The sequence below is a fragment of the Scyliorhinus torazame genome, chromosome 17 (assembly GCF_047496885.1).
Source record: "Scyliorhinus torazame isolate Kashiwa2021f chromosome 17, sScyTor2.1, whole genome shotgun sequence".
Lineage (NCBI taxonomy): Eukaryota > Metazoa > Chordata > Chondrichthyes > Carcharhiniformes > Scyliorhinidae > Scyliorhinus > Scyliorhinus torazame.
Window position 1 is genome coordinate 17,098,564 of NC_092723.1, and position 72,089 is coordinate 17,170,652.

At 49.8% G+C, this 72,089-nt stretch overlaps 1 protein-coding gene across 1 annotated transcript; it reads right to left on the reverse strand.

Annotated features, from left to right (window-relative positions):
* Positions 1-9,801: 9,801 nt before the first annotated feature.
* On the reverse strand, positions 9,802-49,097 carry nuak2 (NUAK family, SNF1-like kinase, 2). The gene is made up of 7 exons (XM_072480122.1): positions 48,495-49,097; positions 31,660-31,780; positions 25,778-25,929; positions 19,995-20,060; positions 16,389-16,508; positions 15,252-15,384; positions 9,802-13,872 (listed from the first exon to the last, which is right to left on the reverse strand). The coding sequence occupies exons 1-7, from the start codon at positions 48,720-48,722 to the stop codon at positions 12,767-12,769; spliced, it is 1,926 nt and encodes a 641-aa protein (XP_072336223.1). The 5' UTR covers positions 48,723-49,097; the 3' UTR covers positions 9,802-12,766.
* Between the last annotated feature and the right edge of the window lie 22,992 nt (positions 49,098-72,089).

Sequence of the window (72,089 nt, forward strand, 5' to 3'; positions counted from 1 at the left end):
CGAAGTATTGTAGCATCGAGGGCATTTTCTGGTGCGGGTGTTGAGCAGGAGAGGGTTCGGTTGCAGTTCGAGCATGAAAGGGAATTAAAAAGAATAGAAAGAGAAATGGAGATGAAGAAAAAGAAATGGAAGTAGAGCATGAAGAAAACTAAATTAGCAGGGAGCTGCCAGGAACTAGAGGGGTGCTTAATCTTAGAACAGAACCCAGTGGCGATATGTTTAAATTTATACAGGCTCTCCCAAAATTCGAAGAGGAGGACGTAGAAATGTTTTTTAGGGCTTCTGAAAATATAGCAACCCAAATGGAATGGCCAAGAGAAAGTGGGCATCACTTCCGGTTGCGGCTATGCATAGGTAGGTCGCACGTTCGGCAGTTCCCGCCGGGAACGGACTTTTGGGCTCTTCAGAGGGGCCCCAACCCCAATTGTTCGACGGCTCCCAGTGTGGGACGGTGACAGCAAGGTTCCCCCGACATTGTATGGATTGGACCAGGAGTGGAGCGGTTAAAAAAGCGATCCTGGTGCAGCGGAAAGTGCGAGGGAGGAAAAGCAAGATGGCGGCGGGTGGAGAGCAAACAGCATGGGCGCAGTGGTCGCAGGAGCGGCAGGAATTCCTTAAACGATGCTTTGCGGAGCTGAAGACAGAAATGCTGGCGCCAATGAAGGCGGCGATTGAGAAGCTTGTGGAGACCCAGAAGGCCCAAGGGGCGGCGATCCAGGAGGTGCGGCAAAAAGCCTCGGAGAACGAGGACGAGATCTTGGGCCTGGCGGTGAAGGTGGAGGCGCACGTGGCGCTGCACAAGAGGTGGCAGGAAAAATCTGAGGACCTGGAGAATAGGTCGAGGAGGAAGAATCTTCGGATTCTGGGTCTCCCTGAAGGAGTGGAGGGGCCCGATGCCGGGGCATATATGAGCACGATGCTCAATTCGCTGATGGGCGCAGGAGCTTTCCCGAGACTCCTGGAGCTGGATGGGGCTCATCGGGTCCTGGCAAGGAGACCCAAAGCCAATGAGCCGCCAAGGGCTGTAGTGGTGCGGTTCCACCGCTTTATGAACAGAGAGTGTGTCCTGAGATGGGCCAAAAAAGAGCGGAGCAGCAGGTGGGAGAACACGGAGATCCGTATTTACCAAGACTGGAGTGCGGAGGTGGCTAAGAAAAGGGCTGGTTTTAACCGGGCTAAGGTGGTTCTCCATCGGAAGGGGGTGAAGTTCGGGATGCTGCAGCCAACGCGATTGTGGGTCACGTTCCAAGATCGGCACCACTACTTTGAAACGCCTGATGAGGCATGGAACTTTATCCAGGCTGAAAAGTTGGACTCAAACTGAGGGTTTGTCGTGGGGGAATGTTTACTGTGTTTACTGCGTTTGGGGAATGTTCATTTTGTTTCGGTGCTGGGTGGGGATGGGTGAATGGATTTGATGTGGGGGTTGTGGGAGAGTGTGGGCGTCGGTGTTGGAGGGGCAGGGCCCCGCGGAGGAAGAGGGGGGGGGGGGTGGAGGCCCGGGGATGGGGAGTTGCGGTAAGGCCACAAAAAGGAGCTGCGCAAGAGGGGTCGGGGCCGGCTCAGACGGAAAGCGCGGGCTTTTTCCCGTGCTAGGGAAGGATGGGGGCGGGGCCGGGGGGAGGGCAGTGCTGGAGAGGCGTGCACACTGACTGCTAAGGGATGGGGGGATTCTCACACTGGGGGGGGGTCGATGGAATGGCGGGAGAGGCCGGGGTCAGCAGGGGTCAGCTGACTTACAGGAGTGTCATGGGGAGAGCAAAATGGCTAGATGAGGATCTAGCGAGAGCGGGGGGGGGGGGGGTGGGTAACTGGGTTGCTGCTGCATTGGCCAAAGGGAAGCTGGAAGTAGGTGAGGTGGTCGGGGCGGGGAACGGCCGCCTGGGGGACTGGAGGGTGTGGGAGGCGCGGGTACGTGGCTGGCCTAGAAAAGGAGATGGCTAGTCGGCGGGGGGGGCGAGTAGCCCCCTGATCCGGCTGATAACTTGGAATGTGAGGGGCCAGAACGGGCCGGTCAAGAGGGCCCGGGTGTTCGCGCACTTAAAGGGACTGAAGGCAGACGTGGTTATGCTCCTGGAGACACATCTGAAGGTGACAGATCAGGTTAGGCTGAGAAAGGGATGGGTAGGGCTGGATGTGAAGAACAGAGGGGTTGCAATACTGGTGGGGAAGCGGGTGTCGTTTGAGGCATTGAATATTGTAGCGGATAATTGAGGTCGATATGTGATGGTGAGTGGTAGGTTGCAGGGGGTGGTACTGGTGAACGTATATGCCCCGAATTGGGATGATGCCGGATTTATGAAACGCATGTTGGGTCGGATTCCGGATCTGGAGGTAGGAAGCTTGATAATGGAGGGGACTTTAACACGGTGCTGGACCCAGCACTGGACCGTTCTAGCTCCAGGACGGGTAAGAGGCCGGCTGTGGCCAAGGTGCTCAGGGGGTTTATGGACCAGATGGGAAAGTGGATCCATGGAGGTTTGCCAGGCCGCAGGCCAGGGAATTTTCCTTCTTTTCCCACGTCCATAGAGCCTACTCCCGGATAGATTTTTTCATTTTGAGTAGGGCGCTAATCCCGAAAGTGGAGGGAACGGAATATTCGGCCATAGCCATCTCGGACCACGCCCCGCATTGGGTGGAGCTGGAGTTGGGGGAGGAGAGGGACCAGCGCCCGCTGTGGCGCCTCGATGTGGGACTATTGGCGGGTGAGGGGGTGTGCGGGCGGGTGCGGGGGTGTATTGAAAGATACTTGGAGGCCAATGACAACGGAGAGGTGCAGGTGGGGGTCGTCAGGGAGGCGTTGAAGGCAGTGGTCAGGGGAGAGCTAATCTCCATTAGGCCCCACAGGGAGAAGAGAGAGAGGAGGGAGAGGGAGAGATTGGTGGGGGAGATTTTAAGGGTGGACAGGAGTTATGCAGAGGCCCCCGAGGAGGGGCTACTTAGGGAGCGATGGAACCTCCAGACGGAATTCGACCTGTTGACCACGGGGAAAGCAGAGGCACAGTGGAGGAAAGTGCAAGGGGCGGTTAATGAATATGGGGAGAAAGCGAGTTGGATGCTGGCACATCAGCTTCGTAAGAGGGAGGCAGCAAGGGAGATTGGTCGAGTTAGGGATAGAGGGGGGAATACGGTTCAGAGTGCGGTGAGAATAAATTAGGTATTTAGGGACTTCTATGGGTACAGGTACAGGTCTGAGCCCCCAGCGGGGGAGGAGGGGATGCGAGAGGAATCCTGAGGGTGGAGGAGGAGCAGGTGGCTGGTTTGGGGGTGCTGATTGGACTGGAGGAGCTAGTTAAACGATTGGGGAGCATGCAGGCGGGGAAGGTCCCAGGGCCGGATGGGTTCCCGGTTGAATTTTATAGGAAATACGTGGACCTGCTGGGCCCGTTGCTAGTGAGGACTTTTAATAAGGCGAGGGAGGGGGGGACCTTGCCCCCGACAATGTCTAGGGCGCTGATTTCTTTGATCTTGAAGCGGGACAAGGATCCATTGCAATGTGGGTCGTATTGACCGATCTCGCTCCTCAATGTTGACGCTAAGTTGCTGGCGAAGGTGCTGGCTACGAGAATTGAGGACTGTGTCCCGGGGGTGATTCATGAGGACCAGACGGGATTCGTGAAGGGTAGGCAGCTAAATACAAATGTGCGGAGGCTCCTCAATGTGATTATGATGCCCCCGGTGGAGGGGGAAGCGGAGGTAGTGGCAGCTATGGACGCGGAGAAGGCCTTTGATCGTGTGGAGTGGGAGTATCTTTGGGTAGTGTTGCGGAGGTTTGGGTTCAGGGAGAGGTTCATCAGCTGGGTCAGACTGCTATATAGAGCCCCGGTGGCGAGTGTGGCTACGAACCGGCGGAGGTCGGAGTACTTTCGGCTGTACCGGGGGAGAGACAGGGGTGCCCCTTATTGTTTGCACTGGCAATTGAGCCGCTGGCCATGGCACTGAGGGAGTCCAGGAAATGGAGGGAATTGGTTCGGGGGGGGGGGGGGGGGGGGAGAGGAACACCGGGTGTCGTTGTATGCCGATGACCTGTTGTTGTATGTTGCGGTTGTATGTTGCGGATCCAGTGGAGGGGATGGCAGAGGTCATGCGGATCCTTAGGGAGCTTGGGGACTTTTCGGGGTATAAACTCAATGTAGGGAAGAGTGAGCTCTTTGTGGTGCACTCAGGGAACCAGGGAAGGGGGATAGACGAGTTACCGCTGAAGAAGGCGGAAAGGAGCTTTCGGTACCTGGGGATCCAAGTAGCTAGGAGTTGGGGGGCCCTGCACAAGCTCAATTTGACGCGGTTGGTGGAGCAGATGGAGGAGGATTTTAAAAGATGGGATATGCTGCCACTCTCACTGGCGGGTAGGGTGCAGTCGGTAACAATGATGGTCCTTCTGAGGTTTCTCTTTGTGTTCCAGTGCCTTCCCATTTTGATCCCCAAGGCCTTTTTCAAACTGGTAAGCAGGAGCATCATGGGATTCGGTGGGCGAATAAGACCCCGAAGGTGAAGAGGGTGTTTCTGGAGCGTAGCAGGGATAGGGGGGGGCTGGTGCTGCCGAATCCGTGTGGCTATTATTGGGCAGCCAATGTGGTGATGATCCGCAAGTGGGTAATGGAGGGAGAGGGGGCGGCCTGGAAGATGTTAGAGATGGCGTCTTGTGTGGGCACGAGCCTGAGGGCGTGGTGACGGCACCGCTGCCGCTCTCGCCGACACGGTACACCACGAGTCCGGTGGTGGCGGCGACGCTGAAGATCTGGGGGCAGTGGAAGTGACACAGGGGCGAGGTGGGGGCCTCTGTTTGGTCCCCGATTTGGGAGAACCATTGGTTTATCCCGGGAAGGATTAATGGGGGGTTTCGGAGCTGGCATCGGGCAGGGATTAGAAGAATGGGGGACCTGTTTATCCATGGGACGTTTGCGAGCCTAGGGGCGCTGGAGGAGAAGTTTGGGCTACCCCAGGGAAATGCTTTCAGGTATATGCAAGTGAGGGCGTTTGTGAGGCGGCAGGTGAGGGAATTCCCGCTGCTTCCGGCACGTGGGATTCTGGACAGGGTGATTTCGGGTGTATGGGTTGGAGAAGGCAAGGTTTCGGCGATTTATCAGGAGCTGCAGGAAGAGGAGGAGGCCTCGGTAGAGGAGTTAAAGGGCAAGTGGGAGGAGGAGCTTGGGGAGGAGATAGATGCCGAGTAGAGTTAATTCTTCCTCCTCTTGCGCCAGGCTTAGCCTAATACAGTTCAAGGTTACTCACAGAGCACATATGACAGGGGCGAGGTTGAGTAGGTTCTTTGGAGTGGAGGACAGATGTGGGAAGTGCTCGGGGAGCCCGGCAGATCGTGTCCATATGTTCTGGTCGCGCCGGCACTAGATGGGTTTTGGAGGGGTTTTGCGAGGACTATGTCCAAGGTGGTGAATGCCCGGGCCAAGCCGAGCTGAGGATTAGCATTATTTGGGGTATCGGACGAGCCGGGAGTGCAGGAGGCGAAAGAGGCCGGTATCCTGGCCTTTGCGTCCCTGGTAGCCCGGCGGAGGATCTTGCTATTACGGAAGGACGCAAAGCCCCCCAGTGTGGAAGCTTGGATCAACGACATGGCAGGGTTCATCAAGCTGGAGAGGATAAAATTTGCCTTACGAGGGTCTGTGCAGGGGTTCTTCAGGCGGTGGCAACCGTTCCTAGACTATCTCGCGGAGCGTTAGGAGGAGGTCAGCAGCAACCCGGGGGGGGGGGGGGGGGGGGGGTTCTCTTGGGGTGGTGTTTGGGTTAAGGTGTTTTTTTTTTTTCCTATTTGTGCTTTTTACTGTTATATGGGGGAAATCCAATGTATAATTTCTACTTGTGTTCTTGTTGCTTTCTTTTTGTTGGGGGGGGGGGGGGGGGTTTGTTGAAAATTTGTTGAAAAACTTGAATAAATATTTTTTTTTAAAAAGAGAAAGTGGGCATTACCCATGTAAAGTCAATTGATGGGGCGGGCGCAGGAAGTTTATGCTTTCCTGTCAGAGGGAAGGTCTAAGAATTATGATGAGGTTTAAAAAAAAAGAAGAATATTCTGGACGCATATGAATTGGTTCCCGAAGCATATAGGCAAAAGTCTTGGAATTTAAGGAGACAGCTGGGACAGACATGGTAACTGTGGGTGAACATCTCGCTAGAAGTTTTAATCACAATCTCCAGCAGCTCTGCCCCCAAGTGCCAGCCATTGGTTGGCCGATATGTCCATCTTCACATCTCATCACTGCAACGCAACAAATGCGAAATGCAGAGATTCCTGGTTAACCGATTGGATGATTCCTGATTATCAGCCAAGCAGCACTGTTCCCCGTCCCCCATCTCTAGTAAATTAACATTTTTCTCCCAGTTCTCTGCCCAAGGGCAGGTCCAACCACGTCACCATGATCTCCACCATGATGAGGGAAAGGAGGCACGTCCTGTATCCATCCCAACCAGAATGGGGATCGAACCCTGTGCTGTTGGCACCGGCCATCCAGTCAACTGAGCGGCAGACATTACAAACTTAATCGCAAAAGCAGCTTTATGGATTATTTCTATTTGGGTAGGCAGGCAAGTATATGCCAGTTTATTTTAAGTATGATTGGGATTCGCACTCCAGCCAATGTATTTATATGGACTGTGGGGCACTCTTTAAGATTGAATCCAGACTTTGAGCATCGGCAGATCTTACCCCCACCACATGCCCGCGCAAAAGCACGATGCAGGTTGGTAAAGTCAAATGGACCATCACTGAGAGTGGGAACTATGGTTGCTTTTTCCCCTCCTATACCCAAGGCCGCCAAAACCAATTGTAGCAGCCCTCAACCGCTGCTCCAAGCACGAACAGTTTCGATTCTTTCTGAGACGCGGTGCCGGAGAACTCTTAGTAAGACTTGAACTTTGAGATTGTTGGCGACTATGAAAGTCTTGGTTTTCTCCCCAATCATTCGTCATTTGCAGCTGAGGATTGTGTTGGGGGGGGGGTTTGCCTTTTCGTAATCCACCATCAAAGCTGCTCCAAGTATCGAGAGAAAACTGGGAATGGATAGAACCACTTGTTTTTAATAAAGAGACATTGTAGGTAGTGCAAAGTAAGTGATGGAAAAAATACCAGTAAAAGCAGAACAAACTGTGCTCCTTTTCTCATTAGGAGGGCTAGTCTGATAGATTCTGAAGGATTTGATCGGATAGATATAGAGAATATGTTTCCACTTGTGAGGCAGTTTAAAACATATACAAGACGGTGATTAATAAATCCATTGGATTAGGAGAAACCTCTTTACCCAAAGGGTGGTTAGAATGTGGGACTAGCTACCACAGGGAATAGTTGAGGTGAGCATCATTTAGGGAAAGCTAGATAAGCCAATGATGGAGAAAGGAATAGAAGGATACACTTGTGATTGAATTTACTTGCGATTGAATTTACAATAATTTACAGGGCAGAAGGAGACAATTCAGCTCATCGAGTCTGCACTGGTTCTTGGAAAGAGCACCCTACCCAAGCCCACACCTCCACCATACCCCATAACCCAGTAATCCCACCCAACCTTTTTTGACACGAAGGGCAATTTATCATGGCCAATCCACCTAACCTGCACATCTTTGGACTGTGGGAGGAAACTGGAGTACCCGGAGGAAACCCACGCACACACGGGGAGAACATGCAGACTCTGCACAGACAGTGACCCAAGCCAGGTATCAAACCCAGGTCCCGGGCGCTGTGAAGCCACAGTGCTAACCACTCTGCTACCGTGCTGCCCAAAGTGAGATAAATGAATAGCTGGAGGAGGCATATGGGGCGCGATTCTCCCAAAGGGAGACAAAGTCCCTACACCGGAGTGTTTCACTCCCACGTCGGAGCCCGCTCCCAGCCCCCTATTCTCCCGCCCCCCCCCGGTGAAGGAACCCCATCCCCCCCCCCCACAGGCCGCCCTCCTCCAGCGTTCCCACACAGTTCCCGCCAGCAGTGACCAGGTGTGGACGGCGCCGGCGGGAACCTGTCGTATTGGGGCGGCCGCTCGGCCCATCCGGGCCGGAGAATAGCGGGGGTACCGGAGAATCGCCGTTGTGAGTGTCTCGGGCGATTCTCCGGCTGGCGCGGCGCAGAACTCGACGGGGCCATTCTCGCCGGTTGGGAGAATGGCGGGACGGCGTCGCGCGATTATAATGGTGCGGCCGGCGATTCTCCCAACCGGCGCGGCCCCGGAGAATCGCGCCCACGAACTTTGAGCTAATTTTCCAAAAGGTCCGTTTCTATGCTGCATGATCTGGAACTCCTTTTTTTTTTCTTTAAGAGCACCCAATTCTATTTTTCCAATTTAGGGGCAATTTAGCCTACCCTGCGCGTCTTTGGGTTGTGGGACGAGACCCACACAGACACAATGTGCAAATACCAAACAGTATCCCAGGGCCGGGATCGAACCCGGGTCCTCAGCGCCGTGAAGCAGCAGTGCTAACCACTGCCCCACCGAGCTGCCCTTATGATCTGTATACCTACAGAACCATATAAATGATACAGGACAGAAAGGGACCATTCAACCCATCTTGTCCATGCCAACCCAGAGACACCCAGATGCCCTTTTTAATCCCATCCATCTGCACACGGCCCATAGTCCTGCAGCTTACAGCACTTAAGATGCAGATCCAGGTAATTTTTGAAAGAGTTTAGGGTCTCCACCACCAACCTGGGCAGCAAATCCCAGACACCAACTACCCTCTGCGTTAAAAAGACTTCTGCCACTTAGTTTGAATCCATGAACGCTGGTTTCTTTCTGAATTCTCTGCCAAGGGTAAAAGATCAGTCTGTTATGTGGGACTTTGTCAAATGCCTTACTAAAATCCATGCAGACAACATCCACTGAACTACCCTTATCAATCCTCCTCCTCACTTCCTCAAATAATTCAGTCAAATTTATAAGGCATGAACTCCCCTTAACAAAGCCATGCTCACTATCTCTGCCTAGCCCATGCCTTTCTAAGTGAATTTATCTGATCTCAGGATTGATTCTAACAATTTGCCCACCACCGAAGAAAGACTAACCGGCCTATAATTGCTTGGCATTTCCTTCATATTCTTCTGAAACAAAAGAACCACATTTGCAGATGTCCTCCGGCTCCTCCCTCGTGTCTAGTGAAGATTGGAAAATAATCCTCAGAACATCTGCTATTTCGTCCCTGACCTCCTTCAATATCCCAGGAAACAATCCATCTGGCACTGGCCACTTATCCATTTTCTTCATAAATTTAGAGTACCCGATTAATTTTTTCCAATTAAGGGGCAATTTAGTGTGGCCAATCCACCTACCCTGCACATCTTTGGGTTGTGGGGGTGAAACCCACGCAGACACGGGGAGAATGTGCAAACTCCACACAGACAGTGACCCAGAGCCGAGATCGAACCTGGGACCTCGGCGCCGTGAGGCTGCAGGGCTAACCCACTGCGCCACCGTGCTGCCCCTTTATCCATTTTCAAGGATCCCAACACTTCTAACGTTTCCTCTCTCGTTAGGATTATTTTATCCAATATTTCACACTGCTCCTCCTGGAATACTATATCCGTATTATCCCTTCCCTTTGTAAACATGGAGACAAAAAAATATTTAAAACTCTTCCCACATCCTCTGCATCTTCACGCAAGTTCCCTTCTTTATCTCCCACTTTTTCCTTAACTATCCATTTGCTCTTTATATACTGGTAAAACATCTTGAGTTTTCCTTAATCGTGCTTGCTAATATTTTTTCATGGCCAAAAAATGAATGACCACAATAGGTTTCCACTCACACCAGAAATACATCTTCCTCCTTATTAAAATGAGGGAAGAACAGAAAACAGTCAGCTTTAAGGCGCATCTTTTTATTGTGAGAGAAATGCTTTTTAACCATCTAGAAAAGAGATTCAACACAGAAAAAAAATAAATTAGCAATTTACAACAAAACAAATCACAGATTTCTTCGGTCGAACATACTGTTTGATACAAATTACTCAGTAACTCAAGGAACACATGTACAAAGCATGTAATCCACAGCAGATAGGCAACAAGGTCACAGACTGCACTAACCCCTGGGTTTCAGCTGCTGGAACCGGGGTGTGAAGCAGTCTGGCGATTTGAGATTGTGCACCGTGGGGAAATATTGGTGTAACTGTGTTCATATTCTCCCCACCTCCCCAGTCGCACAAATCTTTTCACCCCCTCATTTGAAAGAATCCAACTCCTACAGAGATCCTCCAGCCCCTCACTCAAATGGTCATTATTTTAGATTGAATGCAGACATCCAGCATTGGGAGATCACAGCCAGTTTTGATCTTATCCTTGCCACATGTCCATACTTTCCGGCAAGGGATGTGTTGGGGGTGAGCAAGTCAATGAACCACGATGGCTGGGGGGGGGGGGGGGGGGGGGGGGGTAGCTTCTTCCCCTTCCAAACCCAAGGCCTCTACATGAGCCCTCAGCCCATTTCTCCAAGTTTAGGTCAGCTAGCTCAGCCAGCCAGACCCTCGCACCCATTTCAGTGTATGATCACTCAAGGGCAGAGGGTTAAGGGGTGGAATGGTCGAGGTGTCTACAAGGCGATTTGAGGGATCGTTAGTTAGGTGAGGTACAGAGAAACTATCTCCTCTGGTGGGATAATGGGGGCAATGCCCCCAAAATTAGAACTTGGCTTTTTCCAGAGTGGCGTTAGAAAGGCACGTCTTCACACAAAAATGATTGTGGTAATTTGCAACTCCCTCCCCAAAAAGCTGTTCACGCTGGGGGCAGCGAAGGGAATTAATTGGAAATTTCAAAACGGGGGTTGATAGATATTTGTTCAGCAAGGGTATCACGGGTTTTGAAATTGAGTTAAAATACAGGTCAGCCATCAATTTCATAAATGGGGGCACCATGCTCAAGGGATTGATTGGCCCATTCATTTTCCCATATTCCTAATAAGAGCTCAGGTTGTTAACATTTCTATTTCCTTAGACCACGGTATCCTGCTCTCCATCCCCATCAAGCAGGGACAACAAGTGGATGTCCCACTCATAGTGGTCCAGTACATTGGCTATTCCTGGTGGCCAATGCACTGGATAAGATTATACCTGCTCTCTGCAGGCAGCAAATTAAACCCAACCAATATTTCCCCATTGCACATATAAAAATGGATTGACGATTATTGGCAGATATCAACTGAGGTCTCAATATTCCCTTTCTACAATCTTGTGCTGGTCTATGAAAATAGATTGCAGCCCTCATGGATTTAAAAAAAAATCCAATTGCCCCAACTTAGTAATGGGAACATTACTTGTGTATGCTCACCGCCCCCCCCCCCTCTCACTTATGTCACTCTGCACCAACCCCTACCCCCTTCCCACCCTCTCAACCAGCCATACCACTGCACAAGTATTCACAGGACAGTCCATTTCATAGACTTCACATGTCATGAAGGATTTTAAGCAATACACAGAATTCAGGGCCCACGCTAGAGTGGGATTCAAGTACTCATTCACAAAAAAAAAGAGAGAACATTTCACCAATCAGAAATACATTCAATCAGAAAGGCATGCAACAGAGCAGGGGGGGAGGGGGGGGGAGGAGGAAAGAAAAGCATGCAACATTATGAATTGGGCAGTACATAAAAATATACACCTGGCAAAATAATTCTTCAGAGACATCACAATTCAAAAAATGGAATGATACATTTGGACAGTGAAGAAATTAACTTTCAGCATTCTGATTGTATCAATGCTAAAGCTTGCCCAGCACTTGGGAGAGACAAAGAAAAAATGTCATGGCATCAACTCCTCCCATAGTGTAAGAAAAAAAAACCACATACACTAGACACGCACACTAGACATGTGCACACACCTGCACCAATTGGGTTCCATTGCAATTAAAGACTGCACTCATAGAATTATGGCCAAAATAATTATTAATTGAGCAGTAGAAAAAAAAATCTATTATAATATTAAACTTCTTCAGCTTTCACTTATTTACACATGACCAGAGGTCTGATACAAGAGGGAAAATAAATTAACAGGCAATATATATATATGTTTGTCACATAAATAGTAAAAATCAGCTTTCTGTCTGATTTTCTTGCACACTTTCTTTTTTGGCAGGGACTGTCATGTGGGCACACAAGGTACCCATTACCTGACCAATGACACAGGAATGCTCAAAACAGTCCACAACATTGCGAAAATGCACTCGCTGTAGATTTACTATCCAACAGAGGCACAGGAAAATAGAATGGTGGTAGCTTGTTACCACAAGTGTTGCAAAGATTCTCCACCCCCCACCACTTCCATTCACTAATACATTTTCTTTTTCTCAAAAAAAAAATGGAGGGGGAAATAGAATATCTCTTCTCTTCCTTCTCCACATACATTATTTCCTGACCTAACAATACCCATTGTTTTATGTTTTCCAATCTTATTAGCCTTCTTTACGCAATCACTCTTCCACGTTTCAGTGTTCATAGTGCAAGTCCAGATTGCCCCCATTACTGTCTTTCAATGCAAGATCCAGACCCAATTTTAGCCGATTCCCCATGTATTCTAGAGGTGAAACACTGTATTGGATTCATGAAGAACAAGCATTTCTTTGCACTATGCATCGACTCCATTCTACAATCTTCAATCATTCTTTCACATTCTGCACCCTCATTTTGCTCCAAGTTCTCTTGCTCCACTTTTTTTTAAGACATTCTGTAATCTCAGACACATCTTCCCTCTCACAGCACATTTGCATTGACGTCTCATTTGCATTGACATCAATCACTTAGACACCGATATAACACAGCCATTCAAATTGTCCCACTCAGATCAGCTTATTGCAAATTGCCACAGCCTTCTTGTAGACTTCGGTCACGTTATCGAGGTCCATGAGGGAGAAGTTGCTGTCACCCAACTCGGTGAAACACTTCATCTTACGAAGGCGCGGCCTGCAGTCTGCCTCAGACCCTTCCAGGTGGAGCAGGTCGTCCGCCGAGACGCAGCTCCGCATCTGGCTGCGTTCCTGCCGGCCCTCGGGGAGGTCGAGGCGGTCAAAGGATTCAGAGGAGAGGATGCTGTCCTCGCTCACCGCACTCGACGGGTAGCTCCGGTTTGACGAGAGTCTAATGTCAGAAAAGGCCAACTCGTTGAAGGAGCCTAAGCTTTTCAGGGTGGGACTTCCCATTGCAGAGTCCGTGCTACTGGAGGAGAACTTCCCGTTACGTTTAAGGATACCTTTGCGCCTGCATGTTGTGTCGTTGGAGCCATCGCCATTGGTATGGTTAGTGTCGAAATTTACTGCGTCAAAGACGGAAGAGTTCTCACAGTCCAGCATGTCTGCTGACTCACTCGGTTCTGGTGACGAATAATAACCAGATTCTCTTTTTGCGGGTTTCTTTAGTATCCCCTTCTTTGGTGCTGGGGCAGCCGCACTCGGCGATTGGCTATTGGTCTCTGTTGTTGATGATCTGGAGTCTTTATGACTGAAGACGGGCTCCTCTAAAGGCACAGAGTGATTGACGTTGCCCGCACTGTGCGAGCGATGTTCGTAATTGTTCCTTTTCTTCAGTATTCCTTTTGGCCTCTTCAGCAGGGACTTGCCCTGGCTTTCGGGAGCTCCCCCCTCCTGCATCGAGTGCGAAATGTCATTCTCTTTCTTTGATTTCTTGAGTGACCTCTGCCGTTCCAGCGGTGAGCTGTGCTGCTTGAAGAAGCAACGCACCTTCGAGCCACTTTCAAAAACGATGCGGGAAGACCGCTGAACCCAGTCCAAAGTGATCGTCACAGGCGATTCGTAGTCTTTCAGCGACTCCACCTCGCAAACTGGGGTCTTGTAGCCCCAATTCACCCACCAATGATTCGCAACATCGTCAATGGTGGCTCGACGGTCAGGGTTCACCATCAATAGCCACCGGATCAGCCCACACGCATCTGTGATAAGGTCAAAGAGAATAAACGTAAACAACCATGTTTTCCAATAACTGTAATTGTAACAGCAACAACACCAAAATCTTTTATTATAAAGCACCTTTTCTTTGTTTTAAAATAAATAAATTTAGAGTAACCCAATTCTTTTTTTCTTAATTAAGGGGGTGAGACCCACGCAGACATAGGGAGAACGTGCAATCTCCGCATGGACAGTGACCCAGGGCCGGGATCGAACCGGGTCCTCGGTGCTGTGAGGCAGCAGTGCTAACAATTACGCCACTGTGCTGCCCCTTGTATCATAGAATTTACAGTGCAGAAGGAGACCATTCGGCCCATCTAGTGCACTGGCTCATGGAAAGAGCACCCCACTTAAGCCCACAAATCCCTGTAACCCAGTAACCCCACCTAACCTAAGGGCAATTGATCATGGCCAATCCACCTAACCTGCACATCTTTGGACAGTGGGAGGAAACCGGAGCAAACCCACACACACACGGGGAAGAACGTGCAGACTCCGCACAGACAGTGACCGAAGCAGGGAGTCGAACCTTGGACCCTGGAGCTGTGAAGCAACTGTGCTAACCACTGTGCTACAGTGCCGCCTCTTTATATAGCACCTTTAACATAACAAAATATTTCCAAGGTGCAAAATCAGACAAAATTTCACTCTGGCTATGAATGCGAGGAGATATTTGAACAGGTAGGTCAAAGGCAGGTTTTAAGAAGCATACCTTTAAGAGGAAGGGAACTCTGCAGTTGAGAGTTCAGGCTGCTGAAGGCACAGACACCAGTAGTGGAGGAATTAAAATGGGGGGGGGGGGGGGGGGGGTGCACAAGAGGCCAGAATTGGAGGAGCACAGAGATCTTAGAGGGTTATAGAGCTATTAGAAATTAAAAAGATGGGGAGGGATGTGGTCATGGAAGGGTCAGAATGAAAAAATGAGAATCTGATAATCGAGGCTTCAGTGGACTCTGAGCCAAAGAATGTCAATGAGCACTGGGGTGATGGAAGACTGGGACTCATTCCATGTTAGGGTACCATCATGAGCCAATATAAAAATACATGTTTAACTGTGTGATAAAATCTGCTTAAAGTTCAACTGGAAGGTGCATTTGTTGGTGTTTAGGCCCCAGGGTTGATAGCTGCCCTAGGCGCTGTTGTTGATCTCAGCTGGGCAGTACACTGGTCTGAGATTTTCGCCTGAAACAGAAATGAAGGAATATGCTCATGCTCTGCAGTGGCATACCTGCCCTATCTAACTGCCTACCATAGGTTTCCAATTTTACAACAGTGAACGTGCTCCAGAGGTCTTTCCGTGTAACGCACTTTGGGATGTCCCAAGATTGCACAAGGCACTATAAGAATTCAGGTTTTTCTTTACCTGAAGGTTTGATAGGCTCCCGGTACTCTCCACTGGTGATTTGTTTAACCAGGTTTCTGTAATCGTGCCCGTCAAATGGCATGGTGCCATGAACCAAGGTATAGAGCAGTACGCCCAAGGACCAGCTGTCAACCTGCCGCGGGGGGAACAAAATTCATGTTACTGGGGAAACCAAACCAAGGAGATTTTGGAGGCCAGCAATAGTGGTGACTGTAGGATAACTTTTTATTCAAAACAATATACATAAATGGATCTATTTGTTACACTGAATTGTACATTTCTATGGTCCTAAAGCCTCTCTAAACACCTTGTGTCAACTTGGTGCATAATAAATATACGGGAGTAATCTTCAGCATAAATCTTAGTGACTCTCTGATCCTCATGTGTATGGGCACTTCAGTATTAGCCTGTTTGCAAGTTCTGAAAACTATTACTTGATGTGTTCAGTTCAATTAAGACTTGCTTAAAGCTAACAAAATGTAAAATGTCAACACTCCTCTCATAAAAGAAAAGGCCCCATGGGTTTATTTGCTAACATTCCATAATCAGATTTTATATACTGATGGCTGCTCTGCTAAATTTGTCCTCTTATTTGCTATAGATCTATTCCAACCCCAGCCCAAGTCACAAGACCACACAATTACATAGAATTTACAGCCATTTGAGCCAATGGGCCTACAAAGCAAAGGGGCCTCTTTCTACCTAACCTCACTTTACCCCGGTAGCATATCCTTCTGTTCCCTTCTGCCTCAGGCACTTATCTAGTTTCTCTTTTGCAATTTGCCTCAACGTCTCCTTGAGGAAATGAGTTCCACATTCTCACCAATCTCTGGTTAAAGAAATTTCCCCTGACTTCTCTACTGGCCTTATTGGTGACTATCATAAATTTATGGCCCTGAGTTTGGGCCTGAACACCCTATTGCAATCAAACGCCTGTCCCCTCTGGTTTAGCAGCTTATGAAGATCATGGACAGGCGTTAAGAGCTGAAAAGAGGAGTATGGTTTCCTAGGGATTTGTCAGAACTCTTTTGAACAAGTAACCTTTGCTTATATCAGATAACAAGAGTCCATTGAGAAAAATACCGTGGGAGAAAATCTTTATCATTCCGAGGGGCAATGAAGAAACTGCGCACTCACCTCAGGTCCCCTGTACGGGCGGCCATTGACAATTTCCGGAGATGCATACAAGGGACTGCCACAGAAGGTCTGTAAAAAACGGTCATGATGGTACAAATTGGAGAGGCCAAAATCAGCAATCTGGGAAGAAAATAATTAAAAAGATGGCTTTAGAGTGGAGAAGGTCCATCTTCATTGCTTGACTGTTGCTAATCTGAAGCACATCAAAAATTCAAATGACAACTGGCCGTGTAGCACGTGACATGTCCACAAGGTTGCTGAATCACTCTAAACAAGCAAACAGTGCAATTTGCAGTGTATTTACTTTTGGAGAATTATACGTGCTTGGATCAGATCAAGCTGAGGGGAACTGGCAGATGGTATATATGTAATTACATTTTTTAATCAGGATAAGCTGAAGTAGGAGGCGCTAGATTTGGGTCTGGACTGAACAGTTAGTTTCCCAAAGGGTCCATCTGGCCCAGTTTCTAACACACCAGTCTGGCGCCAAGCCAAGCCAAAAATCTTTACTACTGTATTTCCCCCCCAAAAACCCAGCTCCGACCTGTTTAATCAGGCTTCGAGATGGGAAGCAGTGATGTGGAGTTGGCCACACCCTCTTCCTCCCTCTATTTCCTGCAGTGACAGCACCAATCAACAATACCCGCCCTCAGTGCCCACTCCTTGAGTGCCAGTCTAGACAATGAAAGTTGGCAGGCTGTATTCCCAATGGAGGGCAGTAGATGCAGTGTCTGATTCTGTCCGAAAGCATTTCCAAGTACGGGGTTATTGGATGGCAGTAGAGAGAGGGAATGCTGCATTTAGATTTTTTTTTAAAATACATTTTTTAAAAAAAGGTTGAAATGCTAAGGAGCAAAAAAAATAAAAAATACAGGCGTACACTCCTAGGGTCAATACCAAGAGCTGGAGGTGCCATCTCTCAGTTGGGATACCTGCCCATCTAAGTGGATGTACAAGATCCCACGGTCACTATTGGAAGAGGAGCACGGGAGCTCTCTCGTGTTCTGGGCCAAACTTTATCCCCCCATCACCATTGAGAAAGCAGATTACTTGGTCATTTTCACATTGCTGTTTGTGAGATCTCTCTGTTGTGCAAGTTGGCTGCAGTTTCTTTCCATGTTGCAACAGTTTCAAAAGTATTTAACTGGTTGAGAAGGATTTTGTCATTCAGGGAAGGTGGCATCTTAAAAAGGAACATAGAAACAGGAGCAGGCCATTCAGCCCTTTGTGACTGTTCCATCATCCAATTAGGTCCAAGGAGGATCTGGAATACATCTACTCCTCCTCTTTCGCCCTTGCTCAATATTTCAATTTTGTATATTAAAAATTAACCAGTAATTTGAGTGTCAGGATCAGCTTTGAGCAAAGGTCACGGGCCACCAGATTAACACAATAAAATGTAAACACACTCGGAACACAAATAGGTCAGATAGGCGACATTGCAAAACTTACGAGGGACCAATGCAAACAGCACACCCCAGTTAATAGGGAATGTCTGCTCAATGGGTGTGTTGCAGCTGCCATTTACAAGACAGCTAGGCCTTTTTGAGTTGAAATGCTCCCAATTTACTTCAGTGCCTCTTTGGCAGAGAGGAGGAAATCGATCAGGGTTCCCAGCTCCCAATCATCATCTAATGTCTCCTGCGGTAGGTGTATGGGGACTATTGCCAGATGATAGGGTCAGGCTCTCATGCATTGCTTTCTATAGAGGGGTCCCCCCCTCCCCCCGTGTGGGGAAGTAGAAATGCCCGTGAAACTGCACCCAACACCTTAAGAAAACAAAAGCAGAAAAAAAACCTGGGACAAATGTGCTGTGTGCCACCATCCTCGAATAAAATAACAAGGCTCAAAATTAAGAACATGAGAAATAAGAGGTGGAGGTGACCATCTGACCCTTCGATCCTGTTCCACCATTCAACAAGATCATGAGCTCAACCCCAATTCTCACACTCTTCCCATGTCCCTTATTTCATTTAAATATCACAATCAAGAATTCAGAAGAAACCGCTAGTTGTTAGAAAGTGAAAGGTCCAATCACTTAGTTGAGGCAAAGAGCAGAGCTGTCTTTGAGGGAAAACGAGATAGGTGTACGAGGGAGAAAAGAGAAATACATACAGATAGGGTTAGATGAAATAAGGTGGGAGGAGGCTCGTGTGGAGCATAAATGCCGGCATGTACCAGTTGGGCTGAATGGCCTGTTTATGTGCTGTTAATTCTATGCTAAAGTGAAAGGGAGGACATGACCCAATTCAAAATCAACCATTATGAAACTGAACTGGAGCATTAGATCATGGAATTCAAATAGTCCCTAATAACAGGTAGCTCTTGACACAGGCAGCCATGGCTATAATTAAAAATGACCCTTTACTGGGCACAGATCACGGTTGGGTGGTCGATCGTGACTGTAATTGCTACTTAGGCTGATATAGAAGTGTGGGGGGGGGGTTGGGGAAGAGGGAGGAAATGAGACTATCATTGCAACTGAAAAGGCTCTGGGAAAAGCAATATAACGACTGGGGCTGAATGACTCTCAGCCGAGATAGGTTAGGGCTGGGAATGTTTGCAACAGTTGCTAGGTGACAAAGTACGTTTGTTACACTGACCTTTTATAGATCCCATCGCAAAACAATCCCATTTACTGCTTTGCAAGTGAACAGAGGCTGCAGTTGCCATTTTAATCAATTTAGTCTGTGGCAGCCGAGAGGGTAGGATTTATCGAAACGCGGAGTATTGGAATAACATAAGAGGGCAGAAACAAAATATGACGTGGAACAGCTTTCTTGAGTAAGGGCACCCTGTTACAACTCCTCCCCAGATAATATAGAAACCACGTACAGCTTTAAAACTCGGAAAGTTTCTGAGGAGGAAGGTATCAGAGGAGCATCAATTACTGAATGAGACAGATAATATCCTCATTATTCTAGATAGTTCTCCCTGCGTGTCCAGTCAACAGCATCTTATATTTATAAAAGCATCTTTAATAATGTCCCTCATAAGAGCATTATCCGACACACTGAACCACGCAAGGTGATGCAAGAGCTGAAGACCATACTTTTGCTCAAAGAGGTGAACTTTGTGAAGCATCTTAAAGGAGGACAGGGAGAGGTGGCGATGTGGAGAGGGTCAGAGGGAATTGCAGGGCCTCGCGCCTAGGCAGCCAAAGGTATGGTCACCAATAGTGAGCAGCTGTGATTTTAATCACTTCAGGAGGCCAGAATTGGAAGAATGCAGCGATCTGGTGAGTGCCTGGAATGCACTGCCAGGGGAGGCTGTGGAAGCGGATACATTAACGGCGTTCTCAAAAGGCATTTCGACAAATACGTGGATAGGATGGGTACAGAGGGATACGGCACTAGGAAGTGCTGAGGGTTTTGGCCAAGGGTGGTATCATGACCAGTACAGGCTTGGAGGGCCGAAGGGCCTGTTCCTGTGCTGCATTGTTCTTTATCTCAGAGGGCTGCAAGGAGTTGGAGATACGGAGGGGGTGAGGCCATGGAGGCATCTGAAAACAAGCCAATCACATGAATGTGGGGTACCTCAGCACTTTATCTTCGAAACTGCTCCCTCAACAAGACTACAGCAACCTGGTGAAGCTGCGGTTCTTACCTTGACGTTCCCAGTGGCGTCCAACAGGATATTCTCCAGTTTCAGGTCCCGGTGCACAATTCCATTCTGGAAAACAGGAAACCAAAACCATAAATTTTCAGCTTAGCTCCAAAAAGGGCGTTGAGAGACAGTGGGACACATTTCTCCATTAATCCAGGCTTTACTACATACCTGAAGAGATTTAGCTAGCAGAAGCTTGGACGGTTTGAGTTCCCCCTGCCCCCTCCCTCTGTTCAACGAATGTTGTTAATTGAAGAAGAGCTCCAGGCTCCCACAGAGACAAAAATAACTCCATTATCCAATTGTTTGCACTTCTTTAATTGGTCTGTGCACTCTCCATGGTGCTCAGTGTGCTGATGTCTGGCAGCTAGTTTAGCTGGAAAAGGCAAGCAGGACATTCTGGACTTCCCCCAAAGTTCAGGATGTCTACTGGTGGACCCTGGGTTGGGCGTGGGGGGGCGTGGGGGGGTGGGGGGGGGGGGAGAGAGATTGCTCTCAGTGTCTACCAGAGGCACCAAGGTCGGATGCTGATGTGGTTCCAGTAGCAAATGAGAGATGCAAATGTTTCAGTATCTTACGGTCAAAGCAGCCAGCTGGTTTATAAATCTCCCCAATTTATCCTCCCAATTCTGCAGAAGGTGTTAGCTAGTTCACGCTGGGCACAGCATTGTCCCACTGCTAATAGAGTCCATCCTCCCTGGGGACGCTCAATCCTTCAGGATTGTGCTGGATCCCCCAGGAATAAATCTCCGGAACAACCATCAGAAAAATCAGAGGGACATTTTGTTTCCAACTTCTTCAAATGTTTTTGTTTGTTACAACTAGATAATTCTTTGAGATGTGAGCATTGCTAGCAAGGCAGCCATTTATTCCTGTCCCCTAGTTGTCCTTTGAGAAGTAGTAGTTCATAGAATCTACATAGCAGAAGGAAGCTGCTCGGCCCATCGAGTCTGCACCGGTCCTTGGAAAGAGTACCCTACTTAAGCCCACGCCTCCACTATCCCCGTAACCTCATCTAATCTTTTGGACACTAAGGGCCAATTTAGCATGGCCAATCCACCAAACCTGCACATCTTTGGACAGTGGGAGTGGGAGGAAACCGGAGTACCCGGAGGAAACCCACGCAGACACGGAGAGAACGTGCAGACTCCAGACAGACAGTTACACGAGGCCGGAATTGAACCTGGGACCCGGGAGCTGTGAGGCAGCAATGCTTCCGTGTCGCTAGAGTCTGTTGTGTGATGAAGGCGATGCCACAGGGTTGATACAGATTGGGACTTTGATACAAACAGAAGAGAAAGAAACAGTAACAGACCATTCTGCCCATCGCGACTGCTCTGCCATTCAATACAATCATGGCTTCAAACCCATTTTCCCGCCTACTCCCCACATCCCACATTTCTCGGAGACACCAAAAGCCTACCCATCTCCGCCTTAAATATAGTCAATAATGAAGCATCCAGTACACTCTGGAATAGAGAATTCCAAAGGTTCACAACCCTTGGAGTGAAGAAATTGCTCCTCATCTCAGTCCTAAATGGTTGGCACCTTATCTTGAGTCTGTGCACCTGTGTTCTAGATCCCCAGCCAGGATAAGCAACCGCTCAGAATCTACCCTGTCAAGCCCTTCAGAATCTTGTGTGTTTCAATAAGGTCACCCCTCATTCTTCAGAATTCCAGAACCTCTTGACCCCCCAATTATCTCAGGCTCTCCCCATAGGGCAATCATCTCAAACCATGGATCAACCCTCGTGAACTTTCATTATGCTGCCGCCAACACAAGTATATCCTTCTTTATGATGAAACAACTGTAAAACCAAAAAGGGTATTTGATGGGTAGGGCAGTTGGAGACAGCAGGTCAAATCCTCCAGGAGATGGTGGTTGAAGTCCAGGAGGATTCAACATGGGACCTCGAGTCCTCATCCAGAATTGACCAGCACCATCAGAGGCTCCAGCCCCTCTTGGGAGGCCCCTGACTGGATTACAAAGGGAATGGGCAGCCCCAGTTGAATTTATTGCCTGCTTTATCACAGGGCCGCCAAGACCCCACTTCTAAAGCTCCAGTGGAGATCAACAACGCTGGGAATGAAACTCGGACCCAAAATGCGGACCGCAATGCCGGGTGACGTAGATCATTGGTTTCAACTGCCCAAAATACTGCAAATAAGACAGGATTCTTATGATTTTTTAAAAAAATTTTTTTGAGGCCCTAATATTCAGGTCTTGAGAATAGGCCCCAAACAATTGTCCATTAGATTTCCTCTTGAATGAAAGAGTTTTTGAGCCCTGAAGGTTTAATTTCCCCCTCGAGTCTTGTCGAAAGAGAACTGGAAAATAAGTCAAGTCTTTCATGTGGAGGTGGTGTGGGAGGCATAGCAGAATGACCTTTCACCTCTGGCATGCTTTTACCCTCCTCTTCCCACCACCCCCACAGTCTGCCTCCACCTGCAGTCAATGTAGCGCTTGTAAATTAGGCTCAATTGGAAACAGGCTTCGTCTGATCCCTGTACACAACTTGTACACTTCCCTAACACAGAGTGGCAGATTGCCAAGACACAAGGCACGCAAGCTCGTTCACTCCGGCCCATGCTCCCCCTCTTGCTCTCCTCCATCTGGCTGCTTCACGGAGGCAGACGTACCTGGGGACCAATCAGCTGCCGCTGCAGAAGGAGGCGAAAGAAACAAGCCTCCCCCTCCAGTGCGCCCCAACCCAAAACCCCCCCGCCACGCTCATCCATTCAGAGAGCTCCTAAAAAAGATCCTGCGCATCGTTACGAGAAAGGGGAATGGAATAACGGAATTCTTACCAATAGGGAACAATTGTCTATTTTGTGCCGGTCGAATGGAGTTGCTGACATCTGTTTCAACTTTTTTTTTGTTTTTAAAAGACCCAGGTGGTTGGAAACGATTTCTGCTTGTAGCCAAACATTCCAAAAACACAAGAGGAGCTTGTTGTCGACCATGCAGGATTATCGAGGTGGAAACGAACACGTGATAAGCAGGAAATTCAGGTCTCGTGTATTCCGCCTTTTCTTTAAAAAAAATCCTGGCCCTGGTTTATTACTTTGAACAACGATTCTGACCAGAGACAGGATACATGGGCACTGGGATTTGTTAAATAAGACTTTTCCAGGAGCCCTTTGAGCTTTTCAAAGCACATAAGGGTACACGGTAATGATGGAAGTGCCCAGGCAGTACGCCAGCTATTGGTGCAAAGGTAAATTCAGAGCTCCTAGTTCCTGTGAAGAATACAGCAATAGGAAGAGGCAATCTAGCCCCTGGGGCCTGCTCAGCAGCTTCAATTAGATTTAGGCTACTCTGCACCTCAACTCAGTTACCCACCTTTATTCCATATTCCTCAACAGACTTACTCCAAAAAAAACATTAATCCATTTAGAAAACTCCAACTGAACCCAGAATCCACAATCATTTTAGCAGAATCACCTACAGTGCAGAAGGTGGACATTCGGCCCATCAAGTCTGCTCCAGCCTTGGCCTATTCCCCCACCCTATCCCTGTAACCCCTCCTAACTTGCACATCTTTGGACACATAAGGGGCAATTTTAGCATGGTTAATCCACCTAACCCACACATCTTTGGACTGTGGGAGGAAACCCACGCAGACACGGGGAGAACGTGCAAACTCCACACAGTCACCCACCCAAGGTCGGAATTGAACCCGGGTCCCTGGCGCTGCGAGGCAGCGGTGCTAACCACTGTGCCACCCAGAAGAGAAACAACTGCTCCCCCATTTTCTTCACAGTTTCATCTTCTGATGAAACAATGTCCTTTGGTTAAGAGTATTTTCTCTGTTTCAACCCTATTCAATCAGCTTCTAATTTTAAACAACTCATGTGATTACCCCGCAATCTCCTATAATTCTAGGAAACACAGGCATCCTGACCAATCATGATGAATCGCAAGGAGAGGGAGTTTTGAGGGGTGGGGGAGAAATGCAGTAGCTGCCAAGGGATCCTGTCCTTGATCATCATCCAGTCACATGTTTAGCACACTGGGCTAAATCGCTGGCTTTTAAAGCAGACCAAGGCAGGCCAGCAGCACGGTTCAATTCCCGTACCAGCTTCCCCGAACAGGCGCCAGAATGTGGCGACTAGGGGCTTTTCACAGTAACTTCATTTGAAGCCTACTTGTGACAATAAGCGATTTTCATTTCATTTACAGGAAAACACATGTATGGGAGGAGTCGCTGATGTTTCACTCATTCAGCTGTCAAAAGGTCTAGCCAATGTTGCGTGAACCAAGCAGTTTTGAAGGAAGTTTGGTTGTTGGACCACACCCGATGCAAGAGTGACTGAGTGAGTGGAGGGAAGGGAGGAAAGTGAAACTGTAAATGTTTTTTAATTACGGTAAAATGCTTCTTAATCTCCGATATTCCCAGCTCAGGTTTCAATTGAGACACACACACACACACACAGAGAAGAGAAAAAAAACAATGCTCTCCCACGCATTCCTCCATTTCAGATTCAACGTGTCAACGAAGCTCAATGCATTCCTGCTGGTCTAGTTATTCTTGAAAACACGGGGGTTAGGTTACAAAAGAAGAGGAGGAAAAACAAACATTTAAAAAGAGAAAACACCCGTGTGACAGTCGCTCAGGTTATTTTGTAAAAGGCACAGCGCTTTGACAACACCTTGACCTTTGCGTGAAGGACTTCGTCTCAGGAGAGTTTGAATTCCAGAAATGTCAAGCACTCCTACCCCATGCTAATCCCGTCCAAACCCTCATTCTCCAAACCTACCAGCAGAGGAAGGTCACTATCATTCGCAACAAACAAAATTCAGCCAGGAGCAATTGCCACAGTCAGGAAATTCAGATTGGCCTGTGCGTCACACACCTGTTACACCCAAATGTGCTCATTCTATTTTAGTCAGAATATTCAAGCCTGTTACTTTATCCGTGAAGAATCTGGTTACACCTTAGATAATTGTTCAAAACACCGAGGTTCCCACTGGCCTGCATTAAAATACAATGCTTGCCAGTTTTGAGGGCTTTACTTTCCGTTGCTATCGCCTCTGTAATAAATTACGAGGATCAGCAGGCTATTTGACCACATGAGGCTTCACACCCAGGCCCAAACTCGACTCACCCAAGAGCATACTGTCCAGCACAGGTTACCTGGCTGATTTACCACCCTCATCCACCCACCTCCCTCCCTAACCGAAGGCATCAAGAACATTCCTAGCATCCCAGTTGCAGCCCATAACCAAAATCGGAACTCAAAAACCAACCCTGTAAGGGGTTAGGGGAAGGAAGAGATGGACCAGCGGTCAAACTAGGACTCATCTTAGTTTAACACAGGGGAATGAATCATGAGAGAGAAAGAGAGAGAGAGAGAAAGAGAGAGAGAGAGAGAAAGAGAGAGAGAGAGAAAGAGAGAGAGAGAGAGAGAAAGAGAGAGAGAGAAAGAGTGAGAAAGAGAGAGAGGAGAGAAAGGAGAGAGAGAGCGAGAGAAAGCGAGAAAGAAAGAGAGAAAGAAAGAGAGAAAGAAAGAGAGAGAGAGAGAGAGAGAGAGAGAGCGTGAGAAAGAGAAAGAGAGAGAGAGAAAAGGAGAAAAAAAGAGAAAAAAGAGAAAGAAAAACAAGTAGACCAAAAGAGAGAGAGAAAAAGAAACTGCTCGTGTCTGCATTTGTGGAGGCTGCATTCAGCTGCATGAGCTGCAAAATCTTAACTAATTTCAAATAGTGCAGATAGAACATTGAATCCCCTCTACCACCCACCAAGAGAGACAAGCTATTTAGCAGATGCTGTCTGATATCATACCTTGTGACAGTAATGGATGGCAGATACAATCTGCCTGAAGAAATGTCGGGCTTCTTGCTCGGTCAAACTCTGCTTCTCATTGATGAAGTCGTACAGGTCGCCTTTGCTTGCGTACTCCATAATGATCACAATTTTATCCTTGTTTTCAAAAACTAAAAAAAAAAAAAGGAAATTATATATTTTTTTAAAAAGTCCTTAAGTTTACAGAATATCCCGTTGAAGTTTAGAAGCTTCTGGCTATTCCATAAACATCAAATCCCGTTACAACTTACTTGTGTCACTAAGGAAACAAGCTTTTCCGATTGAGGCCAGAGTTCACCATCTGGTAATTGGCACTGGAAATTTTGATCATTGGCTTCAAATATTTTAAAAATTGTTGGAAGGACCTTTCGCGTAACGGGGGAAATTTGCCTGTTTCAACTCTCTCAGTAGGCCAGCTGCAGTCAATGACAAGTTGGGTTGGAGACCAAACTGTGACCCACCAGTTAAGCGGGTCCTCTGATCGACTCTCCAATAGGGTACAGCTCTCCTCCGGGAATCACAGATTCACTCAGATAAAACCACCCTTAAATAAAAATGTCGACAACAGGCACTCGGGGAGGTGAATGAAAGATGTCCTTTTTATAAAACCTGCATTTTTACTGTTAACACATTCACTTGAATAAGCTGGACGCTTATAGAAGGGAAGGAGATTGAACTGTCGCCTCCCCACCCAGAGGACAGTCACAGCCCAATGTGACACTGAGCACCTCACATCAGAAATATTGCAGGTCTTGCTTGTTGCAAGTGAACTGAACCTAGCTGAGGGCAACAGTGAGGGGTTAAAATAAATAAATCAGGTTGGATTCCCACTGCTGATCAGAACCTGGCAACCTCATTGCAAAGTGCCCGCTAGTAGGCTTTGGGTATGGGTAGGATCAGGCTCGGGCTCGTCGGTGATGCTCTCATTGCCAAATAGCAAAGCTCAGTGCCCAAGGCCAGCCATGGACATGGCAATGGAAGGGTCTCAGTTTCCACGGTTAATATCACATCTCGAGATTTGAAAGTTAAACAGCATGCAGTGACTACCCATATTGTATGCTGGCCCCAGAACTTAAAATAAATACTTTGATAGACCGGATAAGCCTTGTGAAAGGTGAATGAGTCACAGTCTTCAGAACAACACAGTGCAAAAAGGCCATGGAACACCTTCTCCCTTTTTATATACCGAGCAATATCTGTTGCACATCACCACCCACTCACTCACTGGGAATCCAATTCTTATTTTTAGCTCAACAACAAACCACTCCCCAACAGTAAAAATAAATGACGCTCTCCCGGAAATTCTGAATTCCATGATCGGTCATCCATATTGCGGGGGGACAAACCTGCCCCCTGCCCAATGTCTGATTCAGTGAGGAAGCGAGTGAGGGGCAGAGATAGAATTCCAGATTTAATGCCCAGGTGGCGGAGGGCTTCACTTGGCATCAGTCATGACCAGTTCAGTTAAACGGCCGCAGCAGCCAATGGTGCGAGTTCATTGAAGCTGCACTATCTCCACCTGAATCCCATGAAAAGTGATGAAAGGTCTCCAACAGCTGTCAAATTAAACAGTCTGTGTCCGACAGTAAACAGCATTCTTTTAGTCATGCAAGAAAAGATTGCGTGAAATTCCGGAGATGGACAGGCTGCAGCAGAAGGGGCAGTGGGAGGTGAAGGTGGAAGAGGTGGACGTGTAAGAGGCAACAGAGTGAATCCCGAGCACTCAATCAGTCAGCTCATTAAAAAAAATATTCATTGGTGGGATGTGGGCGGTGCTGGCTAGGCCAGCAATTATTGCCCTTTTACGGAGTGTCATTTCACATGGAATTTAAGAGTCAACCACATTGATGTGGTTCGGTGTCACATGTAGGCCAGGCCAGGCGAGAGTAATAGATTTCCTTCTCTATGACAAAGTTATGGAGTTTACCCGAAACACAAACGGTTAACGATGAGAAAGTTTTTTTTTTTTTTTGAATGGTCTGAGGGATCCTCACAGAAAGCAATGAGGAAAAGCAAAATAACACTGCAGAAAATTAACAACATTCATTGTTCTTCTTCATCTCCATTAGAGACTAGAAGCAAGAAAGATGCTACAGAAGAGAACGGAGCCAATACCCTCAATATCTGGAAATGCCAATAGACATTCCCACTTCTGCCTGCACACATTAATCCCAGGGAGGTTAACTGCATAGTTTAGATGAGGGACTGGTGATTCAGAAAAGACGAGATGGAGAAGTGGATCAGCGATTGGGAGGTGCAGTCTGATGTATTTGCATAGAAGCTCAAGAGACGCCATGCCCCGGCCACTGAACATGTGGACACTCCTCAGGTCCTGCAATGAAAAGACGATCCTTGCAGGCTCCTGAAGGCACTGCAAAGATTCTCAGAACATGTGCGCCATTTGACAGCGATGGTGGGAGAGCCCAATGCCATTCTTTGTGGGACTAGAGAGACAAGGCAAAGCACCCCTTGTAACAAATTGCAGCTTCGACACCCTCTGCACACAGACGAGGTCGCCATGGTCACTCAACTCCATGAGTACACAGAGGAATGGTGTTCCTCGGGGGCTGACTTGCCAGTGGGTTTGTTGCTCTAATCCAACAAATAAACCCCAGGGAATCCCTGTGGGGAAAACCAGGTTAACATCCCCTTCACTTTTGAGAAATTCCCCAAGGTAAACAAAAAACAGCGCTGAGGAAATTTTTCAAATGAAACTAGGAGCTTCATAAAGAGATACAAAAATCTGATCATGACCAACCCAAGAGAAAGTTGTGAAGTTCTGTCTAATGAAAAGGCAATTCATCTATCTGTTTCCAGCTTCAGCACTCACCACCTCCTGTTCGTAGCTAACCCTTAGTTTTATCGTGGTATATGTTGTATCAGCAGACCCTATGGTAGAAATGAACCTACTATTCACCTAGTCCTGCCTTAAATAGGGCTTGGGTGCATCTTACACCCACCCTCACTTCCAGTGGAAGCGTGGGACAAAAACAGGCATATTTTCCCCCTTCCACAGATAGATCCATCAGATTTAAAACCCATCAGATCATCAGCATTAGGGGAGCCTTGTTCATAGCTTAGTCACACTGCAACGTTGGTTCAGCAAAGTCAGCAGATATCATAGTGCAACGGAAAATACCAGTCAGCATCCACTTGGATGTTTTCTCCAGTGTAATTTCCTTCTATTGCTCTTCCATTTCGGAGGAGATTGGGGTCTTGTCTACCCTCTCAGGTAGATGCAGAAGACCGTAAAGCACTATCTGGAAGAGGAGCAGGAGAGTTATCCCCGGTGTCCCCGGTCAATGTCCGTCATTCAGCCAACATCAGGGGGAAAAAAAAAATCAGACAATCTCGTTGTTATTGCGTTGATGTTCGTGGAAGCTTGCTGTGCACAAATTGGCAGACCCATTTTACTGACAATACAGCAGTGACTATATTTCAAAAGTACTTAATTGGCTGTAAAGCATTTGGGGATTCAGGTCATGGCAATAATAGGGACTCAATGTGATTGTCGGCCTCATGAACAATGGAATGTTCACTCGCAAGAAAGAATGTGTAAATTCACAAAACAGACCAACCTTGGGAAGGGTCAGTAATTTCCTCTTGGCTGGGACTTTGTGAAAGCACCAAACAAACATTAGGTTTGTGGAATTTCCCGTCGCAGAGAGAGGGGAGAAAAAAAAAGGTTCAAGTTTCGATCTCGTGTCATTATCTCAGTGCAGCAGCAGAAAGCACTCAGCACTATATGGAAATGCAATCACAGGGCACCTAATTATTGCAAATAGTCACAATCCTCCTCAATCAAACCATCCATCAACGTCTTTTGCTGATTGTTTATCATCACATCCAAAGTGCAAAACCTTATAAAATGCAATACTGGCTGTGCATGTGTTTCTTTTTAAATGCAAAGTTATTTGTTGTGTACCTACTCTATATCAATTTGAGTAGGAACATTCTGCAGTATAGTATCCACAATATGCAGATAAAGGTGTCCCCCAAAGTGCCCACACTCACTAGGGCACATTTTCTTGCCACAATTTTCACTGTTATCGCGTGAGCCCAGGAAGTGAGAGGTAATAGGCTATGCAACTGTGGCAGGCATCGCGTGGCAGCCCAGGCCACCCCAATTCTCAAAGGACACGTCTACATTGCTTGGGTAGTACACAAATGGGCAGGGTCGGGTGTCAAATGATGGCAAAGAAGAAAGGGAAACTCTCGTCAATTTCCCCAGGTTCTAGGCCATCAGCATCAAAGGGCATTTAGGGCCCTTGACAATTGATTCAGCAGAGGGCAGGGATTTATCTGGGTCACAAGGGGGTAATGGGGACCGAGGATGACACTGTACCCAAAAGTCCTGGTGTCTAAACCGCAGCGGGACGTAGAAGATACAACAAAAACAAAGCCCCCAGATACATAAATTGCCACCGCTGATGTGTCCAGCTGCTCCCTCAACATTGGCTATTTGCTAAAAAGGTTCAAGAGGCACTTCATAAATCAAGCAGCACTGTGCGCTTTACAACTCACTTAAAAGCATTAAAAAAAAAACATACAACATTTTTATTTAAAGATCAAGGACAGGACGGCTGCCAGAGGAGTTATTGGGACTATTGGAGACAGCTGTGCACTTTACACAAAGCAGAGCCAGCTCTTCCCGCAGGCCATGGCTCACGCACATACAACGGAATCTAAAATTACAGGTGAACTTCGGGTGGCCAAACAGCCTCTTCCCTGATAAGTTTCACAGTTGTAATAATTATTTTGGTGGGTTTCGTTGAATTGTTTGTTTTCCCTCACCTATCGTCGCCCCACTCCATGAAGGTGCAGAACCACTCTTGGGGTAAAGGGGGGATTGAGACCCTCCAGGATCTCATCCCGGGGTCTTTCTGATGTCTGGGATGTGAGGTGGCGAGGGTTTTTTTTGGGGGGGGGGAAAGAGGGAGAGAAGGTGGTGAGGGGGATGGGACCGGATCAGTCCTAGACATATTGCACTGTTCCCAATGCTATCCAACTGCTGGTTGACGCTCACCGTCTGGGTGAGTGTGCAAAGAGTGCTCGTGTTTGGGGCAGGGATGTTGGCCGCTCTGGGTAAGAAAATCTCCTTCAGGGTGTCAACTTTTGGAAGCCATGCCTTTCCCAACAAAGGGTTAACACGCTATCTGCGTTAGGGCAAGCCAATGTTGCTGAGGTTTAGATCCCTTATTGTTAGGTGAAAGAAAGAAATGTGACTTTCTCAGCCACGGGACATCCCCAAGCGCGTTACAGCCAATTAATTACTTTTCAAACCATTGTTTTAAAAGTAGAAAACACAGCAGCCAAATTTGTGCACATAAAGGCCCCACAAACAGCTATGTGGTAATGACAAGATAACCTGATTTTAGTGATGTTGGTCGAGGGATAAACATTGTCCTGGGTACCAGGCAGGGCTCCCCTGCGTTTCTTTCAAGAGTGGCTCTGGGAACGTTTTACATTCACCTGAATGACCAGATGGGGCCTCAGTTCTGTCTCATCCAAAAAGACAGGAAAATGGGATAATGCCAGCTGTCGGTAAAGATGCCTCACATTTGTCCTTTTCCAGTATGCCTGGAGCACGACCCCAAGTGAGAGTGTGCTTCCTCCCAGCTATTCTCTGAGGCTTTCAGAGGCCACACAATGTCTGAAAAATGGGTGTCACAAGGCTCAATTCAGCCCGCAGCAAGTTCTGGAAAATAGGGGAGAATATGGACAGACGGTGTGGAATGTCTTCCCTTTCATTTGGGAGTCAAATCAGGAAGTAATTACATGGAAGGAAGTGTCAGAGAGCAACGTTTGCAATTCAAAGCCTCCGTCAGCTCCCAGTCAGTATGGTCAAAGCCCTGGCCTACCTTCATAGATGTTGATGATGTGTGGGTGACTGAGTGATGACATGATCTCAATCTCTCGGCGGATATGGACCAGATCCTGCTCATCTTTAATCTTGTCCTTGCGGATTGACTTAATCGCAACCTGTGAGAATAGAAATGGTCACCTGTTAATTCAGACCGATTCACCCAGACCAGACACATCCTAGACATGCCTCCTCTGAACCTCTCCATGCTTTTACCCCCTCCCTATCTCTGTAACTTCCTCCAGTCCAACAACCGCGCCCCCCAAAAAAACTCTGGCCTTTCGCTTACTTTGTCCCCATGATTGGGGGCTGTGACTTTTTGAATTCCCCCTCATAACCTTTCTGCCTCTCTCTCCACTTTCCAAGACACTCCTTAAAACCCACCCCTTCATCCAAGCTGTAGGTCACTTGTCCGACTAGTTCCTCGTGTGGCTCAGTTTCAAATTTCTTAAGTGCCTTCACACTTTTAAAAGCTGCATTAAATAGTGCTATATAAATGCAGTTGTTGCCATTCCAATCAGGAACTGGAGGGGCAAGGCCAATGGAGGGAATTGAACACAGGCTTTTAAAATTGATGCAGTGCTGTACTGGAAACCAACGTCAAGCGGTACGATTGCAGATATCATGGAATCCCCACAGTGCAGAAGAAAGCCATTCAGCCCATCGAGTCTACACCACTGCTCCGAAAGAGCACCCTACCTAGGTCCACTCCCCCACCCTATCCCCATAACCCACCTAACATTTGGACACTTAAGGGGCAATTTAGCATGGCCAATCCACCTAACCTGCTTATATTTGGACTGTGGGAGGAAATCGGAGCGCCCGGAGGAAACCCACACCGACACGGGGAGAACGTGCAGACTCCACACAGTCACCCAAGGCTGGAACTGAACCCAGGTCCTTGGCGCTGGGGCAGCAGTGCTCGCCACTATGCCATGATGCTACACTATATGGGAAAGGCAAAATCAGAGAGGGGTGATTGTAAATCTCTCCCAGCAAGCGCGAGTGTGTCTCCTGCATAGATTAGAACTTACAAAATACTCAAAACCCGAGCGTTTGGTAAATAGAACCTACAGGTTAGCAGCTGTTTCCTTAATCTGCAGTCACCAGCTCTCCATCAGTACAGCAAGGCCAATTACTTTAGGTGGGGAATAATTATATTCCGGGTGCATCTTGCACAACCAATTAATTTATAAGGTCATTCCATATCTCAACTGCTGCAAAAAAACATGATTAAGTGTGGCAGGGTGCCCAACGGTGCTCCAGCATTACCCAGCCCGTAAACTAGTCAGAAGCCAACTAAAGAGACACACAGTGCTGCACTGTCGCAAGTGCCGTCTTTCTGATCAGATGTTCAGGGTCCATCTGCCCACTCGTGGGGTGGATGGGTGGGAAGGGGGCGGGGAGGGTGCAAAGATCCCATGGTCACTATTTCAAAGAAGAAAAGCATGCTCCCCAATGCTTATCCCTCAAATCAACTCCCCCAAAAAGTACTCCAATACCCGGACCACACCATGCTACCACTGCTGGGGGATTGCAGTGCTGTGCACGCTTACTTTTCCTGTGCTGCAACAGTGACTGCACGTCCCAAAGCCGAGTATTTAATTGGCTGTGAAGCGCGCTGAGATGCCCTGACTCTGCCACACTGGAGGTTCTTCAGTGGCAATTATTAAGAGCACAGTAACGTAAACATGGGCAGCACGGTAGCACAGAGGTCAGCACAATTGCTTCACAGCCCCAGGGTCCCAGGTTCGAAACCCAGCTTGGGTCACAGTCTGCACATTCTCCCCGTGTGTGCGTGGGTTTCCTCCGGGTGCTCCGGTTTCCTCCCACAGTCCAAAGACGTGCAGGTTACGTGGATTGGCCATGTTAAATTGCCCTTAGTGTCCAAAAGGTTAGGAGGGGTTACGGGGATAGGGTGGAAGTGAGGGTTTAAATGGGTGGGTGCAGACTCGATGGGCTGAACGGCCTCCTTTTGCACTGTATGTTCTATGTCTATCATTCTATGACAAAGCAGCATTGACACTGGTGCATTTCACAGCATCCCAGGGCAATGAATGCGGAGGGTCCCCTGCCCTTTGTTTTCTCAGTTTATAAGTTTTTAAAAACTTGAGCTGCCTGCTTTCAACCTGAACTGACAGCTCGTCAGGGCCTCAACTGCAAAAAGCATCTCCGCATCTGCCCGAGGTCATGGGCTGTTATGCAAACCATTTATTGGAGCTTATCGGGGCAGAAACTCGAAGCTAGAATTCTTGCAGAACTGAGACAAGTCTCCTGGGAAAGGGCCTGGGCATTCAATGATCCCGAACAAACACACATTAAAAAAAAAATCATTCAGTCCTATTGATCCCCGTCACCCTGACAACAGGAGGAGAAAGGCATTCGGAATGCCGGTCAAAGGACAAGGCAAATCTGTGACGCCCTTTTACACACAGCCAGTCAGCTTGGGTTGTTTGCGTTTGAAAAGTTTCAGTGTAAAACAGACATAGGTCTGGCTGTTAGTCTGTGTGCAGCCAAATGACTGACATGTGACTCTCTTCACTAAGGCAGTTTGTGAGATGTCAGAATAACACCTTTTCTTTATTCAACGCCTTTAGCGTAGCAAAATGACCCAGAACACTTCAGAGGAAAGAGTTATCAAATAAAACTTTACACCGAGCAACACGAGGCGGTATTAGGACAGGTGACCAAAAGCTGGGTCGAAGACGGAGGTCTTAAAATAGAGGGTGGGGGTTTAGGGAGGGAATTCCGGCGTGTGGGGTTCAATTAGCTAAAAGGGTGGCCGCCAATGGCTCAGTAATCAAAATCGGGAATGTGATCAGAATTGGAAGAGCCCAGAGGTTGGGCTGTAGGAGATTACATTGCCAGATCAGGAACCAATGTAGGTCTGTGAGCCCAGGGAGCGATGAGTGAAAGGGGCTTAATGCAGACGAATGGAGAGGTCACCTGTCATCCTGAAGTGCAGAGTCCACTTATACTCCGAGACCAAATGATGGATTGGGTGCTGGCTGCTTGAAGGGCAGTGGGAATGAGAATGGCCGGGGAAGGGGTTTCCATAACCCTGGATACCCTTCCGCAGTAAAGATCCATCAATCCCAGTTTCGAAATTTAAATTGCTCCTCAGACTCAATAACAGTTTTTATGGTGGAAGAAACCTTTGTGTGATGGGATGCTTCTTGACATGACCTCAGAACAGGCCAGCTCTAATTTTAAGGTTACACCCCCTTGTTTGAACTCGTCAATTATCCTAAAAAAAAAGGTGTTCTTAATTTGGCACTGATCAATGCAGCATTTGCATTGTCAATCAGGGAGGGTAGCTGATGCTGGATTGGTTTTTAAATGCCACACTTGCACAGAAAGGTTTTCTCCTCCGAGCTTGGGCCTGAGGCAACTTTTCAGCTGTCCAACTGAGCAAGTGGCTCTTGATGCTGACACCAAGTGTCCAAAAACCAAGGATGGGGTTTTCTCCGATATCGGCAATGGTCGACGTCAGGCAGGAAAAGCAGCAAGATATGTCGACGTGGAACACAATTTTGCCCGCCTCGCGATATTTTATGTTCTCGTCGCCAAACCTTCCCAATTTGTACAGGATTGAAAAATCCCGGCCAGAAAGTGCGCCACTTTGTTCAGAATTCACATCCGTCCGAGCTTATTACAGTTATACGGGGCATTGGTGAGGCCGCATCCGGAGTAGTGGGCGCAGTTTTGGTCTCCTTACCCAAGGAAGGACATATTGGCCCTCAAGGGTGTGCACAAGATTGGTTCCTGGGATGAGGTGAATGACAGACAAGGAGAGATCGATAGGACTGGAACTACATTCCTCATAGATTAGAAGGCTGAGAGCTAATCTAATTAAAACAGAAGAGTAAATGCTGAGAAAATGTTTCCCTTGCCTGGGTAATTAAGAACTTGGTGTCACAGTCTCAGAATAAGGGTTCGGCCATTGAAGTGGGGAGACATTTCCACTCAAAGACTGCAAATATTTGTACTCCTCTACCCCAGAGCTCTGGGTGTTCAGTCGCTGACTATATTCAATACCAAGGCTGACAAATCTTTTGATATTAAGGATTATGTGTATTGTGTAGGTGTAGGGGAAGGTGGAGAGGAGGTAGATGATGAGGCAGCATCTGAAAGGCTGGCAGAGTTGGCTCAAAGGGCCAAAAGCCCTACTCCTATTTATGTTATGTTCAACTTGAGCACAAAACTCGCAAAAATAAAATCCCAAACCCCTTAAATTTTCTTCTAAATCCCTTTCTCTCGTGCGTGCGTGCAAGACCTCTTCACTCCTGGTTTTTTAAACAAAGATAAAGTCCCACAGCCCCTTTTCCCATTTGGGAGCTGAACCTCGGGTGACATCAAGCAGTCAGACAAAACCTGACCCTGACAATGCCAAATATTCATCTTTTGTCTTCAAAGCTGATTCTGTTTCTTAAAAAAAAAAGATGCGTAGCAGTTCTCGGTGGGAGACAGTATGCGTCATTAGTATCCATCCCACAGAGAATATTCTGATTCAGGTCGTGTGCTATGTGAGAGCTGAAGGAGGAGAACGTTACTGGGCAAGAAGAAAGGCGGGATCAGTGGAGTTCAGACTGAACAGCTGCTGACCCACATAGTTACTCATTCAAGTAGATTTCAAGGAATCGGCCCAAATGGGGGATGAATTTGTGCAGTGATGTGTGACATGTTACTTATTAAAGAATGTTGAAGTGAAGGAAAAAAAAAAAGTGAGGCTGCAGTACACTTTTATGCGGCTCCTAAGAACTGGGACATAGAAGCAGGAGTAGACAATTCAGCCCATCGAACCTGCCCCATCATTCAACTAGATCATGGCTGCTCATCTATCTCAGATCACCTTCAAATGCTTTCCTCATATCCTTTCTCGTCATTAGCATCTAATAAAGCAAACAATTACTAAAATAAAAATACATTAAAACGACAGGGTATGGGAAAAAGAAGTTGGGTTGTAGATAGCTCTTCCAAAAAAAAAGCCCAGAAACAATGGGCACGATCCTCCGGCCACACTCTACCGGAAAAGCAGCTCGCAGCGGCGCAGGGTGGCCGGTGAAAGCCGGGAGACCCCAATTCCGGGATCTACCCGGCTCACAACGATGTTGCAAGCTGAATCACATTTTGGCAAATCTGCATATTAGAGCGAGGCAGTCAGCCTTACTCTAATGTGCAGATTCCGGAGGTGCCTGAGGCTTTGGGATTCAATCCCTTCGCTTCGGGGACCTCGGAAAAATGGTGACCTGATCTCTCGCTACAAATGGGGATTTCCGGCGAGCGGAACTCCCCCAGGAAAAAACGGGGCTATGTGCAGCCTCGCCCGCGTGGTCCCTTTTCAGGCCCCTTATGCAAAGTGAGTCACGTTGAATAGCCACGTGTTTCTTGGCACTGCAAATGCCAGGAAACATGCGGCAAAACGGGCTCGCTCGGGGACTTGTTCCCTTTTGGGAAGACCGCGCCCAATGATACAAAACGGTCCCCGTCTGTGCTGTTAGAATGTCAAGTGAATATGTGCGGAATCAATTTCATCTCATCCTGCTTTTCATCCAGTGACATCCTTCCCTTGCTGACTATTCACCCTTTTCCCCAACCCCACTGCCCCCACCCACCTCATCTCCACCCTCAGTTTCCTGATCTAGCCTCACTGTTCTCTTCCAGCCTCCCCAGGTCCCCACCAAGTGCTTCCCCTCATCACAAAGCACTCCCTTCCCGCATGACAGGAAGGCATGTTGTTAGAAACTGTCACAGCCAAAGATCTTTGTGCATATTTGATGATAATCCATAATAAACGGGATAGGGGGTAGAGGCGAGAGGACTGTCAGCCCTGAGCATATCCAGTTCCAATTTCCAATGGTGGAATTTGATCGGAACCTGCAAAGATTCTTTTGGTTCTGTTTTCTGCCGGCTTCGTTTGGTAAGAGAGATTTATAAAAGCACTTTTTGCGGCCTTCTTTACAGTCGCCGAAATATTATTTGAAATGCAGTCCCTGTTGTAATGTAAGAAGTGCTGCAGTGTTTTCCACACAGCAAGCTCTCACAAGAAGCAGTGAGATAATGACCTGGGTGAACTGTTGTCTCAGCCTTTGCTGACAGATAAATATCAGTCAAGACGCTGGCGAGGACTCCTGTGCTCTTCTGCAAAATGGCAGCCGGGGTTCAGATCAGTCTGCCCGACAGGGCAGGCGGGGCCTGGGTTTCAGCCGACAGCCTACATTGTGCTGCAGCACTACAGCGCCAGGTTAGATTTTGTGCTCCAGTCGCTTAAGTCGGATTTGAACCTACAGCCTTCTGACTCGAGATGTGAGAGAGCTACCCAGAACCACTGCTGACATGCTCAGATCAGCAGAAGCGTGACGCTCCCATGCCTGGAGGAGAAAGGTGCAGCAAGCTGCAAGTTGTTTTTTCTTTGCACTGCATTCACCAACAGTACAGGTTTTGGGGGGGGGGGGGGGGGGGAAATAAGAGAGGAAAGTGGGACAAATTGAGAAAATGCTCAGTAAAATGTGGCACAAGTGGTTCGCACTGCTGCCAGGGAACCAGGGTCAATTCTGGCCTCGGGTGACTGCCTGTGCGGAGTTTGCACCTTCTCCCCGTGCCTGCGTGGGTTTCCTCCGGGTGCTCCGGTTTCCTCCCACAGTCCAAAGATGTGCAGGTTAGGTGGTTTGGCCATGATAAATTGCTCCTTCGTGTCCAAAGGTCAGAAGGAGTTACGGGGATAGGGCAAGGGAGTGAGCCTAGTTAGGGTGCACGTTTGGAGGGTCGGTACAGACTCGATGAGCTGGGTGGCCTCCTTCTACACTGTAGGGATTCTATGAAATATATTACTACAGGATAAATTTCTAAAGGGACTAGAGGACTGAAAAAAACCCTCATCAAGGAGTGCATGTTCATTAAAAGAAAATGGATTACAAGTGACAGGTAAAAATCCGAACCATGTTACAAATAATAGGGTTGTGGAAGATAATAGAATCCACATAAGCTTTAATATAGGAATTATAGATGTGTCTCATACAGTGATCTCCTGCAATGATCTTCCTGAATATCCAGAGAGGTGACACTACCCCTTCAAGCTTCATTAAAAGCATAAAAGGTGATGCACAAACATTTGGAACAAGGCAGTGTGGTTAATGCTCTCCTGCTAGACTGATTTCTTCTGAAATAGGTTGTTACGCAAGAGGGCAGTTTTGTCTTAATTAGGCAATGGCTTGCAGGTGAAAACAAAACTACGGAACTTAAAATTATTTATTGACCTCTCCCCGAGTGCGTGTCCCCAGGATTAAACCGTGGCCCTCTGTACAAATAGACAACTCCAGGAACTGAACTTCATAAAGTGGCTCAATAAAACTAGGCGAGACTCAAACTGGTAGGCCTGAGGGCAACTTCCCTGCATTAATCACAGCACTTACTTTATGTAAATAGCTAAAGCACGTATGAGGAAGAAAATGCCATTTGCATGTCCCACCTGCTGCACTGTTGGTGGGTGACCATTCAAGGGCTGGTGCCCCAGCACACTGGCCAGTGTCATTCCCACAGCACTTGCACAAGAATATCGATTGACGTGCAATTTTCATACCGTGCCACTACAATCATGCTGTATAGTACGTAGAGGCCATTCTTCCCCTTAACGCTCTTCCGTCATTCAATGAGATCATGGCTGATCTGTATCTTAACTCCACCCACATACCTGGGTGCCATATCTCAAGTCATGGTTGGATGGCTTAATGTACCCTCTGCCCTAACTAGGAGGAATACCCATCAATGCACCAGTGCAATATTTTAAATTTCACTTGACCTGTATGGAATCCTGATTTATGCATTGGTTCATGTATCAGTGTTGGACTGCACAAAAGAAAATATTTTCCCCCTTTACTTTCATACCAAGTTTATCTCTCTGTATCTACATTATCCTCTTAGATCTGGAAGGTTGGATGATCACATCTTATAGTCATCTCCACAAACACGGTCAATCAGACTCTTTCATCAAATCACTACTTAGTTGTGCAGGGAAAGGCAATGTCCAATTTTCATTGGCATCACTGCCTTTAGTCTAACAAGTAGATACTATTCCCTACATATTGCCTATTGCAATTCAGAACAATCCAGCTCTTGCTGAATCAGAGTTCCTCGGAACTGCTTTGGAATCTGGGCAAGCTCTGACTGGCCCACAGGCATCCAATGGAAACTCAATACCCCTCCATGCTGAGGGAATTCTGGCAGGGATTTGCGGATGTTATGTCAGAAGTCCTGGAAGGTAGGGTAACTCCGAGTCCAGAATTGGCAATATTTGGGGTGTTGGAGAATCTGGGGGCAAAGGGGGGCAGAGGCCAATATCCTGGCCTTCTCCTCCTTGGTGGCCCGGAGGCAGATCTTGCTGAGATGGAAGGACTCGGAGCCCCCAAAGTCAGGAGTGTGGGTCAGCGATATGATAGGGTTTCTCAGTCTGGAGAAAATCAAGTTCGCTCTGAGAGGATCAATACTGGGATTCACCCAGAGTTGGCAGCCATTCATCGATTTCTTTAACAGAAATTGAACATCAGCAGTAAGGGGAGAAAGGGGAAAAGATGGGGGGGGGGGGGGGGGGGGGAAAGAGAGGAAAACAGGAGGCATGGTATGTTAAATAAGGACAGGGAGTTTAGTGTACGGGTAATTGGGGACAGGGCGGGAGGAGTGGGGGACGTGGTTTATTGTTTGTTCTTTTAGGGGGTATTTTGTGCTTCGACCCACCCGGTTGTTTTAGAAATGCTTCAATAAAATATTTTGTTAAAAAAATAAACCCTTCCATGCTCCCATTCAACTCTAGTCAGGACTTTGGGAGGCCTCAAGTCATCGCTGGGTGTTGCTTCTGTGACCAATGTACCCCCCACCCTTCTACCAAAGGGTTATGTGAACTGCTGGAACTGGGGAATTAAAGTTCCGGAGGCCAATCTGTTCCGTCAGGGTGAATGTCCAATCTCTTTTCTTAGGCTAGGGAGGGCTTTATGGTGGGGAATGGATAACTGATAGATCAATACTGCTGGAAGAGCCCATCTAGAATCATTCATTGGGTCTGATGCTTCTCTTTAAAAGAAGCTTTAACTGCATGAATTCAGTTGATTTTCTGGAGCTGGTGCTTACCAGATGGTTCAGTCACACTCACATTGCCCCTGACCTTTAGTTTCCTCATCACCCTGCCAGAACTTTAGCAATTGATAAAATAGCACAAACTTCTCATAACAACCAACTACTCCATAATTCTACTTGTTATCTTGTTCGATCAGTCATTCAAGCTCTTATATAGATATATTGCCCCTCATTGAGACGCTGTTTGACAGTGATATTATTGATGGGTATGAAATGTAATTGGCAGCTCTCCCGAGTTCACAGTCGAAAGAATGACTTGTATTTAGCACACGACACCTGAAAACACTTTTAGAGCAAAGTTAAGTATTTTTGAATTGTTGTGGAGGAAACGCAGCAGGTAATTTGTGCACAGCACGCTCCCACAAATCAACCAGGTGACCTTATTTAGTGAAGTTGATTGCGGGATAAATATTGACCTGGACACAGGTGAGAAATCTTCTCCTCCCTGCCATAGGATCGTTCACATCCACCAGAGAGGGCAGACCGCATCTTGGCTTTTAATGCCTCATCCAAAACATGGCACCTCTGACAGTGCAGCACCCTCAGTACACTGGACTTTTGCTCTCTGAAGTGGGATTTGAACCCTGACTCAGGAGTGGAAGTGTTTCCCACTGACATGGATTCAGTCAGTGGACTCAATCCACATCCCTACCTAAACTTGAGGGCACCATTGGGTATGTCGGTGATTGCACTGCCCACCAATGTACTGAACCATTTGAGACCAGCACACACATGTTCGAGCTCCCTTGAGGGAGCAGCGAGGAAGCTTAGTATTACCGTTGGCTAAAAAAGGTCGGGGGGGGGGGAGGGTGGCGGTGATTATTCCCACTCCCAAATGATTCACAGCAACTGCTGTAAAATTGTAAGCGAGGATATCAGGCAGGAATAGGATCAATCCTGGTTGTGATGCTCCCCATGGCCAAAGATCCTGCCGAGTCACACACCCGAGTAACAAGCACCTGGAAAAGTTCAGAAACGATTTCCCCTGGTGCGCTTAGAGCTGCCCCCTGGCCAATGCAAGTCCCCATGGAAAAACAGAGGGTAATAAATTGGGGCGACAGCTGCTATCCTTACTCCCCAAGCATCCAATTCCCTGCACATTTCCTTTACTCTGGAGATTGATCAGTAACACATTAACTGTAATTGCTTGAGAAAGCAGTTTTATTGTGTGCCCTTTACTTTCTGATAGTACACTGTAATTCTGCATTGTGCCTGTATAGCCTTTTTATGATGTAATTCCCATCAGGTTTATTTGCATACAATATCAAAGAGTGACATCTCCCAGTTGTCACCAATCCACTGCAAAAAATAGAAGCCAGGAGGAATTAACGCAGAGGCATTGTTTCCCTGTCAAACCCCTCGAGTCTTTTCACATGCTATGCTTATAAATCAGGTGCAAGTGGATACCTCACCATGGAACCGAAAGAGGCCATTCAGCCCCTCGATCCTGCTCTGCCACTCAATTAGATTATGGCTGATCTGTAGTTTACCTCCATTTACCCACCTTGGCTCCTTATCCATCAACACCCTTGCCAAACAAAAATCTACCAAACTTTGTTTTGAAATGTCTAGTTTACCCCAACCCTTGTTAGGGTTTTAAAAGATGAATGTGTTAAGACTATAAGACATAGGGGCAGAATTGCACCATTTGGCCCATCGAGTCTACTTGTCATTCAATCATGGTTGATGTTTCTCATCTCCATTCTCCTGCCTTCTCCCCATAACCCCGGATCCTCCTTGTTGCAGATTTTCACTTCCCTTAATGTGACAAGTACTTCCTGACAACACTCCTGAATAGCCCAGCTCTCATATTAAGGTTATGATGTGCTTTGTGTGAGAAAATCTTGCTCAGAAGCCTACCAGCCAATTACAACACATTTCTGATCCATTGTAGTATGATACCCTAAGATGCCACACCGTGATAGTCATTATCCTTGACATTGCATGACACAAATGTCCGTCAGGATGGTGAGCACAGGTTTGGGCCCAAGGGTCAGTGAAAAAGAAGTGAACTGCAACTTTGGAATAACCTTCTGCAGAACTCTACAGCTATTGCACCATCATATGCTTCATATCAGGGATTGTCTATTACTTAGTAAGTTTACTTGCATTCACAGAATTTACAGAATGATGGGCGGCAAGTGTAACTTTTGAAATTTATTCATTCGCAGGTGGTGAGCATCGCTGGCTAGGTCAGCATTTATTGCCCAGTCCCAATTATCCTCGAGAAGGTGGTGGTGAGCCACCTTGCTGAACTTGTGGTGTAGGTACACCCACAGTGCTGTTAGGGAGTGAATTCCAGGATTTTGACCCAACAACAGTTGAGTAATGGGATATGGTTGCAAGTCAGGATAGCGTGTGGTTTGGTGGTGGTGTTGCTCATCGGTCATGGAAGGTCCCCTATTTATCGGTGCTCCAACTACTTAATTAAACAAAGCCCTTCATCTGTGTATTTTAACAATATAATTAACATACCATCAACATCTTATCTCTTTACGGATCTGGTGGGGTCCTGTGCAACGGAGAGTGCGGTCAATCTCTTCTATGAAATTCAACCAAAAAGGAAATCACTTTTAATAGAAATCAGGGAACAAGGGAGATGGAAAGGAGCATTGAACAAAGAATGCTCCATTGCTCCCCGCTCCCCACTACCCCCCCCCCCCCCCACCAACTAACTATCTCCATGTCACTTTCAACATTCCGAATGCACCTCCATTGTTCCCCTTTCCATGGCACTTTCTCGAAAGTGAAAGCAGGTTTCAAAAACACGGCGAGTGCAGATTCAATCAGCACGTCTCGTCCAGCGAATACTCCTCAAAATACCTCTTACATTTTTAATGAACAGGCTGGCTTTCACACAGCTGCACCTGTGTGAATAATCTCACCCAGGGCTCTTGTCCAGAAAACCACCCGCTCAATGGGAGCACTGTTGCAAGGGCTGGTGCATTCACACAGGCTAACTGACACAGTGCTGAGGGGCAGCGCATCACTCGAGTGAGTACAATGTGCCACTTAGTACTCCCCAGCCACTGCATTCATGTGAACCCCAGCAGCATTGCCATCGTCTGACGTTATAATATTAAATATACAACATTGAGAAAACCACAATGTGTGCAGGATAAACGCTCATTTAAAACGTAAGCTCGTAGTGAAAAAATTGCTACCCAGCTTACAATATTTTATCTGAACCATTGTGTTGGGGAGGGGTAACATTTTACAACAATAACCCACCTCGACTTGGACATGTATTTTCTGTCCCTTATTGTGGCTGGGTCAGAACTACCCAGCAGCACTGTGGGAGCACCTCCACTATATGAATCGCAATGGGATATATTGCGAATACATCCTGGAAATAATAATTTTTATTGTCACAAGTAGGCTTACATTAACACTGCAATGAAGTTACTGTGAAAAGCCCCTAGTCGCCACATTCCGGCACCTGTTCGGGTACACGGAGGGAGAATTCAGACTGTCCAATTCACCCAACAGCACGTCTTTTGGGACTTGTCGGAGGAAACCGGAGCACCAGGAAGATACCCACACAGACACAGGGAGAACATGTAGACTCCACACAGACAGTGACCCAAGCTGGAATCGAACCTGGGACCCTGGAGCTGTGAAGCAACAGTGCTACCTACTGTGCTACCGTGCCGCAGTAACGTGTATGAGAGTGCACGTTGTGTACTGAAAGAAATTGAATGGCGTTACGCACTGTACAATGTCAAATCAAAACGGTTATTTAATATTTCCACAAATTGTAGGAACAGCATTTTCCAAAACAAAAAGAGTGCAGGAGTTCACACCACCACAAAACAACTAAGGATTGGCAATACATGCCTCTTGCCAGCAGCACCGACATTCTGAGAATTGATAATTTGTAAAAAAAAAATATTTTGAAACAAGTTTTTTTTCTTTGCATATGTGGCATGGTTTCCTTCCACTATCTGCATGTCTGTGCCTCTAGACACACAAAGAGCAGCATTTCAACTCATTGCGCTGGACTTGCAATCTATCTCACTTTGTGCTCAGGCCAGAAGAGGCAACCACAGACTGTCTCATCCATACCACATTCTGGGTGGAATGTTAACACATAAAACAATGACTTCGCAATGACACTGGGCATTCGATTGAACGCTTGTTATTTCTAAATCGGAAAGCAAGCTGAACTTCTGTGAACAAAATCTTGGTTGAAATTAGGTTTATTTTTAAACTGCCTCATTTTAACAGCGTGAATTTTTAGGATTCAGGATGTTTGCCCAGAAGTTGTCCCTGAGCAAACAATCCCAAATCGCAAATTAATTCTGCACTGCTTACATTTAGAGCTTTTACTGCAGCTCGGGAGCACCATCACTGTTAAAAAGCACAATAGCTGGGCTCCAGTCATCACTCCACACGTCAGACTCCAATTTCACCCTTCTGAAAGCATTTTACCAAAGGACAAGGGGGCAGGGTCAGCTCTTTTGAGAAAATCCAATCCCATCTGGTGTAAAAAGGTAATTTATTTTTCTAAGGATAGACCCCAGGTACTGAGTCAGACAAGTTCAAATCCACAGGCTGCATCGTTAAGTTGCATTTATAAACTCAAAATGACCATTCAAGCCATGCTGGATACAGAGTCAGAGGGGTCATTAACAGATCAGGCGGTAGCCATTCGGTCCACAGAATCCATTCATCATCTCCCCTACAAGAGATTCTGTTCCAAAGGTTGGTGAAACATCTTGACTAAATCTTGCTTTGAATAACCTGCATACCCCTGTTCAGAGTATCCTAATACTACTAGACTAAATTCAATTGGTTACTTGGAGGCTGACAACATTAATTCAACTGCCTGTCCCCACTCTGAAGACTATAGATTGAGGAAAGCATGTGGAGAGCAAACCCCCCCCCCCAAACTGATTATGATGCTCTCTGGTCAATGACTCTACCACCCTCACTGCCTTGGTATGGACTGGTATACACACACACACAAAGAACGACCCGTCGTATGGGGTGCTGGCAGAAGCCCAATGTCATGGAATTGGAGCCCAGCATTATCCTGCATCTTGGAGGGAGGGAAGGGAGTAAACCGGAAGAGGAGAGATACAAGCACAAATGGAGAACTGGCTACACAGAGCCAGCTGAGTGCGTGTAAAGCAAACTTCGCCGCATCTTGATTAAATAAGCAGCCATTGGAAAGTTTGAAAAATATTTGACATGAAGCAGTGAGATATGACTGCTGAGTGGGAAATCATTTGACAAGACTGGCACTTTCTTGAAAGGTGTATAATGCGCATGATTGGAGTCAGAAACAAAGCAAGGACCCCAGTGTAAATATCATCGCAACATGCCATTATTTGCTCCAAATACCCAAATGCTACAATGCAGTGTTCTAATTGGGAAGCACCTCCTGGAAGCCTTGGAAACACACACATGATTTTCTGTTCATTAAAATGAATGACTGAATGACAGGAAAATGAACCAGTGATTTTTGGGGGGTCGGGGGGGGGGGGGGGGGGGGAGTCAGGGGAATGCTGGATTAGGAAATCAACCCATGACACTGATACAGTGAAAGGGATGCATCAGATTTAAGCTATGCCATTACATTTCTTAATTGTCTGAGATGCTACTTCCATTATAGTGTTATGATCACTATTACTTCACCCTAATGTGGATGCAGATTTAGTGTTTCCTCCAAAAGAAATGGAGGAGGTGGTGGTGGGGGAGGGAGGTTGGCAGGTATGATAGGATGTTGGAAGCACAATGATGGCTTAAAAAATTTGACAGCATGAGAGCAAAGGAATGGGACTACTTGGCTAGCTCGGGCACAATGGGCAGAATGGCCTCCCTCAGCGCAGGGACAGATCCAGCAGTAACTTTCATATCAACCTTGGGATGGAGCTTGTACTGTCAGGATCTGATTCAGGGGCCTCATTAACCCCCCCACCCCCCAGGGTAACCTCATTGCCCAATTTCCTCAGACCAACAACTTATTTATATATGCCCAGGTCTTGGAGAATCTGGTAGGTTTATGAAAGGTTTTGGTTGGGTTGCACAAGACCCGTGTGGTGGGAGCCAATGACAAACGCTCCTCAAGACAATGCAATATGCAGATTGAGGGCATCTTCCCCAGTGTTTGTGGTCCGAGATTTCCGCTGGTGCAATCACCATCCTGAAACTCTGTCTTTACATTTAGAGGGGTCGAAAATCATAGGTCGTTGCTAACAACAACAAAGACTCCACCCATTATTCTCCATATATCCACTATAGTCTCCCTCGGATATGACCTTACTGACCAGACTGGGGCAAGTATGGTGTCAGGCGGAATTCCAGACATGTATTCGATTTTGGCCTGAAGACCACATGGCCACAGACTGGGAAAGGATGAAAGGCAATTTGCCTAGAAATCTGCCTGTGACAATCCAGAAGCTAACCTGCTTTCAATGAAGGGGGGGGGGGGGGGGGGGTTCCAGAAGCACACACGGGAAAGTTCCCAAAATTCTGAGGGCATCAAAGCTGGGGCATGGTGACATGCCACGGGCAGCATTTTATCTGTGCCAATAGAAAATGCTGGGAAGTTTCAGCAGGTTGGAACCCAAAAAGGGGTCATATCGAAGCCCCCCCCCCCCCTCCCTCCCCCAGCATTTTCTCTCACCGAAAAGAGAAAGTGATGGTGGGGGTGGGGAAGAGAGAGAGAGAAAGAATTCTGGGTTTTATGTCAGGTGTCCAGCATCCATTTCAACTGTGCTCTTGCTGCGCTGGGGGGGGGGGGGGGGAAGAGACCTCTCCTGCCCAAGTCCAGTTTGCTGAGCCAAGGATACAGCAACTTTTAGTTCCTGCAAAGATACATCGCGTAATAAAAACAACATTTGACCTATTCCAGCCGCCATAACCCACAAATATTCCTGCTTGCAGACGGTCAGAACGGTGGGACCCGCAGACAGACACTTGAAAAGGGGGGGGGGGGGGGGGGGAAGAGAGAGAGAAAGTGTAGGAAATCCATGGGGTCGATATATTTAATTATTTGGAAATCGCCAACAGCGAACCTGCCTTGCCACAGACACCAGCTATTGTTATAACACGGGAGGGAATAACGCCATGAGATCATCGAAACAGGAGCTTGTTCAGACAGAGTGCCAGCTCTTAGCCACAACAGCATCAAACCCATTATAAAATTCATCACCAAACTAGGCCGCGAGAATTGAAAAATCCCTGACCATTGGAAAGAGTTCCCCCTTGTGAACCAACCCCATCATCAATACAGATCTAAAAGCGGCTGCACACAAACTCCAAAGAGAAATTTGGAGCAAGTAAGTCCCTGGGGGGGGGGGGGGGGGAGAGAGCGCCTCAGCCTCCAGATTCTGTGGTCAGCTGTACGACAAATAATATCTGTGCCAGATCTGTCAAAAGAGGAGTCGCGATTGTGCTGATGAGGCAGCTTCGGAGAGGCACCGAGCCGCGGAGTGGGTGAAGTGGAGCGAGTTATTTCAACTCCGAGGCGCTGGCTGCCCAGGAAATTAACACCAGTCAATTTCACTGAACTTTTAGGACTGGTTCTGTCTCCCAGGAGAGCCGCCACCAACATCTCTCCCCACCACCAGCAAGCACCCCCATCCCACCTTTCTACAGGAACAGCGGGAAACTAGATATCCATTTGTGATCAACTTTAAATGACATGCAAACGTAATTTTTTTTTTCTATAATTTCTTTTAAAAGTACAGAAATTCTCACCATTCGGCCGCATCTGTCAACCGCTTTCTTTACTTTGCCGTAGGTGCCTTTGCCCAGGGTTTCGCGGAACTCGTAGCGGTGTCTCAGGTTGTGCTTGTGGTGGTGCCTCTTCACCGCCTGGCGCTTCATCTCGGGAGTCTGCGAGGAGGAACGGGCGGCCAGCGCCGAAGGCGAACAGGCGGCACCCAGAGCCGAGTCCCGGCTCAGACAGGGAGAGGCTGGATCCATTAGAGAGAGAGAGAGAGAAAGAAAGGGCGCAAGGAGATCTGAATGAGGGATGCTAAGTATTGGGAAACTGAAAGAGAAGAGGGAGGGAGAGGGAGAAACGATACAATTCCGGCAGATCAAAGCTTCGTGGTAAAATAACACATATTCAGAATTACTATCCCTTCATTGTCCAGATAGGATTGATACAGTGTATCCCTTTTCTGATACAGTGTGTCCCCTCACTGAGACAATGTATCCTCTCACTCACACTGTTGCAACAATCCAGATCCCAGTCGCGTGTGGAACCTTCAGCAGCCGCCTAATTAGCCTAACCCCGCCTCCGTGCAGCGTCTTAACCTCCAGCCAATCACTAACCCCCTCCGCCAAACTTTTTAAAACTTTTTTTTTCTTTCACACAAAGTTATTGATGTTATTACAGAAGATGTTCCACTGACTCAGCCATACCCGGGTTTGCTGTTATAAGATCCACCCAGCCGGGTGATCAGGAGAAAGCCTCAGGTGGGAAGGCTATGCACTGCCGGAGGCCTCATCCACCTTGCCAGGAGGATCCGGCTGCACAGAGAGAGGAGGAGGAAGTTAATGAGCAGCAGTGAGAATATAAACATTTTCACTCTTCTTATCCGCAATGCAAAAGTACTCAGGCAAGTTGGACCCCACTCCCCACCGTGCATCCCCCTTGGAGATCAAATATCACAGAACAGGGAATGAGAAACCTGCCAGAGGTTTTAACGAACGACATTAATGACAAAATCAATGGTTCATAAAATTTGAAATAAAAACAGAAACTGCAGGAAACCCCCCAGTACACAGGAGGGAGGGACAAACGGAGTTAGTGTTTCAGGTGGGTGAACTGACAGGTTGAAAAAGCCCCGAACCAGTAGCCAGCCGGGGATGGTGTGACAGAATTACATCAGCTTTCCGGCACCAGACTAAAATTAGAAAACGACGCCACCAACCATCAACCTGTCGACATGGAAATTTCCCCAGTTGGACAAAAACAATGGAACAAGCATCTCCCAAATCGCATGGGGACATAATCATTTTGGGTGTCTAATCACTGTACTCCCAAGTCTCCTAAGGAAAAAAAATTGAGTGGCCAAAATATTGGGCCAGGGTGGGTGCTTCTGGGGGGATGGCTCCCACAGCTGAATGGCCAGTGATGTTCACGGCGCTTTAAACGGTCAGGATTGTGCTGATCTAGGTGCACTCAGTGGGTGATGAAGTGCTGTTTTGATGCAGTGTCAGTGGACAATGCTTTTTTAACCCTTCACATGACACCCCGGCTCTCCCGGAGGCGCTGGGCCGCGATTCTGTGGCTGCCCTGCATATCAAAGTGCTCATTTTTCAGCTATGCCACCGCAGTGGGGTCTGATCCAACAACATATGCCCGGTGCCATTATACTGGGATGTGTTTCAGTGCCGAAGGCTCCAGCTGATTGTCTGTCTCCCCCTCCCCCTCTGGCGCTGTTACTGCACGTTTCGATGTGCCCACTAGGAGGTGCAGGGATCCCAGACACCACAAGCATTGGTCTGGGCCAATCAATCAGGAATGGAATCGTTCCAACACAGAAACAATAACTACACAAGATCCAAAAACAACGATGCTTTCTCAGAAAAGATTAACATGAAAAATAACTAGCTGTGAAGCAGAGTAGTTACTGCTATTATTTAGCAAATTGCAAAGTTTCTACTTTTTGCAGCGTATTGATGGTGGGGTTTTTAAAAAAAAAGTGCAAGATGCCTAAAGTGACCCTGCGGTAAAATACCAGTAGGACAATTGTTGACTGTCTCTCGAATGGCTGCAAATAGTGAATGAAATCAGGAGGCAGTCTTTCAGCCAAAGAGCTGTGGGAATGGAGAACTTGCTCCCCAAAGCGCTGGGGTGGCTGGAGGGAGGGGACACCACTCTGTAAATGTCCTGCATCAAGATGGACAGGTTTCTGTTAGGAGCACATCGAGGGACATGAAAAAAAGTCAAACGGGGTCACGGTACTGAGCAGGCTCGTTGAACGATGGGACAGACTCGAGGGGTTGAATGGCCTCCTACTGTTGCAATGAATGTCAGCTTGCAGATAATTTCAAAGCCTCGACTCACTACTCGGTTAGTGCATTTCATTGTGGTCCCGTCCTCGAAGGCATTGGTGTGGAAATGGAGCAGACAGGATGCCACCTCTTTGCTCAGTTAGGTGGTCTGGGGAGGGAGGGGGTACCGCCTCTGCTAATGGACACTTTTAGTAGTTCCTCAGGACTTGCTGTTCCGCTGAGGAATTCAACGAGGAACCAAGTGGAGTTTGAAAAGTCTTGATTTCCCCTGAAATTGATTTACAATTCAAACAGGGACAGGGTGGCTCCACCAGGCGACTGAGGGAGGGGCCTGTGTGTGACTTCCAGTACTGCAGCGACATCAGGAATCCAGCATTGTTTTACTTCCTTGAATCGGTTTGATTGACACGGTGCCCGATTAAGCATCAGTGACATAATCACCAAAAAAACCCGAAGAACTCGCAATCAAAATTAGCAAAATCCCCGGTGAAATTCCTGGAACAGGAAGACATGTCTTTAGTATTTGTTATAACCTGCCTGCTTACCATTGACTGGGGACCAATGACAATCCCACAATCCTGTGAGAGTATGAGCTTCCCCAATGGGGGGGGGGGGGGGGGGCGGAGAAATCATTAGCAGACTCCCTGTATAAATAAAGCTGGCCAGTTTGGAACCAGCAGGAAGGAGTAAGCGAAGTGGCTGTTGTTGTGTGTGTATATACATATGTCATTGTAAACAAATGTTACTTCTTTGTATCCTTGAAACTTGTGCTGGATTCTTTGTGGCCCTCACTAAAGTATTCATGTACAATAAACACTGTAGGGCAATTCCTGTTGGCATCAACCCCCTCCCCCCCCCCCCCCCTGTGTTCCTTGCTTACCGCCTTGCCATAGCTGTTAGTGCTCCAGCCTCTTACTATCAGGACGATAATGATTGCCATTCCAGATATTTGAGCACATCATCCATTGCTAGCCGTGCTGGGCAGTCAGAGGCACCATTATTCACGTGGGACGGGAAACCCAGGTTCCGTCAGGTCATGAGATAGAAATATCTCATGACCCTACTTTGGAGGAGAGCAGGGGAGGTTTCCCCTTGGTGTCCAGGCCAATAGATTATCTGGTCACTATCACATTGTGTGATCTTGCTGTGCACAAATTGGTTGCCACAGTCAGGACAATACTGACCACACTTAGTTGGCTGTAAATTCTTTCTTTCTTGTGTTCTTTCTCTCCTTCCTTTGTTTTTTCTTTATTCATTCTTACCGTCTGTGAAATTTTCCCTCAGACCTGATTTGTTAAGCCCGGAGCAATTAAACTACTTGAAGACCATAGATTCTCTCTTCTCTTCCTTCAGATCTTTGTGCCTTACTCCATTGTGGCCTGTGAAATGTTGCTGTTGTAGAATGGCTGCTTTACGCATTAAATACACCACATGCCAAATATAAGTTATTCTCTGAGGTGATTCCACGATGTGTGAAATCTCTGTGGAAATACAAGCCTCTCTTTCCATTTAACGAGCAGAACTTGCCTTCTCCTCACAAGAAGAGTCATGCTCATCTATTTTAAAGCTGTTTTATTTGCTTTTGTTATCGGCTCTCCTGCAGTGAATTCTTCCTGTGGTCATTTTCTTTCAGGAGTTGGTGATAGATCTTTTTAAAACAAACACTGATGTCAGGGTAACAGACCGTCTCTCCTCTGCTTCCCTGGCTGCACAGTCTCGATGATGTAATCCTTCAGGGTCATAGGTTACCCGGTACCTGACATCAATTGTCCTTCAGGGTCGCAGGTCAGTGTTACTCTGAACTCTCTTCCCTTGTGCACTGTCTGCAAGCTCTTTCAGCTCCCAGCATTCGCACCGTGCAGAAAGTAAGGGGTGTATTTTCTTGTTCTTGTGTGAAGACAGGGTTGGTGACAGGAGGGAATCAGGAAAATAGTGGTGGGCCATGTTATGACAGCTCCCTGATGCATTCCTGACTCCATGGGGGACTAACCCAGGGGTGTGCTTTGAACCAGGCCCACTGCCTGCTCCCTGGAGGAAAGCATCCGATTAAAGCACCATTGAGGAAGACCATTCTGCGCTGGTGCGTTATGCCAATATTGGGGGGGGTGGCACACCATGCACCATCCTGACTTGGAAATATGTCGCCGTTCCTTCACTGTCCCTGGGTCACAATCCTGGAATTCCTTCCCTAACAGCACTGTGAGTATACCTACACCACATGGACCGCAGCAGCTCAGGAAGGCGGCTCATCATTGATATGCCATCAATGAACACACGACGAGTGGTGAACGTAACTGAGGCTTTAATAAACTAAACAGAAAGCCTCCTGGCCTCGGACAAGCCCAGGCATGTAACAGTACAACAGCACAATACAATACAATGGTTTACCACAATCACCACCTTCTCGAGGGCAATTAGGGATGGGCAACAAATGCAGGCAATGCCCGCACCCCGTGAAAGAATAAAATAAAAAATCCCCCGCCGGTGATGTGTTATGTACTCTGGGATAACACAGGCTGCAACTGGATGCAGCGTTGACCAAAAGATACTCCAGACCATGAAGTTAGTTAAATCTGATTGATTGAACCAGTAGCACAGTTAGCACAGTTCTCTATGAGTTCGACTCTCTGCTAACCTGAGTGTGGTTACTCTGTCTGACTGGACCAGACTAGCTCTTAGCCACGTGCTGGAGGTGTGATACTGTACATACACCCTGACTCACTCTGTAGAAGTTCATCAGTGGAAAGAGGCGGAGTGTGAGTGCCTCGTGCCTTTTATAGTGAGATACCACCCCTGAGTGTCCTGCCTGCTCATTGGTCATGTCCTGTTCTCTGTGTTCATTAGCTGCCTGTCTGTATATCATTATCTGCATGTTTGCATATCATGATAGCCGGGTGTTGAGGCTGCCTGTTCAATTAGGGCTGCCTCCCGTTGGCAGGGCAGGGGCCATCAGGAAAGGAGACCCCGCTCCCCATTCATGGTGCCTCAGGGATGAAAGGCTGCAACGATCTCCTTTTTCCCTCCAATCCGATGTGCCGGCCTGCCGAGGTAGCTGTCTCAGAGGGACTGCTGGTCTGACATTGCTGTAGTATAGAGCCAGCTCTTCTTAACAGGACAGTGAGAGCCAAGGTGGCCAATTAGGAGACCTCCCCCTGGAAAGCGATGCCGGCCGACATGATGCGGGCATCGGGTGGGCTCAGGAGACCCAAATGGGCTCAGTGCCCAGCGCAAAATTCCGCCCGGAGTCTTAGTTCTGTGGAATCATGCAGAAATGACAACGTGGAATAAACCAATTTGACTTTGACTTTCCAATAAGTGTCCAGTCTATTCCCCAATTCATTTTTCACCATTTCCCTTTACCCCAACCATCTGATCTATTCTGAAATACTTAACGTGGTCACTGCCTCAATCACCAGCGCGTCACTCGACAGCCTCAAAGCCTTCATCTTACAGCAGGTGAAATTTCCCCATTGCACCGTCTGCCGTGACAGTAATAGGGAAAGTTGTTTCCACAACACCAAGCATTCCTTCCATTCCTCACATGAGCCGGTTAAAGACAGACTGTCAGGACGTGTTGATATTAGCAGCTCTATGTTTCGGTGTATATAGGTAAGCATTCCTCAGGAACCACAACAGAAAGCCACCTGTCCCGGAGTGGTGCAGTAATCTGCCAACATGCCATTCTTCCTCCACCTTCGTCCATAATGTGTTGAAATGAAGAACTCGTTACTCCGTCCCCGACCATAATATGTTCTTCACTGAGGCATAAAAACTCATCAAATCTTCTTGCTCTTTTTACCAACAAAATATTAAAAATCCAAACTTGGATACATCTTCATTAGTTCCAGCTCCTTTGCTAATTTTGGAAGCATAAATTCATGGCATGCGTTTGGATCTTCAGAGTTGCTTCAAGTCTGATCTGAAAGTCTAAGAGTTGTTATTTCAAGTCTCGCTCCAGAGGCCTAAAGACATAATTTAGGCTGACGTTTCAGTATTGACCCACATCTGGTGTAGAGATTCCTCAATACTGACCTACCAACAGTGCAGCACTCCCTCAATACTAACCATCTGACAGGACAGCACTCCCTCAGTACTGACCCACCAACAGTGCAGCACTTCCTCAATGCTAACCCTCTGACAGTGCGGCACTCCCTCAATATTGACCCACCAACAGTGCAGCACTCTCTCAATACTAACCATCTGATAGGACAGCACTCCCTCAGTACTGACCTTCTGACAGTGCAGCACACCCTCAATACTAACCCTCTGACAGTGCGGCACTCCCTCAGTACTGATCCTCTCACAGTGCAGCACTCCCTCAGTACTGACCTTCTGACAGTGCAGCACTCCCTCAATACTAACCCTCTGACAGTGCAGCACTCCCTCAGTACTGAACCTCTGACAGTGCAGCACTCCCTCAGTACTGACCCTCTGACAGTGCAGCTCTCCCTCAGTACTAACCCTCTGACAGTGCAGCACTCCCTCAGTACTGACCCACCGACAGGGCAGCACTCCCTCAATACGGACCCTCCGACAGGACAGCACTCCCTCAGTGCTGACCCTCTGACAGTGCAGCACTCGCTCAGTACTGACCCTCCCACAGTGCGGCACTCCCTCAGCACTGATCCTCTCACAGTGCAGCACTCCCTCAGTACTGACCCTCCCACAGTGCGGCACTCCCTCAGCACTAATCCTCTCACAGTGCGGCACTCCCTCAGTACTGGCTCTCTGACAGTGCAGCACTCCCTCAGTACTGGGCCTCTGACAGTGCTGCACTCCCTCAATACTAACCCTCTGACAGTGCGGCACTCCCTCAGTACCGATCCTCTCACAGTGTAGCACTCCCTCAGTACTAACCCTCTGACAGTGCCGCACTCCCTCAATACTGACCCTCTGACAGTGCAGCACTTCCTCAATGCTAACCCTCTGACAGTGCGGCACTCCCTCAGTACTGATCCTCTCACAGTGTAGCACTCCCTCAGTACTGACCCTCTGACAGTGCCGCACTCCCTCAGTACTGACCCTCTGACAGTGCGGCACTCCCTCAGTATTGATCCTCTGACAGTGCAGCACTCCCTCAGTACTGACCCTCTGACAGTGCAGCACTCCCGCAGTACTGACCCACCAACAGTGCAGCACTCCCTCAATACTGACCCTCTGACAGTGCAGCACTCCCTCAGTACTGACCCCCCCCCGACAGGGCAGCACTCCCTCAGTACTGACCCTCTGACAGTGCAGCGATCCCTCAGTACTGACCCTCTGACAGTGCAGCACTTCCTCAGTACTGATCCTCTGACATGCCGTGCTCCCTCAGTACTAACCCTCCGACAGTGCAGCACTCCCTCAGTACTGACCTCTGACAGTGCAGTGATCCCTCAGCACTGACCCTCTGACACTGCAGCGATCCCCCAATACTGACCCACCAACAGTGAAACACTCCCTCAATCCTAATCCTCTGACAGGACAGCACTCCCTCAGTACTGACCCTCTGACAGGATAGCACACCCTCAATACTAACCCTCAGACAGTGCGGCACTCCCTCAGTACTGATCCTCTCACAGTGCAGCACTCCCTCAGTACTGACCTTCTGACAGTGCAGCACTCCCTCAATACTAACCCTCTGACAGTGCAGCACTCCCTCAGTACTGAACCTCTGACAGTGCAGCACTCCCTCAGTACTGACCCTCTGACAGTGCAGCGCTCCCTCAGTACTAACCCTCTGACAGTGCAGCACTCCCTCAGTACTGACCCACCGACAGGGCAGCACTCCCTCAATACGGACCCTCCGACAGGACAGCACTCCCTCAGTGCTGACCCTCTGACAGTGCAGCACTCGCTCAGTACTGACCCTCCCACAGTGCGGCACTCCCTCAGCACTGATCCTCTCACAGTGCAGCACTCCCTCAGTACTGACCCTCCCACAGTGCGGCACTCCCTCAGCACTAATCCTCTGACAGTGCGGCACTCCCTCAGTACTGGCCCTCTGACAGTGCAGCACTCCCTCAGTACTGGGCCTCTGACAGTGCTGCACTCCCTCAATACTAACCCTCTGACAGTGCGGCACTCCCTCAGTACTGGCCCTCTGACAGTGCAGCACTCCCTCAGTACTGGGCCTCTGACAGTGCTGCACTCCCTCAGTACTAACCCTCTGACAGTGCCGCACTCCCTCAATACTGACCCTCTGACAGTGCAGCACTTCCTCAATGCTAACCCTCTGACAGTGCGGCACTCCCTCAGTACTGATCCTCTCACAGTGTAGCACTCCCTCAGTACTGACCCTCTGACAGTGCCGCACTCCCTCAGTACTGACCCTCTGACAGTGCGGCACTCCCTCAGTATTGATCCTCTGACAGTGCAGCACTCCCTCAGTACTGACCCTCTGACAGTGCAGCACTCCCGCAGTACTGACCCACCAACAGTGCAGCACTCCCTCAATACTGACCCTCTGACAGTGCAGCACTCCCTCAGTACTGACCCCCCCCCCGACAGGGCAGCACTCCCTCAGTACTGACCCTCTGACAGTGCAGCGATCCCTCAGTACTGACCCTCTGACAGTGCAGCACTTCCTCAGTACTGATCCTCTGACATGCCGTGCTCCCTCAGTACTAACCCTCCGACAGTGCAGCACTCCCTCAGTACTGACCTCTGACAGTGCAGTGATCCCTCAGCACTGACCATCTGACACTGCAGCGATCCCCCAATACTGACCCACCAACAGTGAAACACTCCCTTAGCACTGACCCACCAACAGTGAAGCACTCCCTCAATCCTAATCCTCTGACAGGACAGCACTCCCTCAGTACTGACCCTCTGACAGGATAGCACTCCCTCAATACTCACCCTCCGACAGGACAGCACTCCCTCAGTACTGACCCTCCGACAGGACAGCACTCCCTGAGGACTGACCCTCTGACAGTGCAGCACACCCTCAGTACTGACCCTCCCACAGTGCGGCACTCCCTCAGTACTGATCCTCTCACAGTGCAGCACTCCCTCAGAACTGACCGTCTGACAGTGCCGCACTCCCTCAGTACTGACCCTCTGACAGTGCTGCTCTGCCTCAATACTGACCCACTGACAGTGCAGCACTTCCTCAATACTAACCCTCTGACAGTGCAGCACTCCCTCAGTACTGATCCTCTCACAGTGCAGCACACCCTCAGTACTGACCCTCTGACAGTGCAGTGCTCCCTCAGTTCTGACCATCTGACAGTGCAGCACTCCCTCAATACTGACCCTCTGACAGTGCAGCACTCCCTCAGTACTGACCCTCTGATAGTACAGCACTCCCTCAGTACTGACCCAGCAACAGTGCAGCACTCCCTCAATACTGACCCACCAACAGTGCAGCACTCTCTCAATACTAACCATCTGATAGGACAGCACTCCCTCAGTACTGACCTTCTGAGAGTGCAGCACTCCCTCAATACTAACCCTCTGACAGTGTGGCACACCCTCAGTACTGATCCTCTCACAGTGCAGCACTCCCTCAGTACCGAGCCTCTGACAGTGCAGCATTCCCTCAGTACTAACCCTCCGACAGTGCAGCACTCCCTCAGTACTAACGCTCCGACAGGACAGCACTCCTTCAGTACTAACCCTCCGACCGTGCAGCTCTCCCTCAGTACTGACCCTCCCACAGTGCGGCACTCCCTCAGCACTGATCCTCTCACAGTGCGGCACTCCCTCAGTACTGACCCTCCCACAGTGCAGCACTCCCTCACTACTGGCCCTCTGACAGCGCAGCACTCCTGCAGTACTGACCCTCTGACAGTGCAGCACTCCCTCAGTACTGGCCCTCTGACAGTGCAGCACTCCCTCAATACTGACCCTCTGACAGTGCAGCGCTCCCACAATACTGACCCTCTGACAGTGCAGCACTCCCACAATATTGACCCTCTGACAGTGCAGCGCTCCCTCAGTACTGACCCTCTGACAGTGCGGCACTCCCTCAGTATTGATCCTCTCACAGTGCAGCACTCCCTCAGTACTGACCCTCTGACAGTGCAGCACTCCCTCAGTACTGACCCTCTGACAGTGCGGCACTCCCTCAGTATTGATCCTCTGACAGTGCAGCACTCCCTCAGTACTGACCCTCTGACAGTGCAGCACTCCCTCAGTACTGACCCTCTGACAGTGCAGTGCTCCCTCAGTACTGACCCTCTGACAGTGCAGCACTCCCTCAATACTGACCCACCAACAGTGCAGCACGCCCTCAATACTGACCCTCTGACAGTGCAGCACTCCCTCAGTCCTGACCCCCCCGACAGGGCAGCACTCCCTCAGTACAGACCCTCTGACGGTGCAGCGATCCCTCAGTACTGATCACGGGCAGCACGGTAGCATTGTGGATAGCACAAATGCTTCACAGCTCCAGGGTCCCAGGTTCGATTCCGGCTTGGGTCACTGTCTGTGCGGTGTCTGCACATCCTCCCCGTGTGTGCATGGTTTTCCTCCGGGTGCTCCGGTTTCCTCCCACAGTCCAAAGATGTGCGGGTTAGGTGGATTGGCCATGCTAAATTGCCCATAGTGTCCAAAATTGCCCTTGGTGTTGGGTTGGGTTACTGGGTTATGGGGATAGGGTGGAGGTGTGGACCTTGGGTGGGGTGCTCTTTCCAAGAGCCGGTACAGACTCGATGGGCCGAATGGCCTCCTTCTGCACTGTAAATTCTATGATTCTATGATTCTATGATACTGATCCTCTGACAGTGCAGCACTCCCTCAGTATTGATCCTCTGACATGCCGTGCTCCCTCAGTACTAACCCTCCGACAGTGCAGCACTCCCTCAGTACTGACCCTCTGACAGTGCAGTGATCCCTCAGCACTGACCCTCTGACACTGCAGCGATCCCTCAATACTGACCCACCAACAGTGAAACACTCCCTTAGCACTGACCCACCAACAGTGAAGCACTCCCTCAATCCTAATCCTCTGACAGGACAGCACTCCCTCAGTACTGACCCTCTGACAGGACAGCACTCCCTCAATACTCACCCTCCAACAGGACAGCACTCACTCAGTACTGACCCTCTGACAGTGCCGCACTCCCTCAGTACTGACCCTCTGACAGTGCCGCACTCCCTCAATACTGACCCTCTGACAGTGCAGCACTTCCTCAATACTAACCCTCTGACAGTGCGGCACTCCCTCAGTACTGACCCTCTGACAGTGCAGTGCTCCCTCAGTACTGACCCTCTGACAGTGCAGCACTCCCTCAATACTGACCCACCAACAGTGCAGCACTCCCTCAATACTGACCCTCTGACAGTGCAGCACTCCCTCAGTACTGATCACGGGCAGCACGGTAGCATTGTGGATAGCACAAATGCTTCACATCTCCAGGGTCCCAGGTTCGATTCCGGCTTGGGTCACTGTCTGCGCGGAGTCTGCACATCCTCCCCGTGTGTGCGTGGGTTTCCTCCGGGTGTTCTTGTTTCCTCCCACAGTCCAAAGATGTGCGGGTTAGGTGGATTGGCCATGCTAAATTGCCCATAGTGTCCAAAATTGCCCTTAGTGTTGGGTGGGGTTACTGGGTTATGGGGATAGGGTGGAGGTGTGGACCTTGGGTGGGGTGCTCTTTCCAAGAGCCAGTGCAGACTCGATGGGCCGAATGGCCTCCTTCTGCACTGTAAATTCTATGATTCTATGATACTGATTCTCTGACAGTGCAGCACTTCCTCAGTACTGATCCTCTGACATGCCGTGCTCCCTCAGTACTAACCCTCCGACAGTGCAGCACTCCCTCAGTACTGATCCTCTGACATGCCGTGCTCCCTCAGTACTAACCCTCCGACAGTGCAGCACTCCCTCAGTACTGACCCTCTGACAGTGCAGTGATCCCTCAGCACTGACCCTCTGACACTGCAGCGATCCCTCAATACTGACCCAACAACAGTGAAACACTCCCTTAGCACTGACCCACCAACAGCGAAGCACTCCCTCAATCCTAATCCTCTGACAGGACAGCACTCCCTCAGTACCGACCCTCTGGCAGGACAGCACTCGCTCAATACTCACCCTCCGACAGGACAGCACTCCCTCAGTACTGACCCTCTGACAGGACAGCACTCCCTCAATAATGACCCTCCGACAGGACAGCACTCCCTAAGTACTGACCCTCTGACAGTGCAGCACTCCCTCAGTACTGACCCTCCCACAGTGCGGTACTCCCTCAGTACTGATCCTCTCACAGTGCAGCACTCCCTCAGTACTGACCCTCTGACAGTGCCGCACTCCCTCAGTCCTGACCCTCTGACAGTGCTGCTCTCCCTCAATACTGACCCTCTGACAGTGCAGCACTTCCTCAATATTAACCCTCTGACAGTGCAGCACTCCCTCAGTACTGATCCTCTCACAGTGCAGCACTCCCTCAGTACTGACACTTTGACAGTGCAATGCTCCCTCAGTTCTGACCATCTGACAGTGCAGCACTCCCTCAATACTGACCCACCAACAGTGCAGCACTCCCTCAGTACTGACCCCCCCCCCCCCCCCCGACAGGACAGCACTCCCTCAGTACAGACCATCTGACAGTGCAGTGATCCCTCAGTACTGATCCTCTGACAGTGCAGTGCTCCCTCAGTACTGACCCTCTGACAGTGCAGCACTCCCTCAATACTGACCCACCAACAGTGCAGCACTCCCTCAGTACTGACCCTCTGACAGTGCCGCACTCCCTCAGTACTGACCCTCTCACAGTGCAGCACTCCCTCAGGACTGACCCTCTGACAGTGCCGCACTCCCTCAATACTGACCCTCTGACAGTGCAGCACTTCCTCAATACTAACCCTCTGACAGGACAGTGATCCCTCAGCACTGACCCTCTGACACTGCAGCGATCCCTCATTACTGACCCACCAACAGTGAAACACTCCCTTAGCACTGACCCACCAACAGTGAAGCACTCCCTCAATACGAACCCTCTGACAGGTCAGCAGTCCTTCAGTACTGACCCTCCGACAGTGCAGCAATCCCTCAGTACTGACCCTCTGACAGTGCCTCACCCCCTCAGTACTGACCCTCCGACAGTGCAGCAATCCCTCAGTACTGACCCTCTGGCAGTGCCTCACCCCCTCAGTACTGACCCTCTGACAGTGCAGCACTCCCTCAGTACTGACCCTCTGACAGTGCAGCGCTCCCTCAGTACTGACCCTCTGACAGTGCAGCACTCCCTCAGTACTGGCCCTCTGACAGTGCAGCACTCCCTCAGTACTGACCCTCTGACAATGCAGCACTCCCTCAGTACTGACCCTCTGACAGTGCGGCACTTCCTCAGTACTGACCCTCTGACAGTGCAGTGCTCCCTCAGTACTGACCCTCTGAGAGTGCCGCACTCCCTCAATACTGACCCTCTGACAGTGCAGCACTTCCTCAATACTAACCCTCTGACAGTGCGGCACTCCCTCAGTATTGATCCTCTGACAGTGCAGCACTCCCTCAGTACTGACCCTCTGACAGTGCAGCACTCCCTCAGTACTGACCCTCTGACAGGGCAGTGCTCCCTCAGTACTGACCCTCTGACAGTGCAGCACTCCCTCAATACTGACCCACCAACAGTGCAGCACTCCCTCAATACTGACCCTCTCACAGTGCAGCACTCCCTCAGTACTGACCCCCCCCCCGACAGGGCAGCATTCCCTCAGTACAGACCCTCTGACAGTGCAGCGGTCCCTCAGTACTGATCACGGGCAGCACGGTAGCATTGTGGATAGCACAAATGCTTCACAGCTCCAGGGTCCCAGGTTCGATTCCGGCTTGGGTCACTGTCTGTGCGGAGTCTGCACATCCTCCCCGTGTGTGCGTGGGTTTACTCCGGGTGCTCCGGTTTCCTCCCACAGTCCAAAGATGTGCGGGTTAGGTGGATTGGCCATGCTAAATTGCCCATAGTGTCCAAAATTGCCCTTAGTGTTGGATGGGGTTACTGGGTTATGGGGATAGGGTGGAGGTGTGGACCTTGGGTGGGGTGCTCTTTCCAAGAGCCGGTGCAGACTCGATGGGCCGAATGGCCTCCTTCTGCACTGTAAATTCTATGATTCTATGATACTGATCCTCTGACAGTGCAGCACTTCCTCAGTACTGATCCTCTGACATGCCGTGCTCCCTCAGTACTAACCCTCCGACAGTGCAGCACCTCCTCAGTACTGACCCTCTGACAGTGCAGTGATCCCTCAGCACTGACCCTCTGACACTGCAGCGATCCCTCAATACTGACCCACCAACAGTGAAACACTCCCTTAGCACTGACCCACCAACAGTGAAGCACTCCCTCAATCCTAATCCTCTGACAGGACAGCACTCCCTCAGTACTGACCCTCTGGCAGGACAGCACTCCCTCAATACTCACCCTCCGACAGGACAGCACTTCCTCAGTACTGACCCTCTGACAGGACAGCACTCCCTCAATAATGACCCTCCGACAGGACAGCACTCCCTCAGTACTGACCCTCCCACAGTGCGGCACTCCCTCAGTATTGATCCTCTCACAGTGCAGCACTCCCTCAGTACTGACCCTCTGACAGTGCCGCCTACCTCAGTACTGACCCTCTGACAGTGCTGCACTCCCTCAATACTGACCCTCTGACAGTGCAGCACTTCCTCAATACAAACCCTCTGACAGTGCAGCACTCCCTCAGTACTGATCCTCTCACAGTGCAGCACTCCCTCAGTACTGACACTTTGATAGTGCAATGCTCCCTCAGTTCTGACCATCTGACAGTGCAGCACTCCCTCAATACTGACCCTCTGACAGTGCAGCACTCCCTCAGTACTGACCCTCTGATAGTACAGCACTCCCTCAGTACTGACCCAGCAACAGTGCAGCACTCCCTCAATACTGACCCACCAACAGTGCAGCACTCTCTCAATACTAACCATCTGATAGGACAGCACTCCCTCAGTACTGACCTTCTGAGAGTGCAGCACTCCCTCAATACTAACCCTCTGACAGTGTGGCACACCCTCAGTACTGATCCTCTCACAGTGCAGCACTCCCTCAGTACCGAGCCTCTGACAGTGCAGCATTCCCTCAGTACTAACCCTCCGACAGTGCAGCACTCCCTCAGTACTAACGCTCCGACAGGACAGCACTCCTTCAGTACTAACCCTCCGACCGTGCAGCTCTCCCTCAGTACTGACCCTCCCACAGTGCGGCACTCCCTCAGCACTGATCCTCTCACAGTGCGGCACTCCCTCAGTACTGACCCTCCCACAGTGCAGCACTCCCTCACTACTGGCCCTCTGACAGCGCAGCACTCCTGCAGTACTGACCCTCTGACAGTGCAGCACTCCCTCAGTACTGGCCCTCTGACAGTGCAGCACTCCCTCAATACTGACCCTCTGACAGTGCAGCGCTCCCACAATACTGACCCTCTGACAGTGCAGCACTCCCACAATATTGACCCTCTGACAGTGCAGCGCTCCCTCAGTACTGACCCTCTGACAGTGCGGCACTCCCTCAGTATTGATCCTCTCACAGTGCAGCACTCCCTCAGTACTGACCCTCTGACAGTGCAGCACTCCCTCAGTACTGACCCTCTGACAGTGCGGCACTCCCTCAGTATTGATCCTCTGACAGTGCAGCACTCCCTCAGTACTGACCCTCTGACAGTGCAGCACTCCCTCAGTACTGACCCTCTGACAGTGCAGTGCTCCCTCAGTACTGACCCTCTGACAGTGCAGCACTCCCTCAATACTGACCCACCAACAGTGCAGCACGCCCTCAATACTGACCCTCTGACAGTGCAGCACTCCCTCAGTCCTGACCCCCCCGACAGGGCAGCACTCCCTCAGTACAGACCCTCTGACGGTGCAGCGATCCCTCAGTACTGATCACGGGCAGCACGGTAGCATTGTGGATAGCACAAATGCTTCACAGCTCCAGGGTCCCAGGTTCGATTCCGGCTTGGGTCACTGTCTGTGCGGTGTCTGCACATCCTCCCCGTGTGTGCATGGTTTTCCTCCGGGTGCTCCGGTTTCCTCCCACAGTCCAAAGATGTGCGGGTTAGGTGGATTGGCCATGCTAAATTGCCCATAGTGTCCAAAATTGCCCTTGGTGTTGGGTTGGGTTACTGGGTTATGGGGATAGGGTGGAGGTGTGGACCTTGGGTGGGGTGCTCTTTCCAAGAGCCGGTACAGACTCGATGGGCCGAATGGCCTCCTTCTGCACTGTAAATTCTATGATTCTATGATTCTATGATACTGATCCTCTGACAGTGCAGCACTCCCTCAGTATTGATCCTCTGACATGCCGTGCTCCCTCAGTACTAACCCTCCGACAGTGCAGCACTCCCTCAGTACTGACCCTCTGACAGTGCAGTGATCCCTCAGCACTGACCCTCTGACACTGCAGCGATCCCTCAATACTGACCCACCAACAGTGAAACACTCCCTTAGCACTGACCCACCAACAGTGAAGCACTCCCTCAATCCTAATCCTCTGACAGGACAGCACTCCCTCAGTACTGACCCTCTGACAGGACAGCACTCCCTCAATACTCACCCTCCAACAGGACAGCACTCACTCAGTACTGACCCTCTGACAGTGCCGCACTCCCTCAGTACTGACCCTCTGACAGTGCCGCACTCCCTCAATACTGACCCTCTGACAGTGCAGCACTTCCTCAATACTAACCCTCTGACAGTGCGGCACTCCCTCAGTACTGACCCTCTGACAGTGCAGTGCTCCCTCAGTACTGACCCTCTGACAGTGCAGCACTCCCTCAATACTGACCCACCAACAGTGCAGCACTCCCTCAATACTGACCCTCTGACAGTGCAGCACTCCCTCAGTACTGATCACGGGCAGCACGGTAGCATTGTGGATAGCACAAATGCTTCACATCTCCAGGGTCCCAGGTTCGATTCCGGCTTGGGTCACTGTCTGCGCGGAGTCTGCACATCCTCCCCGTGTGTGCGTGGGTTTCCTCCGGGTGTTCTTGTTTCCTCCCACAGTCCAAAGATGTGCGGGTTAGGTGGATTGGCCATGCTAAATTGCCCATAGTGTCCAAAATTGCCCTTAGTGTTGGGTGGGGTTACTGGGTTATGGGGATAGGGTGGAGGTGTGGACCTTGGGTGGGGTGCTCTTTCCAAGAGCCAGTGCAGACTCGATGGGCCGAATGGCCTCCTTCTGCACTGTAAATTCTATGATTCTATGATACTGATTCTCTGACAGTGCAGCACTTCCTCAGTACTGATCCTCTGACATGCCGTGCTCCCTCAGTACTAACCCTCCGACAGTGCAGCACTCCCTCAGTACTGATCCTCTGACATGCCGTGCTCCCTCAGTACTAACCCTCCGACAGTGCAGCACTCCCTCAGTACTGACCCTCTGACAGTGCAGTGATCCCTCAGCACTGACCCTCTGACACTGCAGCGATCCCTCAATACTGACCCAACAACAGTGAAACACTCCCTTAGCACTGACCCACCAACAGCGAAGCACTCCCTCAATCCTAATCCTCTGACAGGACAGCACTCCCTCAGTACCGACCCTCTGGCAGGACAGCACTCGCTCAATACTCACCCTCCGACAGGACAGCACTCCCTCAGTACTGACCCTCTGACAGGACAGCACTCCCTCAATAATGACCCTCCGACAGGACAGCACTCCCTAAGTACTGACCCTCTGACAGTGCAGCACTCCCTCAGTACTGACCCTCCCACAGTGCGGTACTCCCTCAGTACTGATCCTCTCACAGTGCAGCACTCCCTCAGTACTGACCCTCTGACAGTGCCGCACTCCCTCAGTCCTGACCCTCTGACAGTGCTGCTCTCCCTCAATACTGACCCTCTGACAGTGCAGCACTTCCTCAATATTAACCCTCTGACAGTGCAGCACTCCCTCAGTACTGATCCTCTCACAGTGCAGCACTCCCTCAGTACTGACACTTTGACAGTGCAATGCTCCCTCAGTTCTGACCATCTGACAGTGCAGCACTCCCTCAATACTGACCCACCAACAGTGCAGCACTCCCTCAGTACTGACCCCCCCCCCCCCCCCCCGACAGGACAGCACTCCCTCAGTACAGACCATCTGACAGTGCAGTGATCCCTCAGTACTGATCCTCTGACAGTGCAGTGCTCCCTCAGTACTGACCCTCTGACAGTGCAGCACTCCCTCAATACTGACCCACCAACAGTGCAGCACTCCCTCAGTACTGACCCTCTGACAGTGCCGCACTCCCTCAGTACTGACCCTCTCACAGTGCAGCACTCCCTCAGGACTGACCCTCTGACAGTGCCGCACTCCCTCAATACTGACCCTCTGACAGTGCAGCACTTCCTCAATACTAACCCTCTGACAGGACAGTGATCCCTCAGCACTGACCCTCTGACACTGCAGCGATCCCTCATTACTGACCCACCAACAGTGAAACACTCCCTTAGCACTGACCCACCAACAGTGAAGCACTCCCTCAATACGAACCCTCTGACAGGTCAGCAGTCCTTCAGTACTGACCCTCCGACAGTGCAGCAATCCCTCAGTACTGACCCTCTGACAGTGCCTCACCCCCTCAGTACTGACCCTCCGACAGTGCAGCAATCCCTCAGTACTGACCCTCTGGCAGTGCCTCACCCCCTCAGTACTGACCCTCTGACAGTGCAGCACTCCCTCAGTACTGACCCTCTGACAGTGCAGCGCTCCCTCAGTACTGACCCTCTGACAGTGCAGCACTCCCTCAGTACTGGCCCTCTGACAGTGCAGCACTCCCTCAGTACTGACCCTCTGACAATGCAGCACTCCCTCAGTACTGACCCTCTGACAGTGCGGCACTTCCTCAGTACTGACCCTCTGACAGTGCAGTGCTCCCTCAGTACTGACCCTCTGAGAGTGCCGCACTCCCTCAATACTGACCCTCTGACAGTGCAGCACTTCCTCAATACTAACCCTCTGACAGTGCGGCACTCCCTCAGTATTGATCCTCTGACAGTGCAGCACTCCCTCAGTACTGACCCTCTGACAGTGCAGCACTCCCTCAGTACTGACCCTCTGACAGGGCAGTGCTCCCTCAGTACTGACCCTCTGACAGTGCAGCACTCCCTCAATACTGACCCACCAACAGTGCAGCACTCCCTCAATACTGACCCTCTCACAGTGCAGCACTCCCTCAGTACTGACCCCCCCCCCGACAGGGCAGCATTCCCTCAGTACAGACCCTCTGACAGTGCAGCGGTCCCTCAGTACTGATCACGGGCAGCACGGTAGCATTGTGGATAGCACAAATGCTTCACAGCTCCAGGGTCCCAGGTTCGATTCCGGCTTGGGTCACTGTCTGTGCGGAGTCTGCACATCCTCCCCGTGTGTGCGTGGGTTTACTCCGGGTGCTCCGGTTTCCTCCCACAGTCCAAAGATGTGCGGGTTAGGTGGATTGGCCATGCTAAATTGCCCATAGTGTCCAAAATTGCCCTTAGTGTTGGATGGGGTTACTGGGTTATGGGGATAGGGTGGAGGTGTGGACCTTGGGTGGGGTGCTCTTTCCAAGAGCCGGTGCAGACTCGATGGGCCGAATGGCCTCCTTCTGCACTGTAAATTCTATGATTCTATGATACTGATCCTCTGACAGTGCAGCACTTCCTCAGTACTGATCCTCTGACATGCCGTGCTCCCTCAGTACTAACCCTCCGACAGTGCAGCACCTCCTCAGTACTGACCCTCTGACAGTGCAGTGATCCCTCAGCACTGACCCTCTGACACTGCAGCGATCCCTCAATACTGACCCACCAACAGTGAAACACTCCCTTAGCACTGACCCACCAACAGTGAAGCACTCCCTCAATCCTAATCCTCTGACAGGACAGCACTCCCTCAGTACTGACCCTCTGGCAGGACAGCACTCCCTCAATACTCACCCTCCGACAGGACAGCACTTCCTCAGTACTGACCCTCTGACAGGACAGCACTCCCTCAATAATGACCCTCCGACAGGACAGCACTCCCTCAGTACTGACCCTCCCACAGTGCGGCACTCCCTCAGTATTGATCCTCTCACAGTGCAGCACTCCCTCAGTACTGACCCTCTGACAGTGCCGCCTACCTCAGTACTGACCCTCTGACAGTGCTGCACTCCCTCAATACTGACCCTCTGACAGTGCAGCACTTCCTCAATACAAACCCTCTGACAGTGCAGCACTCCCTCAGTACTGATCCTCTCACAGTGCAGCACTCCCTCAGTACTGACACTTTGATAGTGCAATGCTCCCTCAGTTCTGACCATCTGACAGTGCAGCACTCCCTCAACACTGACCCACCAACAGTGCAGCACTCCCTCAGTACTGACCCCCCCCCCCCCCCCCCCCCCCGCCCCCCCCCCCCTCCCCCAGGTAAGGGATGCTCAGAGAACGCGCCAAAGATTATAGATGTGGGGTGTGGATGGTTTTGGTGTGGGGGTTGGGGTGTGGGGGATCGGTGTGGAGGTTGGGGTGTGGGGGTTGGGGTGTGGGGGTTGCTGTGTGGATGGTTGGGGTGTGGAGATTGGGGTGTGGATGGTTGGGGTGTGGATGGTTGGGGTGTGGGGTTGGGGTGTGGGGGTTGGTGTGTTGATGGTTGGGGTGTGGGGGTTGGGGTATGGGGGTTGGGGTGTGGGGTTGGGGTGTGGGGGTTGGTGTGTTGATGGTTGGGATGTGTGGGTTGGGGTATGGGGGTTGGGGTGTGGACGGTTGGGATGTGGGGGTTGGGGTGTGGATAGTTGGGGTGTGGGTGTTGGGGTGTGGATGGTTAGGGTGTGCGGTTGCGGTGAAGGGGTTGGAGTGTGGATGGTTGAGGTGTGGATGGTTGGGGTGTGGGGGTTGGAGTGTGGGGGTTGGGGTGTGGGGGTTGGGGTGTGGGGGTTGCGGTATGGATGGTTGGGGTGTAGATGGTTGGGGTGGTTGGGGTGTGGATGGTTGGGGTGTGGATGGTTGGGGCGTGGATGGTTGGGGTGTGGGGTTGGGGTGTGGGGGTTGGTGTGTTGATGGTTGGGGTGTGGGGTTTGGGGTATGGGGGTTGGGGTGTGGACGGTTGGGATGTGGGGGTTGGGGTGTGGATGGTTGGGGTGTGGGGGTTGCTGTGTGGATGGTTGGGGTGTGGAGATTGGGGTGTGGATGGTTGGGGTGTTGATGGTTGGGGTGTGGGGTTGGGGTGTGGGGGTTGGTGTGTTGATGGTTGGGGTGTGGGGGTTGGGGTATGGGGGTTGGGGTGTGGGGTTGGGGTGTGGGGGTTGGTGTGTTGATGGTTGGGATGTGGGGGTTGGGGTATGGGGGTTGGGGTGTGGACGGTAGGGATGTGGGGGTTGGGGTGTGGATAGTTGGGGTGTGGGTGTTGGGGTGTGGATGGTTAGGGTGTGCGGTTGCGGTGAAGGGGTTGGAGTGTGGATGGTTGAGGTGTGGATGGTTGGGGTGTGGGGGTTGGAGTGTGGGGGTTGGGGTGTGGGGGTTGGGGTGTGGGGGTTGCGGTATGGATGGTTGGGGTGTAGATGGTTGGGGTGGTTGGGGTGTGGATGGTTGGGGTGTGGATGATTGGGGCGTGGATGGTTGGGGTGTGGGGTTGGGGTGTGGGGGTTGGTGTGTTGATGGTTGGGGTGTGGGGTTTGGGGTATGGGGGTTGGGGTGTGGACGGTTGGGATGTGGGGGTTGGGGTGTGGATGGTTGGGGTGTGGGTGTTAGGGTGTGGATGGTTGGGGTGTGCGGTTGCGGTGAGGGGGTTGGAGTGTGGATGGTTGGGGTGTGGGGTTGGGGTATGGGGGTTGGTGTGTTGATGGTTGGGGTGTGGGGGTTGGGGTGTGGACGGTTGGGATGTGGGGGTTGGGGTGTGGATGGTTGGGGTGTGGAAGGTTGGGGTGTGGATGGTTGGGGTATGGGGGTTGGGGTGTGGATGGTTGGGGTGTGGATCGTTGGGGTGTGGATGGTTGGGGTGTGGGGGTTGGGGTGTGGATTGTTGGGTTGTGGATGGTTCGGGTGTGGGTGGTTGGGATGTGGGGGTTGGGGTGTGGATGGTTGGGGTGTGAGTGGTTGGGATGTGGGGGTTGGGGTGTGGATGTTTGTGGTGTGGATGGTTGGGGTGTGGATGGTTGGGGTGTGGAGGTTGGGGTGTGGATGGTTGGGATGTGGGGGTTGGGGTGTGGATGGTTGGGGTGTGGGGGTTGGGGTGTGGATGGTTGGGGTGTGGGGGTTGGGGTGTGGATGGTTGAGGTGTGGGGGTTGGGGTGTGGATGGTTGGGGTGTGGATGGTTGGGGTGTGGGGGTTGGGGTGTGGATGGTTGAGGTGTGGGGGTTGGGGTGTGGATGGTTGGGGTGTGGAGGTTGGGATGTGGGGGTTGGGGTGTGGATCGTTGGGGTGTGGGGTTTGGGGTGTGGATGGTTGGGGTGTGGGGGTTGGGGTGTGGATGGTTGAGGTGTGGGGGGTTGGGGTGTGGATGGTTGGGATGTGGATGGTTGAGGTGTGGGGGTTGGGGTGTGGATGGTTGGGGTGTGGGGGTTGGGGTGTGGATGGCTGAGGTGTGGGGGTTGGGGTATGGGGGTTGGGGTGTGGACGGTTGGGATGTGGAGGTTGGGGTGTGGATGGTTGGGGTGTGGATGTTTGGGGTGTGGATGGTTGGGGTGTGGGGGTTGGAGTGTGGATGGTTGGGGTATGGGGGTTGGGGTGTGGATGGTTGGGATGTGGATCGTTAGGGTGTGGATGGTTGGGGTGTGGGGGTTGGGGTGTGGATTGTTGGGGTGTGGATGGTTCAGGTGTGGGTGGTTGGGATGTGAGGGTTGGGGTGTGGATGGTTGGGGTGTGGGTGGTTGGGATGTGGGGTTTGGGGTGTGGGGGTTGGGGTGTGGATGTCTGTGGTGTGGATGGTTGGGGTGTGGATGGTTGGGGTGTGGAGGTTGGTGTGTGGATGGTTGGGATGTGGGGGTTGGGGTGTGGGGGTTGGGGTGTGGATGGTTGGGGTGTGGATGGTTGGGATGTGGGGGTTGGGGTGTGGATGGTTGGGGTGTGGGGTTTGGGGTGTGGATGGTTGGGGTGTGGGGGTTGGGGTGTGGATGGTTGAGGTGTGGGGGTTGGGGTGTGGATGGTTGGGATGTGGATAGTTGAGGTGTGGGGGTTGGGGTGTGGATGGTTGGGGTGTGGGGGTTGGGGTGTGGATGGTTGGGGTGTGGGGTTTGGGGTGTGGATGGTTGAGGTGTGGGGGTTGGGGTGTGGGGTTGGGGTGTGGGTGGTTGGGATGTGGATGGTTGGGGTGTGGATGGTTTGGGTGTGGATGGTTGGGTTGTGGGGATTGGGGTGTGGGGTTTGGGGTATGTGGGGTCAGAGATGAATGGTAAACAATTTGGCTGTGGAGGCACCGTGACCCATTCTTCCATGA

Bases quoted from the DNA above. Each gene is read 5' to 3' on its own strand.
- nuak2 (XM_072480122.1), bottom strand. From the start codon at position 48,722: ATGGATCCAGCCTCTCCCTGTCTGAGCCGGGACTCGGCTCTGGGTGCC. The intron at 31,781-48,494 runs GTGAGAATTTCT...CTATTCTCACAG, and splicing joins TTGACAGATGCGGCCGAATG to GTTGCGATTAAGTCAATCCG. The intron at 25,930-31,659 runs GTAGGCCAGGGC...TTTTTTTTTTAG, and splicing joins CATCATCAACATCTATGAAG to TTTTTGAAAACAAGGATAAA.